Source organism: Cherax quadricarinatus, chromosome 68, assembly GCF_038502225.1.
Source record: "Cherax quadricarinatus isolate ZL_2023a chromosome 68, ASM3850222v1, whole genome shotgun sequence".
NCBI lineage: Eukaryota > Metazoa > Arthropoda > Malacostraca > Decapoda > Parastacidae > Cherax > Cherax quadricarinatus.
In genome coordinates, this window is record NC_091359.1 from 18,349,476 (window position 1) to 18,421,564 (window position 72,089).

The following is a 72,089-nucleotide window of genomic DNA, read 5'->3' on the forward strand; positions in this document are numbered from 1 at the left end:
AGTTTGCTTCTACCACTTCATCATGTAGGTCATACCAAATTTACTTACAACATTCAGACTGAATAAGTATTTCCTCTTGTAGATGAATGGTTCACAGAACCGACACGTTGATAAATTAGACACATGTGCATCTCTAGGGTATCTGTATTAAGGAAACGTTTTGCCACACAATGGCTTCATCAGTCCATACACAGGAGAAACTTGAAGAACAGGAGGAGAATGAGGTAATCAGTCCCTCAACCTTGAGTCGATGTGGTCAGTCCATCAATCTTGAATAGAATACGGCATATGAGCGGAGAAGCAGCTTATAAACCGTAGGCAGGAGAGGTGCAGCAGTCATAGGTGGTGTCACATTTGTTCAATGTGGAAGTAGGTCGTGCCCAAGGGTTAGGCAAGCGAAGAATTCCCAAGTATTAAGATCCCAAGAAGTTGCAGTGTCTGACAGGATTGTAGATGTCTAATTTATCAACGTGTCGGTTCTGTGAACTATTCATCTACAATCCTGTCAGACACTGCAACTTCTTGGGATCTTAATACTTGGGAATTCTTCGCTTGCCTAATTCTTGGGCACGACCTACTTCCACATTGAACAAATGTGACACCACCTACGACTGCTGCACCTCTCCTGCCTACGGTTTATAAGCTACTCCGCTCATATGCCGTATTCTATTCAAGATTGATGGACTGACCACATCGACTCAAGGTTGAGGGACTGATTACCTCATTCTCCTCCTGTTCTTCAAGTTTCTCCTGTGTATGGACTGATGAAGCCACTGTGTGGCGAAACGTTTCCTTAATAAAGATACCCTAGAGATGCACATGTGTCTAATTTATCAAGTATTTCCTCTCCTGTGTCTCTACTTTCATGATCCTTCGCCCATGTGTGTGTGTGTGTGTGTATGTACAAATGTATATATATATGTATATGTGTGAGTGAGTGTACTCACCTCTTCGTTGCAGGGGTCGATTCATAACCCTGTCTCTTCACTGATCGCTACTAGGTCCTCTCTCTCCCTGCTCCATGAGCTTTATCATACCTCGTCTTAAAACTATGTATGGTTCCTGCCTCCACTACATCACTTGCCAGACTATTCCATTTCCTGACAACTCTATGACTGAAGAAATACTTCCTAACATCCCTCTGATTCATCTGGGTCTTCAACTTCAAATTGTGACCCCTTGTTTCTGTGTCTCATCTCTGGAACATCCTGTCTCTGTCCACCCTGTCAATTCCTCCCAGTATTTTGTATGCCGTTATCATGTCTCCCCTAACCCTCTTGTCCCCCAGTGTCGTCAGGCCGATTTCCCTTAACCTTTCTTCACAGGACATTCCTCTTAGCTCTGGAACTAGTCTCGTTGCAAACCTTTGCACTTTCTCTAATTTCTTGACGTACTTGACCAGGTGTGTGTGTGTGTGTGTGTTTGTATGTGTATATGTGTGCGCGCGCGAATCACAACTAAGAGGAATGCAACAAAAGTAGTTGAAAGGAGTCGACAGAGATAAAAAAAACAGACTGAATTAAGAGGACCAGGATCAAGAGGACACAGGTGGAAGCTGAAGAGTCAGGTGAGCCATTGGGCAGTGCTACAGAATGCGGGACCAGGAGCCCGCACTTGATAAAGCACGTCAAGAAACTAGAGAAAGTACAAAGGTTTGCGACAAGGTTAGTTCCAGAGCTAAGGGGAATGTCCTATGAAGAAAGATTAAGGGAAATCTGCCTGACGACACTGGAGGACAGGAGGGTCAGGGGAGACATGATAACGACATATAAAATACTGCGTGGAATAGACAAGGTGGACAAAGACAGGATGTTCCAGGGAGGGGACACAGAAACAAGAGGCCACAATTGGAAGTTGAAGACACAAATGAGTCAGAGAGATAGTAGGAAGTATTTCTTCAGTCATAGAGTTGTAAGGCAGTGGAATAGCCTAGAAAATGACGTAGTGGAGGCAGGAACCATACACAGTTTTAAGACGAGGTTTGATAAAGCTCATGGAGCGGGGAGAGAGAGGGCCTAGTAGCAACCGGTGAAGAGGCGGGGCCAGGAGCTAGGACTCGACCCCTGCAACCACAAATAGGTGAGTATAAATAGGTGAGTACACACAACAGGCCTAGTGTCTAATCGACATGTGCCTAGGACAAAATGGTAACTAACACACACACGCACGCACGCACACTCACACACGCGGTGACAAAGACAGGATGTTCCAGAGATGGGACACAGCAACAAGGGGACACAGTTGGAAGTTGAAGACACAGATGAATCACAGGGATGTTAGGAAGTATTTCTTCAGCCACAGAGTAGTCAGGAAGTGGAATAGTTTGGGAAGCGATGTAGTGGAGGCAGGATCCATACATAGCTTTAAGCAGAGGTATGATAAAACTCATGATTCAGGGAGAGTGACCTAGTAGCGACCAGTGAAGAGGCGGGGACAGGAGCTTGGACTCGACCCCTAAAACCTCAACTAGGTGAGTACAACTAGGTGAGTGCAGGAGCGCGCGGAGAAAAAGAGATACATTCCGCCCTCACACAGGTGACCATGCAATCCATTTGAGCTGGCCAGGCAGGACGCAAAGGGATCACCTCCATATAATCAAATTGTTTGGGGGTTACCAGAGACACACACACACCCAAAACCTCTTTTACGAGAGGTTTTGGGAAATCGACCTGACAACGCTGGAGGACAGAGGGGACATGACAACGAAATATAAAATGCCGAGAGGAATTGACAAGGTGGATAGGGATAGGATGTTCCAGAGATGGGATATAGCAACAATTGGTCACAATTAGAAGCTGAAGACTTAGATGTGTCACAGGGATGTTAGGAAGTATTTCTTCAGCCATAGAGTTGTAAGGAAGTGGAATAGTCAGGGAAGTGATGTAGTGGAGGCAAGTTCCATACGCAGATTTAAGAAGAGGTATGATAAAGCTCATGGAGCAGGGAGAGAGTGGATCTGGTAGCGACCAGTGAAGAGGCGGGGCCAGGAGCTATGAATCGACCCTTTCAACCACAATTAGGTGAGTACAGTTAGATGAGTACACACACACACACATAGACAAGGTGGACAGAGACAAGATGTTCCAGAGATGGGACACAGAAACAAGGGGTCACAATTAGAAGCTGAAGACTCAGATGAGTCAAAGGGATGTTAGGAAGCATTTCTTTAGCTACAGAGTTGTTAGGAAGTGGAATAGTCTGGCAAGCGATGTACCGGAGGCAGGAACTATGTATAGTTTTAAGACGAGGTATGATAAAGCTCATGGAGCAAGGAGAGGGAGGACCCAATAGCGGTCAGTGAAGAGGCGGGGCCAGGAGCTGAATCTCGACCCATGCAACCACAATTAGGTGAATTAGGTGAGTACACACACATACACACAGAAAGGGATCTGGACAAGCTGCATGCCTGGTCCAACACTGCCTCCTGAATTTTAATACCCACCAACTGCAAAGTCAAGAAGCCTGGGAAAGGTCAAAGAAGACCGCAGACGGAGTACATACTAGCGAGGCCAAAGGCTGCAAACCTCACTCAAGGTAAAGGATCTTAGGGTGAGTGTCATACTGAGCATATCTCCTGAGGCGCACATCAACCAAATAACTGCTGTAGCATATGGGCGCCTGACAAACCTAAGAATAGCATTTCGACACTTGAATAAGGAGTCAGTCAAAACAATACACTGTGTATGCCAAGCCTATATATTCTAGTATGCAGCACCAGTATGGAACCAACACCTGGTCAAACACATTAAGAAATTAGACAAAGCGCAAAGGTTTGCGACAAGACTAGTCCCAAAGCTAAGGGGTATGTCCTATGAGGAGAGGTTAAGCGAATCAACCTGACGATACTGGAGGGCAGGAAGGATAGTGGGGACATGATAACGACACAAAATACTGAGAGGAATTGACAAGGTGGATAGTGACAGAATGCTTCAGAGATGGTATGTTGACAATTCAAAAGAGTCACAGGGATATAATGAAGTATTTCTTCAGTCTTAGAGTTGTCAGGAAGTGGAACAATCTGGAGGGTGATGTAGTGGAGGCAGGATCCATACATACCTTTAAGAAGAGGTACCATAAAGCTTTTGGAGCAGGAAGAAAGTGGACCTAGTAACGACTAGCGAAGAGGCTGGGCCAAAAGCTACGAATCGACCCCTGCAACCATAATTAGGCGAGTACACACACACACACACACACACACACACACACACACACACACACACACACACACACACACACACACACACACACACACACACACACACACACACATTGAAACAGGGGATAGGTTCAAACAGATTATAAACAAATTAAACAAGAATAACACAGGAGAGAGACAAAGTAATAAATTACTTAGATGAGGTAATGTCAAGAAGGTTAGATCTAAGATCCAGGGATCGCTAGGTTAGCTTTGAGGATCGGTGGCTTAGATCTAAGGGTTGCTGAGTTAGATCCAGGGGTTAAGATAGGCCCAAGAGATTGTAAGTTAATATAATAGAGTTAGCTTCAATCTAAAAGTCGCTAAGTTAGATATAAGGATCGTTAAGTTACAGTAGATATAAAGGTAGATAACCTAGAATTAAGGGTCGTTAACTTAGATCAAAGGGATATTATATTAGAATTTAAAGGCAGTGATCAGCTCTAAGACACTAAGTCAGCTGTAACTTTTACACCAGATGGAGAAATGTGTTCTGAATGAGGCAACATTCCTGGGAGACTGCTGATAATTCATAGAAAAATACTAAGGAAGCTGTATAAACATACTTTACATGTATTCTCCAGGTATACTCCAGGTATAGGTATTCTCCAGGTATACTCCAGGTATAGGTATTCTCCAGGTATACTCCAGGTATAGGTATTCTCCAGGTATACTCCAGGTATAGGTATTCTCCAGGTATACTCCAGGTATAGGTATTCTCCAGGTATACATAAAATAATAAATATCCATTGTTAATAAAAGATTTTGCACCACAAACATGAAAATAAAACAGGAAAAAATCTAAATACTTCCTACATAATATATATATGCAGAACAAGCCACGAGGAAATGGAAATTTTTAGCACAAGATCTTTCACATTCTCATGCGTCGTCAGGAGCTATGCAATGTTGCAAGACTAACAACAGTTAGCGGGAGGAATATTTTGAGGGAAGGCAGAAGCGTAAAGCACCGGACCGTGTGACAGTAACGACACACCAGAGTATGACATATCTTGTGCAATAGATTTCTATCCCCTCGTGGCTTGTTAAGCATTGTTAAGCTCTCCTGTTTGCTAATATATATATATATATATATATATATATATATTCTTTTCCCTGAGGATGAGGGTCCCTATAACAGTTTTAGAGGTGGTACCTCCCTATATATTTTATATATATATATATATATATATATATATATATATATATATATATATATATATATATATATATATATATATATATATATAATTAAGAGGCGCGTCAGCTCCCCTGTCTTCTAATATCATGTTTATTTTTCCCCTGTAATTTACATTGTACATAATTACTATCACATTTGGTTTGTCTGTTTCGTAAGGTGAAGTCCAGGATCTTTACTTAATTCATGATATAACTTAACAAATATTTGAGGACAATTGTGTTGCAGAGGTCTGAGTTGCAACACAATTGTCTTCGTCGGCTGATAGGGAAGAAAAAGGAGGCGTGATGGTCAATGATTTTAGGTGAAGAAAATGCTGAAAAAAATAGGCAGATTTTTTATCACTATTAACAGGAAGACGAAATCACTGACAAATATGTTATTAATAGGAAGGAAGAAAGGAAGGAAGGAAGTTATGTGATTTCAAGAGTGAATGCTGGATATATCGCAGCAATCGGAGGGAAAATAACAGCAAACCAGGAAAAAATCCATCTCGGCTGACAAACAAAACTAAAAGTGCGAGATTCAACTCTCTATCAGCTAAATCTCTGATTTTACCAAGAAAATGCTCTGTAAAAAGCCCATCTAAACTCGAATCAGCGAAATTAATGAAACGTAAGGTCTGGCAGCCTTCCAGACCCCCAACAATAGAGGGAATTACATCAGCACTGTGTAAACTTATCAAGTGTTAAGAGGAACCACTGAGAATGATGTACGTGGTTGAGCGAAGCATTTAACTTTATGTTCTATGTAATATTACTGTAGAAATATGTGAATGAGAACACGAGGGTTATTAGCTGGTTTATAAATCGAGGGGACATTAAGCTGAACCCTCAGTGAGGTGGGATTTAAGAACAAGGTTCTGAACGCTGATCCTATTCACCTAACAGTAAACAGGTACCAAATGGTTCACTATGCTAGTGCGCATCGTATCTTAGTGGTGGAACTAACGAAAGCAGTGGAAATGAGCCATACTGCTTGTCTTTCAAGAGTTATCCTGGGTTAACCCTCTTGGGTTATTGTCAGTTAAGTATTCTTTGTTTATAGGACTTGCACTCGAGGACAGCTTTATCAAGTTATAATAACTCGATAAAATTATCCTGAGAGACATTATAAGAAAAAAATCTTATGCAGTTGTATGTGCCTCTCATCCTGGGCTCGCTGCCTCTGTCACCTGCTGAGGCTTGTACACAATCACAATCCTACTCTAACTGGCAGTAATATGACGTGGATGTGACGGATGTTACTGTATCTACCTGACTGACGACATGATGTATTTAACTAAGTTTACTTACCAAGAAATATAGAAAGGTAATGCATATCTTTCAGCTGGAACACGAATCCTACAACTGAGCTGGATTTATACTAGACGTTGACACCTGTCTCTCCTGCTGCCTCTACCAACACATCTTGGAGTCTGGGACTGGTGGCGTGGTCTGGCCTGGGTGGGCCTCTGAGGTCTGCGTCTTGACAAGAAGGACTGGGACCTATTTTGAGCGCAACTCTCTTTTAAGGCCTGATCCGCGCACCTCCCGCCCGCTGATTGGCTGATGACTCCATCCCGAGGGTCATGGCGACTTTGCATATTTTTCCCTGACATTTTTAGGAAAATATTGGCATATTGTGATCTTAAATGAAATATATTTAGGCTCGATTATTTGTTTAATTCCTGCATAACCAAAATAAATAATGTATTTAAAAATATAACTAATTTTGGTATTTTTATTTTTTTTTTCCTGTCAACTTTTCAGCCAATCATAGTCGAATGTTCTGATGACGTCATTGAGGCAAGAGCCAATCAGAGCCAGGAGGTACAATGGTCTCTGTTTACCTGGTGCAGAAGAACTCAGTCGTTCAGCAAGACTCAAAAAACAACCTTCAGTGCCGTCCTCTGGGTTATTCAGTCCACATGAAGACTATCTGCGGCTTCCCCAAGGACGTGGAGAGGTGCCTCCTGCACAAATATGCTAATTGTTTGTCACAGCAGATATTGATAACCTTTTACAAAGCTGTGGGTGGTACAGCCGAATAAGGCAAGCGAAAATTTGTGTTTGCAATAATTTCGCAAAAATTATTATGAACTTAACCAAAAAAATATATTTCATTGTGTTTGTTTATTATTAAATAATTGTAAACTTATCTAAAATATGTATAGTTGGATTAGGCTAAATAAAATTACGCTTGTTATAATAAGGTTAATTAAGTAAGCTTTTTGAGGTTCTTTTGGTACAGAATATATACCAATATATATATCTTAATATATATATATATATATATATATATATATATATATATATATATATATATATATATATATATATATATATATATATATTATATATATATATATATATATATATATATATATATATATATATATATATATATATATATATATATATATATATATATATATATACCTAATGGTGAATGGGTTGTAAAAAGTTTTTCAATGAATGATTGGCAATTATCAAAATCTGTTTGGTGGTATGAGTGGTACACCTGACTAGACATCTGTTCTAACATCCCTCATGTTTATAAACCCGTTTATTCAAACATCTGACTCCACATGGCCCTTCCAGGTTTATCACTACTATAATACTACTATAAATAATACTGAAACATCTACCTGTTTCTCCTATATATGTTTTTTTCCAGGAATTACCAAGAGAGGATAAAAAATAAAGATCTATATGTCAGCTCTTGACCACTAATCTCTTATTAAGTTAATTTTTGATTTAGGTTTGTGTACATAACGTATTTTTATTTTATTTTTTTGCACTGAGTTCACAGATGTGATGAACACATTAACCAGATATTGTTTATATAACAAACAAATGTTCAATGTTTGAGGAAAACTTTCTTCGACCCTTTATTGTGCATTATAGTTGAACATTGTGCATTATAGTTGAACATTGTGCATTATAGTTGAACATTGTGTATTATAGTTGAACAATGTGCATTATAGTTGAACATTGTGTATTATAGTTGAACATTGTGCATTATAGTTGAACATTGTGCATTATAGTTGAACATTGTGCAGTATAGTTGAACATTGTGCATTATAGTTGAACATTGTGCAGTATAGTTGAACATTGTGCAGTATAGTTGAACATTGTGCATTATAGTTGAACATTGTGCATTATAGTTGAACATTGTGCAGTATAGTTGAACATTGTGCATTATAGTTGAACATTGTGCATTATAGTTGAACATTGTGCATTATAGTTGAACATTGTGCATTATAGTTGAACATTATGCAGTATAGTTGAACATTATGCAGTATAGTTGAACATTGTGCATTATAGTTGAACATTGTGCATTATAGTTGAACATTGTGCATTATAGTTGAACATTGTGCATTATAGTTGAACATTGTGCATTATAGTTGAACATTGTGCATTATAGTTGAACATTGTGCATTATAGTTGAACATTGTGCATTATAGTTGAACATTGTGCATTATAGTTGAACATTGTGCATTATAGTTGAACATTGTGCAGTATAGTTGAACATTGTGCATTATAGTTGAACATTGTGCAGTATAGTTGAACATTGTGCAGTATAGTTGAACATTGTGCATTATAGTTGAACATTGTGCATTATAGTTGAACATTGTGCAGTATAGTTGAACATTGTGCATTATAGTTGAACACTGTGCATTATAGTTGAACATTGTGCATCATAGTTGAACATTGTGCATTATAGTTGAACATTGTGCAGTATAGTTGAACATTGTGCAGTATAGTTGAACATTGTGCATTATAGTTGAACATTGTGCATTATAGTTGAACATTGTGCATTATAGTTGAACATTGTGTATTATAGTTGAACATTGTGCAGTATAGTTGAACATTGTGTATTATAGTTGAACATTGTGTATTATAGTTGAACATTGTGTATTATAGTTGAACATTGTGTATTATAGTTGAACATTGTGTATTATAGTTGAACATTGTGCATTATAGTTGAACATTGTGTATTATAGTTGAACATTGTGCATTATAGTTGAACATTGTGCATTATAGTTGAACATTGTGTATTATAGTTGAACATTGTGTATTATAGTTGAACATTGTGTATTATAGTTGAACATTGTGTATTATAGTTGAACATTGTGCATTATAGTTGAACATTGTGCATTATAGTTGAACATTGTGTATTATAGTTGAACATTGTGCAGTATAGTTGAACATTGTGCATTATAGTTGAACATTGTGCATTATAGTTGAACATTGTGCATTATAGTTGAACATTGTGTATTATAGTTGAACATTGTTTATTATAGTTGAACATTGTGCATTATAGTTGAACATTGTGCATTATAGTTGAACATTGTGCATTATAGTTGAACATTGTGCATTATAGTTGAACATTGTGCACTATAGTTGAACAATGTGCATTATAGTTGAACAATGTGCATTATAGTTGAACAATGTGCATTATAGTTGAACAATGTGCATTATAGTTGAACAATGTGCATTATAGTTGAACAATGTGCATTATAGTTGAACAATGTGCATTATAGTTGAACAATGTGCATTATAGTTGAACATTGTGTGTGGAGAAATTTTCTCCAGGAGGGGGGTATCAGCCCCCTTCAGCCCTTTCAGCCCCTTCAGCCCTTTCAGCCCCTTCAGCCCTTTTCAGCCCTGAGGGGCCAAGCCCTCTCAGAAGGGGCGAGCGTCTTGTTTACTGCTAGAGTGAATAATTGATCACAGATGCTATGCCACGTAGTCAAGTGACCTCTGCTCCTTGCAGCGGTGTTGCAAATTGTATTTTTATAAGAGACAGTACATTCTTACTTTAGCAGGACAATTAAGGAAAATCCTGCTCCCACTTTATTACCATAGTAAAGATAGTGTACATTGTTGTCTATGCTTAAGACAGCAAGAAACAAACATTCTGCTTTGCTTCATCGAGGAGGTGACAAGGATGCAAGGTACTAGGTCAGCGTTTTTTTGTGTATTAGGACAGTGACGGCTTGGGGCGGTGTGGCATCGCCAGATTAACTTTGACTCTAGAGAGAGTGACACTGACGCCAGGATAACCAGCAAAGAACACTGATCTGTGCGTTAGTGTGAACAAAGTGTCTCAAACACAATAAACATAAGAGAAGTGTGATCAGCTTCTCTTGTGATACATTGTGAACAATAAAGACAAATCTTGTGGAACATAGTGTACCAGTGTGCGTTTCCTAGACAATGGAAGACGTGGACATCCAAGGACACTTCAGCTTCTATCAAGTCACCGATACCTGTCGAAGGTGTTGAGAACACCATAGCTCACGTTACAAAGAGCAAGCTATGTTACGAATTTCTTGTAGATCGGGGGATTGCGCAATTCTTGAGTCACAAGGAGTTTGTAATCAACCTATAATCGGCAGTAAGGTGTGGACTTTTGAGTCCAAAGAAGTAGGTATTTCGTCAGCCATCATCGAATGAAATATGCTGACATAACACCCCCTAGGGGTAATTTATACTTACAAATTGTATCTCTTGACAGCCCAATGTTGTGATGGTTTCGACAGCTTCTAGACCTCGTCTGCAGGGGCGGCTGTGTAGACGATTTGCTGTCATTTATCAGCTAAGTGTTCATTATATATAGTTATAATTTAAACACAGCAGGTAAGACCAATAACTTCAACATTGTGCATTATAGTTGAACATTGTGCATTATAGTTGAACACTGTGCATTATAGTTGAACATTGTGCATTATAGTTGAACATTGTGCATTATAGTTGAACATTGTGCATTATAGTTGAACATTGTGTATTATAGTTGAACATTGTGCATTATAGTTGAACATTGTGCATTATAGTTGAACATTGTGCAGTATAGTTCAACATTGTGTATTATAGTTGAACATTGTGCATTATAGTTGAACATTGTGCAGTATAGTTGAACATTGTGTATTATAGTTGAACATTGTGCATTATAGTTGAACATTGTGCAGTATAGTTGAACATTGTGTATTATAGTTGAACATTGTGCATTATAGTTGAACATTATGCATTATAGTTGAACACTGTGCATTAAGTTGAACATTGTGCAGTATAGTTGAACATTGTGCATTATAGTTGAACATTGTGCATTATAGTTGAACATTATGCATTATAGTTGAACATTGTGCATTATAGTTGAACATTATGCATTATAGTTGAACATTGTGCATTATAGTTGAACATTGTGCATTATAGTTGAACATTGTGCATTATAGTTGAACATTGTGCAGTATAGTTGAACATTGTGCATTATAGTTGAACAACAGCACCTTTCAAGGCAGGTGAAATTGCCGACCTAGAAAATGTACAGAGAACTTTCACGGCGCGCATAACGGAGATAAAACACCTCAATTATTGGGAGCGCTTGAGGTTCCTAAACCTGTATTCCCTGGAACGCAGGAGGGAGAGATACATGATTATATACACCTGGAAAATCCTAGAGGGACTAGTACCGAACTTACACACGAAAATCACCCACTACGAAAGCAAAAGACTTGGCAGACGATGCACCATCCCCCCAATGAAAAGCAGGGGTGTCACTAGCACGTTAAGAGACCATACAATAAGTGTCAGGGGCCCGAGACTGTTCAACTGCCTCCCAGCACACATAAGGGGGATTACCAACAGACCCCTGGCAGTCTTCAAGCTGGCACTGGACAAGCACCTAAAGTCAGTTCCGGATCAGCCGGGCTGTGGCTCGTATGTTGGTTTGCGTGCAGCCAGCAGCAACAGCCTGGTTGATCAGGCTCTGATCCACCAGGAGGCCTGGTCTCAGACCGGGCCGCGGGGGCGTTGACCCCCGGAACTCTCTCCAGGTAAACTCCAGGTAATTGTGCATTATAGTTGAACATTGTGCATTATAGCTGAACATTGTGCAGTATAGTTGAACATTGTGCATTATAGTTGAACATTGTGCATTATATTTGAACATTGTGCATTATAGTTGAACATTGTACAGTATAGTTGAACATTGTGCAGTATAGTTGAACATTGTGCAGTATAGTTGAACATTGTGCATTATAGTTGAACATTGTGCATTATATTTGAACATTGTGCATTATAGTTGAACATTGTGCATTATAGTTGAACATTGTGCAGTATAGTTGAACATTGTGCATTATAGTTGAACATTGTGCAGTATAGTTGAACATTGTGCAGTATAGTTGAACATTGTGCAGTATAGTTGAACATTTTCTAATGTGTTGACACCCAGGAGCTTCAACTGCAGCACAAATTCTTTACAAAAAAAAATAAATCGATTGTAAAGTAAGTGAGTATGAAGGATGGAGGAGCCGGGGAATATTTCCAGCCCTAAAATAGGAATTAAATAGGGATTAAAGTAAATTCACTGTGTATATATATACACAATGAGAGATATTTTTATTAGCACATGGGCCGTCTTCCACCTAGGCAGGATGACCCGAATAAAGAAGAAGCACTTCCATCATCATTCACTCCATCACTGTCTTGCCAGAGACGTGCACACACTGCATATATCTTTCATGCTCAAACAACGTTGAGGAAACTGAAATTTGACCAGAAGTAAGTTTTCAGTTCTTAGTTCCATATTGAAGATATAGTTTAACTGGACAATTGTCTTCGGGGAGTAAGATTTAGTTTTCCCACTAATAAATTAATTTTTTCCTTCATGCAGTGTTTGAGGATAATTAAGAATGTTAGTCATGCTTCAACGCCGCCAGTTTGACAACGATTAAACAAGGGAAAACTATAAACTATAAATATATATATATATATATATATATATATATATATATATATATATATATATATATATATATATATATATATATATATATATATATATATATATATATATATATATATATATATATATATATATATATATATATATTAACACACTGGCCGATTCCCACCAAGGCAGGGTGGCCCGAAAAAGAAAAACTTTCACCATCATTCACTCCATCACTGTCTTGCCAGAAGGGTGCTTTACACTACAGTTTTTAAACTGCAACATTAACACCCCTCCTTCAGAGTGCAGACACTGTACTTCCCATCTCCAGGACTCAAGTCCAGCCTGCCAGTTTCCCTGAACCCCTTCATAAATGTTACTTTGCTCACACTCCAACAGCACGTCAAGTATTAAAAACCATTTGTCTCCATTCACTCCTATCAAACACGCTCACGCATGCCTGCTGGAAGTCCAAGCCCCTCGCACACAAAACCTCCTTTACCCCCTCCCTCCAACCTTTCCTAGGCCGACCCCTACCCCGCCTTCCTTCCACTACAGACTGATACACTCTTGAAGTTACTCTGTTTCGCTCCATTCTCTCTACATGTCCGAACCACCTCAACAACCCTTCCTCAGCCCTCTGGACAACAGTTTTGATAATCCTGCACCTCCTCCTAACTTCCAAACTACGAATTCTCTGCATTATATTCACACCACACATTGCCCTCAGACATGACATCTCCACTGCCTCCAGCCTTCTCCTCGCTGCAACATTCATCACCCATGCTTCACACCCATATAAGAGCGTTGGTAAAACTATACTCTCATACATTCCCCTTTTTGCCTCCAAGGACAAAGTTCTTTGTCTCCACAGACTCCTAAGTACACCACTCACCCTTTTCCCCTCATCAATTCTATGATTCACCTCATCTTTCATAGACCCATCCGCTGACACGTCCACTCCCAAATATCTGAATACATTCACCTCCTCCATACTCTCTCCCTCCAATCTGATATCCAATCTTTCATCACCTAATCTTTTTGTTATCCTCATAACCTTATTCTTTCCTGTATTCACTTTTAATTTTCTTCTTTTGCACACCCTACCAAATTCATCCACCAATCTCTGCAACTTCTCTTCAGAATCTCCCAAGAGCACAGTGTCATCAGCAAAGAGCAACTGTGACAACTCCCACTTTATGTGTGATTCTTTATCCTTTAACTCCACGCCTCTTGCCAAGACCCTCGCATTTACTTCTCTTACAACACCATCTATAAATATATTAAACAACCACGGTGACATCACACATCCTTGTCTAAGGCCTACTTTTACTGGGAAATGATTTCCCCTCTTTCCTACATACTCTAACTTGAGCCTCACTATCCTCGTAAAAACTCTTCACTGCTTTTAGTAACCTACCTCCTACACCATACACCTGCAACATCTATCACATTGCCCCCCTATCCACCCTGTCATACGCCTTTTCCAAATCCATAAATGCCACAAAGACCTCTTTAGCCTTATCTAAATACTGTTCACTTATATGTTTCACGGTAAACACCTGGTCCACACACCCCCTACCTTTCCTAAAGCCTCCTTGTTCATCTGCTGTCCTATTCTCCGTCTTACTCTTAATTCTTTCAATAATAACTCTACCATACACTTTACCAGGTATACTCAACAGACTTATCCCCTTATAATTTTTGCACTCTCTTTTGTCCCCTTTGCCTTTATACAAAGGAACTATGCACGCTCTCTGCCAATCCCTAGGTACCTTACCCTCTTCCATACATTTATTAAATAATTGCACCAACCACTCCAAAACTATATCCTCACCTGCTTTTAACATTTCTATCTTTATCCCATCAATCTCAGCTGCTTTACCCCCTTTCATTTTACCTACTGTCTCACGAACTTCCCCCACACTCACAACTGACTCTTCCTCACTCCTACAAGATGTTATTCCTCCTTGCCCTATACACGAAACCACAGCTTCCCTATCTTCATCAACATTTAACAATTCCTCAAAATATTCCCTCCATCTTCCCAATACCTCTAACTCTCCATTTAATAACTCTCCTCTTCTATTTTTAACTGACAAATCCATTTGTTCTCTAGGCTTCCTTAACTTGTTAATCTCACTTCAAAACTTTTTCTTATTTTCAACAAAATTTGTTGATAACATCTCACCCACTCTCTCATTTGCTCTCTTTTTACATTGTTTCACCACTCTCTTAACCTCTCTCTTTTTCTCCATATACTCTTCCCTCTTTGCATCACTTCTACTTTGTAAAAACTTCTCATATGCTAACTTTTTCTCCCTTACTACTCTCTTCACATCATCATTCCACCAATCGCTCCTCTTCCCTCCCGCACCCACTTTCCTGTAACCACAAACTTCTGCTTAACACTCTAACACTACATTTTTAAACCTACCCCATACCTCTTCGACCCCATTGTCTATGCTCTCATTAGCCCATCTATCCTCCAATAGCTGTTTATATCTTACCCTAACTGCCTCCTCTTTTAGTTTATAAACCTTCACCTCTCTCTTCCCTGATGCTTCTATTCTCCTTGTATCCCATCTACCTTTTACTCTCACTGTAGCTACAACTAGAAAGTGATCTGATATATCTGTGGCCCCTCTATAAACATGTACATCCTGAAGTCTACTCAACAGTCTTTTATCTACCAATACATAATACAACAAACTACTGTCATTTCGCCCTACATCATATCTTGTATACTTATTTATCCTCTTTTTCTTAAGATATGTATTACCTATAACTAAACCCCTTTCTATACAAAGTTCAATCAAAGGGCTCCCATTATCATTTACACCTGGCACCCCAAATTTACCTACCACAGCCTCTCTAAAAGTTTCTCCTACTTTAGCATTCAGGTCCCCTACCACAATTACTCTCTCACTTGGTTCAAAGGCTCCTATACATTCACTTAACATCTCCCAAAATCTCTCTCTCTCCTCTGCATTCCTCTCTTCTCCAGGTGCATACACGCTTATTATATATATATATATATATATATATATATATATATATATATATATATATATATATATATATATATATATATATATATATATATATATATATATATATATATGTCGTGCCGAATATGTAAAACTGGTCAATTAGCAAGAACTCATTTAAAATTCATTCCATTATGAAATTTTCTCTTATACGTTTAAAGATATATTTTTTTCATTAATGTTAATGTAAAAATTTTTAATTTTGCATCAAAAGAATCTTAGAAAACTTACGTAACCTTATTTTAAGAAGAGCAATTTATTTTAGCCTAACCCAACTAAATATATTTTAAATACGTTTACAATAATTTAATACTAAACAAACACAATGAAATATATTTTTTTCGTTAGGTTTAGAATGATTTTGGTGAAATTATTGCATACACAAATTTTCACTTATGTGTGTGTGTATGAGTGTGTGTGTGTGTGTGTGTGTGTGTGTGTGTGTGTGTGTGTGTGTGTGTGTGTGTGTGTGTGTGTGTGTGTGTGTGTGTGTATGAGTGTGTGTGCGTGTGTGTGTATGAGTTTGTGTATGTGTGTGTATGAGTGTGTGTGTGTGTGTGTACTCACCTATTTGTACTCACCTATTTGTGGTTGCAGGGGTCGAGTCCTAGCTCCTGGCCCCGCCTCCTCACCGGTTGCTACTAGGCCCTCTCTCTCCCCGCTCCATGAGCTTTATCAAACCTCGTCTTAAAACTGTGTATGGTTCCTGCCTCCACTACGTCATTTTCTAGGCTATTCCACTGCCTTACAACTCTATGACTGAAGAAATACTTCCTACTATCTCTCTGACTCATTTGTGTCTTCAACTTCCAATTGTGGCCTCTTGTTTCTGTGTCCCCTCCCTTGAACATCCTGTCTTTGTCCACCTTGTCTATTCCACGCAGTATTTTATATGTCGATATCATGTCTCCCCTGACCCTCCTGTCCTCCAGTGTGGTCAGGCCGATTTCCCTTAATCTTTCCTCATAGGACATTCCCCTTAGCTCTGGAACTAACCTTGTCGCAAACCTTTGTACTTTCTCTAGTTTCTTGACGTGCTTTATCAAGTGCGGGTTCCAAACAGGTGCTGCATACTCCAGTATGGGCCTGACATACACGGTGTACAGTGTCTTGAATGATTCCTTACTAAGGTATCGGAATGCTGTTCTCAGGTTTGCCAGGCGCCCATATGCTGCAGCAGTTATCTGATTGATGTGTTGCTTCCGGAGACATGCTCGGTGTTATACTCACGGTGTTATACTGTGTGTGTGTGTGTGTGTGTGTGTGTGTGTGTGTGTGTGTGTGTGTGTGTGTGTGTGTGTGTGTGTGTGTGTGTGTGACTCAACAATCAATATTTGCACCAATAACTCATTACAGTTGTGACCGGGTGTGGAAGTGTGAATTGCTCATTATTCTATAATTTTTTCATGATTGTAGCCATGTATAAACGTAAGTAACCATTCTTACAGTATTCATTACCTTTGTAACTTGTGAGTTCATTACCTTTATAACTTGTGAGTTCATTACCTTTGTACCTAGTTCAGCTATCCAAACTTTGGAGCCCGGTCCCTGGACCCATTGTGTACCTCTGTAATCTGTAAATACCTTTGTAACTTGTCATGATTGTGACTAGACCTACCTGGAGTTCATTACCTTTGTAATTTGTGAGTTCATTACCTTTGTAAATTGTGAATTCATTACCTCTGTAACTTGCTCAGCTATCAAAACTTTGAGTCCAGTCCCTGGACCCATTATGTACCTCTGTAATCTTTTGACTACCGCCCACAGGATGGGTATGGGGTGACTACCGCCCACAGGATGGGTATAGGGTGCATAATAAACATAATAATCTAACTAACCTATATGGCAAGATGAGCGTTGCTATTTAAGCCAAGATCGCAAGTTCTGCCTATTCGGCACGACATATATATATATATATATATATATATATATATATATATATATATATATATATGTATATATATATATATGTATGTATATATATATATTTATATATATATAAATATAATGTATATATATATATATATATATATATATATATATATATATATGTATATATATATATATGTATATATATATGTATATATATACGTATATATATTCTTTCTTTCAACACACCGGCCGTATCCCACCGAGGCGGGGTGGCCCAAAAGGAAAAACGAAAGTTTCTCCTTTTACATTTAGTAATATATACAGGAGAAGAGGTTACTAGCCCCTTGCTCCCGGCATTTTAGTTGCCTCTTACAACACGCATGGCTTACGGAGGAAGAATTCTGTTCCACTTCCCCATGGAGATAAGAGGAAATAAACAAGAATAAGAACTAGAAAGAAAATAGAAGAAAACCCAGAGGGGTGTGTATATATGTGCTTGTACATGTATGTGTAGTGTGACCTAAGTGTAAGTAGAAGTAGCAAGACGTACCTGAAATCTTGCATGTTCATGAGACAGAAAAAAGGACACCAGCAATCCTACCATCATGTAAAACAATTACAGGCTTTCGTTTTACACTCACTTGGCAGGACGGTAGTACCTCCCTGGGCGGTTGCTGTCTACCAACCTACTATATATATATATATATATATATATATAACACGTCGGCCATTTCCCACCGAAGCAGGGTAACACAAAAAGAAACAAAAAACCTTCATTATCATTGAACACTTTCACTATCAATCATACATAATCACTGTTTTTTCAGAGGCGCTCGCATACGGCAGTTCATTAGTTCCTCCAAACTGTCAATATCCCAAACCCCTCCTCTGAAGTGCAGGCATTGTACTTCCCATTTCCAGGACTCAAGTCCGGCTAACCGGTTTCCCTGAATCCCTTCACTAAATATTACCCTGCTCACACTCCAACAGCTCGTCAGGTCCCAAAAACCATTCATCTCCATTCACTTCTATCCAACACGCTCACTCACGCTAGCTGGAAGTCCAAGCCCCCCACCCACACAACCTCTTTTACCCCCCTCCCTCCAACCTTTTCGAGGACGACCCCTACCCTGCCTTCCTTCTCCTACAGATTTATACGCTCTCCAAGTCATTCTACTTTGATCCATTCTCTCTAAATGACCAAACCACCTCAACAACCCCTCTTCAGCCCTCTGACTAATACTTTTAGTAACTCCACGCCTAATTTCCACACTCCGAATTCTCTGCATAATATTTACACCACACATTGCCCTTAGACAGGACATGTCCACTGCCTCCAGCTGCCTCCTCGCTGCAGCATTTACAACCCAAGCTTCACACCCATATAAGAGTGTTGGTACCACTATACTTTCATACATTCCCTTCTTTGCCTCCATGGATAATGTTTTTTTGTCTCCACAGATACCTCAATGAACCACTCACCTTTTCCCCTTCATCAGTTCTATGGTTAACCTCATCCTTCATAAACCCATCCGCTGACACGTCAACTCCCAAATATCTGAAAACATTCACTTCTCCCATACTCCCTCTCTCCTATGTGATATTTAATTTTTCTTTATCTAAATCATTTGATACCCTCATCACCTTACTCTTATCTATGTTCACTTTCAACTTTCTACCTTTACACACTCTCCCAAACTCGCCCACTAACCTTTGCAGCTTCTCTTTAGAATCTCCCAAAAGCACAGTATCGTCAACAAAAAGTAACTGTGTCAACTCCCAATATATAAAATTTGCTACTACTGTCAGCCTCATCGTTTTCCCTGAGTTACCAGACCCTGCCACGTGGAGGCCAGTGGTTCGTCTCTAGGGTCCAAGAAAAAACGAGACACCATGAATATAAACACACACACATACACACACACACACACACACACACACACACACACACACACACACACACACACACACACACACAGACACACACAGACACACACACACACACACACACACACACACACACACACACACACACACACACACACACACACACACACACACACACACACACACACACACACACACACACACACACACACACACTGGTACTGGAAAACCTCATGCACCAACATGTTAAGGACACTACCAGAGTGAGAGGGGAGATTGAACCAGCAAGATTGGACCTTGGGTTCACCCTGGACAGTTCAGACATTGAGGACATCACATATGAGAGTCCCCTAGGAGTTAGTGACCACGTGGTTCTGTGCTTTGAATACATAGTAGAGCTGCAAGTGGAGAGAGCAACAGGAGTTGAATGGGAAAATCCAGACTATTAAAGAGGGGACTACATAGGTTTGAGGAACTTCCTGCAGGAGGTTCAGTGGGACAGAGAACTGGTAGGAAAGTCAGTAAATGAAATGATGGAATACGTAACAACAAAATGCAAGGAGGCACAGGAAAGGTTTATTCCCAAGGGAAACAGAAATAATGGGAAGACCAGAACGAGCCCCTGGTTTATCCGACGGTGTAAGGAGGCAAAAACTAAGTGCAATAGAGAATGGAAAAAGTACAGAAAGGCGAAGAACAAATGAAAATAGGGAGATTAGTCTCAGAGCCAGGAACGAGTATGCACAGGTAAGGAGGGAGGCCCAGCGACAATGTGAAAATAACAGAGCACTGAAAGTCAAGACTGACCCGAAACTGTTGTATAGCCACATCAGGAGGAGGACAACAGTCAAAGACCAGGTGATCAGACTGAGGACAGAAGGTGGAGAACTCACAAGAAACGATCAGGAGGTATGTGAAGAGCTAAAGAGGAGATTTAAGTAAGTTTTTACAGTAGAGACATAAGGATTCTGGGAAGACAGGGCAGAGAGGAACACCATCAGGTAATATACCAACAAGTGTTTGATGACATATAAACAACTGAGGAGGAGGTGCAGAAGCTGCTAAGTGACCTTGATACCTCAAAGGCGATGGGACCGGACAACATCTCCCCATGGGTCCTTAGAGAAGGAGCAGAGATGCTGTGCGTGTCCCTAACCACAATCTTCAATACATCCCTTGAAACTGGGCAGCTACCTAAGATATGGAAGACGGCAAATGTAGTCCCCATTTTTAAGAAAGGAGACAGAAACGAGGCACTAAACTACAGACCTGTGTCTCTGACGTGTATAGTATGCAAAGTCATGGAGAAGATTAACAGGAGGAGAATGGTAGAGCACCTGGAATGGAACAAGATTATTAATGACAACCAGCATGGATTCAAGGAAGGCAAATCCTGTGTCACAAACCTTCTGGAGTTTTATCATAAGGTAACAGAAGTAAGACACGAGAGAGAGGGGAATGGGTGGATTGCATTTTCCTGGGCTGCATGAAGGCCTTCGACACTGTTCCTCACAAGAGATTAGTGCAGGAGCTGGAGGATCAGGCACAAATAACAGGGAGGGCACTGCAAAGGATGAGGGAATACCTGACAGGGAGGCAACAACGAGTCATGGTACGTGAAGAGGTATCACAGTGGGCGCCTGTGACGAGCGGGGTCCCACAGGGGTCAGTCCTAGGACCAGTGCTATTTTTGATATATGTGAATGACATGATGGAAGGGATGGACTCTAAAGTGTCCCAGTTGGCAGATGATGTGAAGTTGATGAGAAGAATTAAATCGGATGAGGATCAGGCAGGACTACAGAGAGACTTGGACAGACTGGGCACGTGGTCCAGAAACTGGCTTCTCGAATTCAACCCCGCCAAATGCAAAGTCATGAAGGTTGGGTAAGGGCCAAGAAGACCGCAGACAGAGTATAGGCTAGGTGGACAAAGACTACAAACCTCACTCAAGGAGAAAGAGCTTGGGGTGACCATAACACCGAGCACGTCTCTGGAGGCACACATTAACCAGTTAACTGCTGCAGCATATGGGTGCCTGACAAACCTGAGAATAGCGTTCCGATACCTTAATAAGGAATCGTTCAAGACACTGTACACTGTGTACGTTAGGCCCATACTGGAGTATGCAGCACTAGTCTGGAACCCACACCTGGTCAAGCACGTCAAGAAGTTAGAGAAAGTATAAAGGTTTGCAACAAAGTTGGTTCCAGAGCTCAGGGGAGTGTCCTACGATGAAAGGTTGAGGGAAATCGGACTGACGACACTGGAGGACAGAAGGGTCAGGGGAGACATGATGACGACATACGAGATACTGTGGGGAATAGATAAGGTGGACAGAGACAGGATGTTCCAGAGAGGGGACACAGGAACAAGGGGTCACAATTGGAAGCTGAAGACCCAGACGAGTCACAGGGATGTTAGGAAGTATTTCTTCAGTCATAGAGTCGAGTGGAATAGCCTAGCAAGTGACGTAGTGGAGGCAGGAACCATACATAGCTTTAAGACGAGGTATGACAAAGCTCTGGAAGCAGAGAGAGAGAACCTAGTAGCGATTATTGAAGAGGCGGGGCCAAGAGCTGAGTCTCGACCCCTGCAACCACAATTAGGTGAGTACAATTAGGTGAGTACACCCCCACACACACATAACGTTCTTCTTGCCGAATAAAGTAAACGAAAATTTGTATATGCAATAATTTCGCAAAAATCATTCTGAACCTAAGCAAAAAAAGTGTATTTCATTTTGTTTGTTTAAGATTAAATTATTGTATACTTATCTAAAATATATTTAGCTAGATTAGGCTAAATTAAATTGCGCTTGTTATAATAAGGTTAGGTAAGTTTTCTAAGGTTCTTTTGATACAAAATTATTAATTTTTACACTATCATAAATGAAAAAATATATCTATAAACGTATAAGAGAAATTTTTTAGAAAGAACTTAATTTTAAATGAGTTCTTGCTAATTAACCAGTTTTACTTATTCGGCACGACATATATATATATATATATATATATATATATATATATATATATATATATATATATATATATATATATATATATATATATATATATATATATATATATATATATATCCACTGTTGAAGGTGTTTAGTTTAATTCGTGTATCGTATATTTATTTAGAGAAAATTTTGAACTCTAGTGCGGGCTGGAATATTCTGAGTTCTGGTTAGGACTTAAACGCCAGAACAAAGGCGCACTTCAATATAGGCCTAGAGGCCTGAGCTTGCTACCACCTGCAGCACACAAGACTGCCATCCCCACGAGTCCCTTTGGGGCGGGGCAGATGGCAGACCAGAGGCCTAGCTTCTCCCTATGAGCCCCGTGAGGGCGGGGACTGTGGCTAGGCCTGGGGACACTTGGTCCCAAAGATGAGGAGTACTTGTACCTCCTACCATGGGAGACTTAGGTCTCGAGACACTCCCTAGATAGGGAGCTAAGGCCGGGTCACCACTCTTGGAAAAGACCCGTGTCGGGAGAATACCGGCGAATAAAAAAAGAAAAAAGTATAGGCCTACTGCCAAGTGATAAATGAAAGATAGGCTGTAGAACAAGACTGTAATAGGATGGTCCATTGCTTAACAATAATAAGAGTAGTAGTAACAATAGTAGTAGTAGAAATAATAATAATAATAATAATAATAATAATAATAATAATAATAATAATAATAATAATAATAATAATAATAATAATAATAATAATAATCAATTCGTTTTATAACAAATGTCAAAAAAGCGAAGACTCGTAGAATGCGCAGCACTAAGGGGCAAAAAGTTGTACCAATAAATTCATTCTTTCATTCAATTATTTTCAACGACGTATCCACATTTACGTCTTACTTCTGCACACTTGTATTTTCCGACATAAATCTAAACTGTCTGTTAGACTTACCACGGACACTTAAGTATTACTCCCCTCAAGGGAGGTTCTGACGCTGGTCAGGGGCTCTAGATCTAGGGAAGTGGATCTCTGTTTCAATCGCCTAAATTAAGCCTGAATTCCTTCCCTTCCCCCCCGTCCCCATAGGTGTTGTATAATTCCTACGGGTTTAGTGCTCCCCATGATAATAGAGTACTGTTCTCCTGGCTTGAGATTCCTGTTGACCAGGATTCCTAAGTTCTTGAATCAACTTCTACATTGTTTAATAACTACACATAAGCAGTTGGGACATGTATTAAATTCTTTGTCCAATAAACTGTCTGTATTTTATACCTCTTATGTCCAAACTCTGTATTATTTGGTTATAAATCAATAGGGTTCCTTCTTTACAAAATTAACACGTTACATTTGTTCTGACAGAACTGCATCTGTCAGTAATGTTAATAATTTTAAGTGATTTTTCTATCGGATGTCGATATAAATCTGTTTGGAATTCTGCATTATTATTATAAGTAAAAAGAGGCGATAAACCCATTAGGGTCATACAGCGCTACACTGAAATTCTGCAGGTTTTTGAAATTTCACGTCTTCGTTTTCAGAGTAAACAAGTGTACCTGGGAGCTACAGATTTATTTAATACGAGTTCTATTTAAAGGGGAGAATTCCATCTACCGCCAGGACAGAGTTACAATCTCAATTTAGCGACCAAAACAAAAAGATTATTTCTTAAACGTGACCTGTGAGAAGACACGTTCCTGAAGGAGCCCAAGAACCATCCGAAGGTTCTTGTAACTCTCTTGACCACTACTTTCCTTCTGTCCATTCCTTCACACACTCCTGCCATCCCTCAACTCCATTTATCCCACATCACACCCCCGTCTCTATTCCCTTTTCACAATACACTATTTTTTTCTTGTGACATCTGGCGAGTTTTAACCATCAGCAGATATAAGTCTGACCTTCCACCAGTCCTCGTGTTGAATATACCATCAGGTTACAACGTCAAGAATTAGACACATGTCTAACATCTGGGTATCTTATTTTTGGTAGATGTTTCGCCATCCAGTGACTTTATCAATACAATACAATGACATAATAGGAAGACTGTAGAACTATATAGAAAAGACGAGGTAATCAGTCCCCATCAAGGCTGAGGGACTAAGTACTTAGTCATTTGTATATAGTTCTACAATCTTTCCATTGTGTCCTTGAGTTTGCAATGATAAAGCCACTGGATGGGGATACGTCTATAATAAAGATACCCAGATGTTGTACATGTGTCTAATTCTTCATCTTGACGGTATTATGTATCATTCACGTACAATACAGCAACACAATGTATATACCGAGAGGTCTGTCCATCACGTCTATATACGGTGAGTTTACTTTGATTCCTATTTTAGACCTTAAAGTAACCTTGATTGGTGGGAAACAAGTCACATGTAACCTTAATCACCCTCGTGTACTCGCTAAATGATAAATAAAACCAAGCCGGTATTCTCGTAGTTTTAAAAAGGCAACTGTGAGAGGTGGAGCGCAATATGTCACAGGTCACAGAAGACTAAGATTTATGCGATATTATGAAGGATTTAATGGGAGTATTGGACGTGGAATTTTCTCAAAATTATGATAAGTAGGAATGGTCCAGTGAGACATAAATTGGAACGTCTTAGAAAAGCTATATTATTATTATTATTATTATTATTATTATTATTATTATTATTATTATTATTATTATTACTGTGATTTGCTATTATTATTCTTGTTATTGCTATTATCATTATTATTATAATATTTATCATTTCTATTACTGTTATTGGTATTATTATTATTATTATTATTATTATTATTATTATTATTATTATTATTATTATTATTGTTATTGAGCAGTCAGTTATGCGGATTCAGTGCACGAGTGATATTGTTGCTCATGATTGTGATACACAATGTAGACCATGTGTGGTACACAATGTAGACCATGTGTGATACACAATGTAGACCATGTGTGGTACACAATGTAGACCATGTGTGGTACACAATGTAGACCATGTGTGATACACAATGTAGACCATGTGTGGTACACAATGTAGACCATGTGTGGTACACAATGTAGACCATGTGTGGTACACAATGTAGACCATGTGTGATACACAATGTAGACCATGTGTGGTACACAATGTAGACCATGTGTGGTACACAATGTAGACCATGTGTGGTACACAATGTAGACCATGTGTGATACACAATGTAGACCATGTGTGGTACACAATGTAGACCATGTGTGGTACACAATGTAGACCATGTGTGGTACACAATGTAGACCATGTGTGATACACAATGTAGACCATGTGTGGTACACAATGTAGACCATGTGTGGTACACAATGTAGATCATGTGTGATACACAATGTAGACCATGTGTGGTACACAATGTAGACCATGTGTGGTACACAATGTAGACCATGTGTGGTACACAATGTAGACCATGTGTGATACACAATGTAGACCATGTGTGGTACACAATGTAGACCATGTGTGGTACACAATGTAGACCATGTGTGGTACACAATGTAGACCATGTGTGATACACAATGTAGACCATGTGTGGTACACAATGTAGACCATGTGTGGTACACAATGTAGACCATGTGTGGTACACAATGTAGACCATGTGTGGTACACAATGTAGACCATGTGTGGTACACAATGTAGACCATGTGTGGTACACAATGTAGACCATGTGTGATACACAATGTAGACCATGTGTGGTACACAATGTAGACCATGTGTGGTACACAATGTAGACCATGTGTGGTACACAATGTAGACCATGTGTGGTACACAATGTAGACCATGTGTGGTACACAATGTAGACCATGTGTGATACACAATGTAGACCATGTGTGGTACACAATGTAGACCATGTGTGGTACACAATGTAGACCATGTGTGGTACACAATGTAGACCATGTGTGGTACACAATGTAGACCATGTGTGGTACACAATGTAGACCATGTGTGATACACAATGTAGACCATGTGTGGTACACAATGTAGACCATGTGTGATACACAATGTAGACCATGTGTGGTACACAATGTAGACCATGTGTAGTACAAAATGTAGACCATGTGTAGTACACAATGTAGACAATGTGTAGTACACAATGTAGACCATGTGTAGTACACAATGTAGACCATGTGTAGTACACAATGTAGACCATGTGTAGTACACAATGTAGACCATGTGTGATACACAATGTAGACCATGTGTGGTACACAATGTAGACCATGTGTAGTACACAATGTAGACCATGTGTAGTACACAATGTAGACCATGTGTAGTACACAATGTAGACCATGTGTGATACACAATGTAGACCATGTGTAGTACACAATGTAGACCATGTGTGATACACAATGTAGACCATGTGTGGTACACAATGTAGACCATGTGTAGTACACAATGTAGACCATGTGTAGTACACAATGTAGACCATGTGTGATACACAATGTAGACCATGTGTAGTACACAATGTAGACCATGTGTGATACACAATGTAGACCATGTGTAGTACACAATGTAGACCATGTGTGATACACAATGTAGACCATGTGTAGTACACAATGTAGACCATGTGTGATACACAATGTAGACCATGTGTAGTACACAATGTAGACCATGTGTTGTACACAATGTAGACCATGTGTGATACACAATGTAGACCATGTGTTGTACACAATGTAGACCATGTGTTGTACACAATGTAGACCATGTGTTGTACACAATGTAGACCATGTGTTGTACACAATGTAGACCATGTGTGATACACAATGTAGACCATGTGTTGTACACAATGTAGACCATGTGTTGTACACAATGTAGACCATGTGTGATACACAATGTAGACCATGTGTTGTACACAATGTAGACCATGTGTGATACACAATGTAGACCATGTGTTGTACACAATGTAGACCATGTGTGATACACAATGTAGACCATGTGTTGTACACAATGTAGACCATGTGTGATACACAATGTAGACCATGTGTGATACACAATGTAGACCATGTGTGATACACAATGTAGACCATGTGTTGTACACAATGTAGACCATGTGTTGTACACAATGTAGACCATGTGTGATACACAATGTAGACCATGTGTTGTACACAATGTAGACCATGTGTTGTACACAATGTAGACCATGTGTGATACACAATGTAGACCATGTGTTGTACACAATGTAGACCATGTGTGATACACAATGTAGACCATGTGTTGTACACAATGTAGACCATGTGTTGTACACAATGTAGACCATGTGTTGTACACAATGTAGACCATGTGTGATACACAATGTAGACCATGTGTTGTACACAATGTAGACCATGTGTTGTACACAATGTAGACCATGTGTTGTACACAATGTAGACCATGTGTGATACACAATGTAGACCATGTGTTGTACACAATGTAGACCATGTGTTGTACACAATGTAGACCATGTGTTGTACACAATGTAGACCATGTGTTGTACACAATGTAGACCATGTGTGATACACAATGTAGACCATGTGTTGTACACAATGTAGACCATGTGTAGTACACAATGTAGACCATGTGTAGTACACAATGTAGACCATGTGTTGTACACAATGTAGACCATGTGTGATACACAATGTAGACCATGTGTTGTACACAATGTAGACCATGTGTGGTACACAATGTAGACCATGTGTAGTACACAATGTAGACCATGTGTTGTACACAATGTAGACCATGTGTGATACACAATGTAGACCATGTGTTGTACACAATGTAGACCATGTGTTGTACACAATGTAGACCATGTGTAGTACACAATGTAGACCATGTGTAGTACACAATGTAGACCATGTGTGATACACAATGTAGACCATGTGTAGTACACAATGTAGACCATGTGTGATACACAATGTAGACCATGTGTAGTACACAATGTAGACCATGTGTGATACACAATGTAGACCATGTGTGATACACAATGTAGACCATGTGTTGTACACAATGTAGACCATGTGTGATACACAATGTAGACCATGTGTGATACACAATGTAGACCATGTGTAGTACACAATGTAGACCATGTGTGATACACAATGTAGACCATGTGTAGTACACAATGTAGACCATGTGTGATACACAATGTAGACCATGTGTGATACACAATGTAGACCATGTGTGATACACAATGTAGACCATGTGTAGTACACAATGTAGACCATGTGTGATACACAATGTAGACCATGTGTGATACACAATGTAGACCATGTGTAGTACACAATGTAGACCATGTGTGATACACAATGTAGACCATGTGTTGTACACAATGTAGACCATGTGTTGTACACAATGTAGACCATGTGTGATACACAATGTAGACCATGTGTTGTACACAATGTAGACCATGTGTGATACACAATGTAGACCATGTGTGATACACAATGTAGACCATGTGTGATACACAATGTAGACCATGTGTGATACACCATGTAGACCATGTGTAGTACACAATGTAGACCATGTGTGATACACAATGTAGACCATGTGTGATACACAATGTAGACCATGTGTAGTACACAATGTAGACCATGTGTGATACACAATGTAGACCATGTGTTGTACACAATGTAGACCATGTGTTGTACACAATGTAGACCATGTGTGATACACAATGTAGACCATGTGTTGTACACAATGTAGACCATGTGTTGTACACAATGTAGACCATGTGTGATACACAATGTAGACCATGTGTTGTACACAATGTAGACCATGTGTTGTACACAATGTAGACCATGTGTTGTACACAATGTAGACCATGTGTGATACACAATGTAGACCATGTGTTGTACACAATGTAGACCATGTGTTGTACACAATGTAGACCATGTGTTGTACACAATGTAGACCATGTGTTGTACACAATGTAGACCATGTGTGATACACAATGTAGACCATATGTGATACACAATGTAGACCATGTGTTGTACACAATGTAGACCATGTGTTGTACACAATGTAGACCATGTGTGATACACAATGTAGACCATGTGTTGTACACAATGTAGACCATGTGTTGTACACAATGTAGACCATGTGTTGTACACAATGTAGACCATGTGTGATACACAATGTAGACCATGTGTTGTACACAATGTAGACCATGTGTGATACACAATGTAGACCATGTGTGATACACAATGTAGACCATGTGTTGTACACAATGTAGACCATGTGTTGTACACAATGTAGACCACGTGTAGTACACAATGTAGACCATGCGTGGTACACAATGTAGACAATGTGTGATACACAATGTAGACCATGTGTTGTACACAATGTAGACCATGTGTGATACACAATGTAGACCATGTGTTGTACACAATGTAGACCATGTGTGATACACAATGTAGACCATGTGTTGTACACAATGTAGACCATGTGTTGTACACAATGTAGACCATGTGTTGTACACAATGTAGACCATGTGTGATACACAATGTAGACCATGTGTTGTACACAATGTAGACCATGTGTGATACACAATGTAGACCATGTGTGATACACAATGTAGACCATGTGTTGTACACAATGTAGACCATGTGTGATACACAATGTAGACCATGTGTTGTACACAATGTAGACCATGTGTTGTACACAATGTAGACCATGTGTAGTACACAATGTAGACCATGTGTAGTACACAATGTAGACCATGTGTTGTACACAATGTAGACCATGTGTAGTACACAATGTAGACCATGTGTTGTACACAATGTAGACCATGTGTGATACACAATGTAGACCATGTGTTGTACACAATGTAGACCATGTGTGATACACAATGTAGACCATGTGTTGTACACAATGTAGACCATGTGTTGTACACAATGTAGACCATGTGTGATACACAATGTAGACCATGTGTTGTACACAATGTAGACCATGTGTTGTACACAATGTAGACCATGTGTAGTACACAATGTAGACCATGTGTAGTACACAATGTAGACCATGTGTTGTACACAATGTAGACCATGTGTAGTACACAATGTAGACCATGTGTAGTACACAATGTAGACCATGTGTTGTACACAATGTAGACCATGTGTGATACACAATGTAGACCATGTGTTGTACACAATGTAGACCATGTGTTGTACACAATGTAGACCATGTGTGATACACAATGTAGACCATGTGTTGTACACAATGTAGACCATGTGTTGTACACAATGTAGACCATGTGTGATACACAATGTAGACCATGTGTTGTACACAATGTAGACCATGTGTTGTACACAATGTAGACCATGTGTGATACACAATGTAGACCATGTGTTGTACACAATGTAGACCATGTGTGATACACAATGTAGACCATGTGTGATACACAATGTAGACCATGTGTTGTACACAATGTAGACCATGTGTTGTACACAATGTAGACCATGTGTTGTACACAATGTAGACCATGTGTTGTACACAATGTAGACCATGTGTTGTACACAATGTAGACCATGTGTGATACACAATGTAGACCATGTGTTGTACACAATGTAGACCATGTGTGATACACAATGTAGACCATGTGTTGTACACAATGTAGACCATGTGTTGTACACAATGTAGACCATGTGTGATACACAATGTAGACCATGTGTGATACACAATGTAGACCATGTGTTGTACACAATGTAGACCATGTGTTGTACACAATGTAGACCATGTGTTGTACACAATGTAGACCATGTGTTGTACACAATGTAGACCATGTGTGATACACAATGTAGACCATGTGTGATACACAATGTAGACCATGTGTGATACACAATGTAGACCATGTGTTGTACACAATGTAGACCATGTGTAGTACACAATGTAGACCATGTGTAGTACACAATGTAGACCATGTGTAGTACACAATGTAGACCATGTGTAGTACACAATGTAGACCATGTGTGATACACAATGTAGACCATGTGTAGTACACAATGTAGACCATGTGTGATACACAATGTAGACCATGTGTTGTACACAATGTAGACCATGTGTAGTACACAATGTAGACCATGTGTAGTACACAATGTAGACCATGTGTAGTACACAATGTAGACCATGTGTGATACACAATGTAGACCATGTGTGATACACAATGTAGACCATGTGTAGTACACAATGTAGACCATGTGTAGTACACAATGTAGACCATGTGTAGTACACAATGTAGACCATGTGTAGTACACAATGTAGACCATGTGTAGTACACAATGTAGACCATGTGTAGTACACAATGTAGACCATGTGTGATACACAATGTAGACCATGTGTGATACACAATGTAGACCATGTGTAGTACACAATGTAGACCATGTGTAGTACACAATGTAGACCATGTGTAGTACACAATGTAGACCATGTGTGATACACAATGTAGACCATGTGTGATACACAATGTAGACCATGTGTAGTACACAATGTAGACCATGTGTAGTACACAATGTAGACCATGTGTAGTACACAATGTAGACCATGTGTAGTACACAATGTAGATCATGTGTAGTACACAATGTAGACCATGTGTAGTACACAATGTAGACCATGTGTGATACACAATGTAGACCATGTGTTGTACACAATGTAGACCATGTGTTGTACACAATGTAGACCATGTGTTGTACACAATGTAGACCATGTGTAGTACACAATGTAGACCATGTGTAGTACACAATGTAGACCATGTGTAGTACACAATGTAGACCATGTGTAGTACACAATGTAGACCATGTGTAGTACACAATGTAGACCATGTGTGATACACAATGTAGACCATGTGTGATACACAATGTAGACCATGTGTAGTACACAATGTAGACCATGTGTGATACACAATGTAGACCATGTGTGATACACAATGTAGACCATGTGTGATACACAATGTAGACCATGTGTAGTACACAATGTAGACCATGTGTAGTACACAATGTAGACCATGTGTGATACACAATGTAGACCATGTGTAGTACACAATGTAGACCATGTGTGATACACAATGTAGACCATGTGTGATACACAATGTAGACCATGTGTAGTACACAATGTAGACCATGTGTAGTACACAATGTAGACCATGTGTGATACACAATGTAGACCATGTGTAGTACACAATGTAGACCATGTGTAGTACACAATGTAGACCATGTGTGATACACAATGTAGACCATGTGTAGTACACAATGTAGACCATGTGTGATACACAATGTAGACCATGTGTAGTACACAATGTAGACCATGTGTGATACACAATGTAGACCATGTGTGATACACAATGTAGACCATGTGTGATACACAATGTAGACCATGTGTAGTACACAATGTAGACCATGTGTGATACACAATGTAGACCATGTGTAGTACACAATGTAGACCATGTGTGATACACAATGTAGACCATGTGTGATACACAATGTAGACCATGTGTAGTACACAATGTAGACCATGTGTAGTACACAATGTAGACCATGTGTGATACACAATGTAGACCATGTGTAGTACACAATGTAGACCATGTGTAGTACACAATGTAGACCATGTGTAGTACACAATGTAGACCATGTGTGATACACAATGTAGACCATGTGTGATACACAATGTAGACCATGTGTATTACACAATGTAGACCATGTGTGATACACAATGTAGACCATGTGTAGTACACAATGTAGACCATGTGTAGTACACAATGTAGACCATGTGTGATACACAATGTAGACCATGTGTAGTACACAATGTAGACCATGTGTGATACACAATGTAGACCATGTGTAGTACACAATGTAGACCATGTGTGATACACAATGTAGACCATGTGTGATACACAATGTAGACCATGTGTGATACACAATGTAGACCATGTGTAGTACACAATGTAGACCATGTGTAGTACACAATGTAGACCATGTGTGATACACAATGTAGACCATGTGTAGTACACAATGTAGACCATGTGTGATACACAATGTAGACCATGTGTGATACACAATGTAGACCATGTGTAGTACACAATGTAGACCATGTGTAGTACACAATGTAGACCATGTGTGATACACAATGTAGACCATGTGTAGTACACAATGTAGACCATGTGTAGTACACAATGTAGACCATGTGTAGTACACAATGTAGACCATGTGTGATACACAATGTAGACCATGTGTGATACACAATGTAGACCATGTGTATTACACAATGTAGACCATGTGTGATACACAATGTAGACCATGTGTAGTACACAATGTAGACCATGTGTAGTACACAATGTAGACCATGTGTGATACACAATGTAGACCATGTGTAGTACACAATGTAGACCATGTGTGATACACAATGTAGACCATGTGTAGTACACAATGTAGACCATGTGTGATACACAATGTAGACCATGTGTGATACACAATGTAGACCATGTGTGATACACAATGTAGACCATGTGTAGTACACAATGTAGACCATGTGTAGTACACAATGTAGACCATGTGTGATACACAATGTAGACCATGTGTAGTACACAATGTAGACCATGTGTGATACACAATGTAGACCATGTGTAGTACACAATGTAGACCATGTGTGATACACAATGTAGACCATGTGTGATACACAATGTAGACCATGTGTAGTACACAATGTAGACCATGTGTGATACACAATGTAGACCATGTGTGATACACAATGTAGACCATGTGTGATACACAATGTAGACCATGTGTGATACACAATGTAGACCATGTGTGATACACAATGTAGACCATGTGTAGTACACAATGTAGACCATGTGTGATACACAATGTAGACCATGTGTGATACACAATGTAGACCATGTGTGATACACAATGTAGACCATGTGTAGTACACAATGTAGACCATGTGTGATACACAATGTAGACCATGTGTGATACACAATGTAGACCATGTGTGATACACAATGTAGACCATGTGTGATACACAATGTAGACCATGTGTGATACACAATGTAGACCATGTGTAGTACACAATGTAGACCATGTGTGATACACAATGTAGACCATGTGTGATACACAATGTAGACCATGTGTGATACACAATGTAGACCATGTGTAGTACACAATGTAGACCATGTGTAGTACACAATGTAGACCATGTGTGATACACAATGTAGACCATGTGTAGTACACAATGTAGACCATGTGTAGTACACAATGTAGACCATGTGTGATACACAATGTAGACCATGTGTAGTACACAATGTAGACCATGTGTGGTACACAATGTAGACCATGTGTAGTACACAATGTAGACCATGTGTGGTACACAATGTAGACCATGTGTAGTACACAATGTAGACCATGTGTGGTACACAATGTAGACCATGTGTAGTACACAATGTAGACCATGTGTAGTACACAATGTAGACCATGTGTGGTACACAATGTAGACCATGTGTGATACACAATGTAGACCATGTGTGGTACACAATGTAGACCATGTGTAGTACACAATGTAGACCATGTGTGATACACAATGTAGACCATGTGTGATACACAATGTAGACCATGTGTGATACACAATGTAGACCACGTGTAGTACACAATGTAGTCTATGTAGTACACAATGTAGACCATGTAGACCACGTGTAGTACACACTGTAGACCACGTGGAGTAACAACATTAAACTTGTGTTAGTTGATACACATCCTTCTCTCTCAGCAGTGGTTTCCATTTTTAGTGTTGAAATACGATAACGCTCGTACTTTTAATAATAATAATAATAATAATAATAATAATTTTACAAGTACATGTACAAGGTATACAGGCCTAGTTGACATTAATGATTATATAGAAAGCCCCTTGCTATGCAGAACATTTCGGGCACATTAGGTCAATTTTGTTCCAGGATGCGACCCACACCAGTCCACTAACACCCAGGTACCTATTTTACTGATGGGTGAACATGGGACAGCAGGTGTCTTATTAAGGAAACACGTCCTAATGTTTCTACCCGTACCGGGGCTCAATCCCCGGGCCAATGTGTGGGAGGTGAGTGCGCTAGCGATCGAGCTACGGGACATCAGTAACTGGCTTTCCCTATCTTAATCAGTAACTGGCTTTCCCTATCTTAATCAGTAACTGGCTTTCCCTATCTTAATCAGTTGTCTGGCTCCCCCTTCCCCTTACTCTCATACTTGATTAGTTTTCCTCTAACTTCCTTCACTGTCGTGGAAATCCGCAGTGTGGTGGCGACAAAAGGAACTGAGAGAGCGAAATGTCTACACACCACCTAGGCCAAGGCAGAAGTCCCAGATTCACTGCATTATTGTTGACGTTCTTGAGAGCCGAGTTAGATATCCGGATTCAGTATGTTTACGTTCTTGAGAGCTTAGTCAGGTATCCGGATTTAATTGTTTTCGTTCTTGAGCCGATTCAGATATCCGGATTCAGCATGTTTAAGTTCTTGAGAGCCGAGTCAGGTATTCGGATTCGGTATATTTCCGATTTTGAGAGCCGAGTCTTGAGTTCCAAGTCCAGTATGTTATTGTTGTTTATGATACTCAGTAAAGACGAGGTCTAGTACACATTACTGGTAATATATAACGCAAATTAATGCATAAATATCCTCAATTTTGGTGTATACACATCTAAGAGGTATTTGTCTTTGATATACATAAAGTTTTTCAATGTACACATCGAGAGGTGTGTATCGCTATACACCGAAAGGTTTGTGTGTATGTATATATATATATATATATATATATATATATATATATATATATATATATATATATATATATATATATATATATATATATATATATATAAGGAGGGGTGTTAATGCTGCAGTTTAAAAACTGTAGTGTAAAGCACCCTTCTGGCAAGACAGTGATGGAGTGAATGATGGTGAAAGTTTTTCTTTTTCGGGCCACCCTGCCTTGGTGGGAATCGGCCAGTGTGATAATAAAATAATATATATATATATATATATATATATATATATATATATATATATATATATATATATATATATATAAATTATATATATATATATATATATATATATATATATATATATATATATATATATATATATATATATATATACTATGTATATATATATATATATATATATATATATATATATATATATATATATATATATATATATATATATATATATATATATATATATATATATATATATATATATATATATATATATATATATATATAAAGGGAATGCTTAATTTAATTAGCGACAATTTTTTAATCCTTTGGAAGCGCTAAAACCGTAGGGTTCACGTAGCCCCTGGGGAAATGGAGACATTCAGGTTCGATTCAAGGAAGTGGAGCATAAGTCCAGTTCCTTGGATCAAGAGCATCCCCCCTCACCGGCATTGAGGCACCTCCCTTGTGGGAACGGGGTTTAGATTATGGGGGGGCGCTAAACCCATAGGGGTCACAGCAGCGCCTGGGGGGAAGGGGGGGAAATGTAAGGCATTCACACTTGATTCAAATTAGATCTGTGCTCCAGTTCCCTGAATTAATCATGAATACTTTCCATCCCCCCCATAGGCGCTGTATAATCCCTACGGGTTTAGGGCTCCCCATGATAATAATAAGAGACTTGATTCAAGGAACTGGATCACAGGTCCATATCCTAGGACCAAAAGCCTTTCACCAGTATCAAGGTACCCACCATGATGGTACGTGGGCCAGTGTGATTTGCCAAAAAAAAAAAAATGTGCAATTCGTATGTAATTTTATTTATATGATACAATACACTGTATACGTCCAGTTCATAAAATAATTTTCAGAATTATTCATCAACATATCCTGCATTGAACCAAGCAGGGAAAAATCAATTATTATTTTGACCTACAGTACTACGCACTGTAGGATTTATATTCAAACACTGTTAAAAGCTGTATATGATATTCAAGGTTCTTGATATATATATTTTCTTCAGCACATGGGACTATAAAATTAAGTATATATGTATTTGCAATATATGCATGTGCACACACCTATGCGTACACATTATTATAATAAAAACCAAGCACTAAGTCCACTAAGTTCATAGAGCGCTGATGTGGTGCACACAAATAACCCGCACACAGGAGAGAGAAGCTTTTGACGATGTTTCGGTCCGACTTGGATCATTGACAAGTCACACTAACACACGAAGATGAGGGAGACAGTGCCTCTGTATTCTCTATAGGCGGTGTGTGTGTATGTGTGTGTTTTAAGGACCCATAGTCTCGGAGAAGGAAATAAATGGACTTCTGGGAGAAATTTTGTGTATTCTCCTTGCATTCATGGCTTTAAATTAAGCTTCAGATTGTGGTTTCCACTTCTGAGATAAAAAGTGGGTTTAAAACTGGAAATGGTTATAATGGTGAGCAGCATGTCCATTACGTGAACTGTGTATCTTCAAGAGAAAAGAATATGGGTCTCCTAGTCTTCGATGTCAGCGAAGGAGGTGTGGTGTTTGAGGAGCACTTGGTCTCTGAGGAACTTTTCTCTGTGTGGTTCCAGATAAAGCTCCTTCAGCATGACAAAGAGGAATGCGTCGTGACACTCAGTAGGAAAGATTATTAATGTCTTCCTCCTCTTCGATGTCAGCGAATGATGTAGGATATTTGAGGAGCACCTGGTCTCTGAGGGACTGTTCCTTGTTTTCCGTGTGGAGTTTTTTCTTCAGGATGTCGAGTGACATCTCCGTGTACTGCAGCTCCCTGTTGACGTCCGGTGGTTTGTTTACTCCTTCCTTGAACTTGTGGCCATCAGGAAGCATCTTGAAGAGCAGTTCTCTAACGTGATGGTCGTTAGAAGGGTAGGTGACCTCGTTGTCAGTGGGAGGCTGTTGGCTGCGGGATGGGTTACAGGGAGAACACGAGCAGTTGGCGATCATCTGTAGTTTCTTCGTCACTTGATAAGCGTTGCCGTACTCCTCACAGTCCAGCTGAATCTTGGGAGAGAAACAAATTCACAGATAAAGTAAAAATTCTGTGATTACTGGGTCCTGAACCGGCGCACTTGCCATTGCATGTCAGCAATTGTACAGACTCAGCTACCCAGTCCGTACAGCAGTGGATTTAGTGACAAGGACACCGGTTAGGTCTCCAATATATCTTAAACAATGAGAAAGGGTATGGTGATACCGACAAGATGTGGAAAAAGACACTTATGTACAGTTCAGGACGTTTATTAGAGGAAACGTTTCACCACGAGTGACTTCTTCAGTCATTAGGACTGAAGAAGCCACATGTGGCGAAACGTTTTCTCTAATAAATGTCTAGAACTGTTAAATAAGTGTCTTATTTCCACATTTCTTAACACAGTCTGTTACTTTTACGACATAGTGAGCTTTTCATTCCACCGTTCAATTTTGGAGTTGGACACTCGTGTAGTTTTATTCGACAAGGATCATTAATATCTTCTAGGCCAGCTTCTCAACTATTACCAACCATCTCTACTAATATCTGGTAAGACTTTTGATAATTTTTATCAAAATAAGAGACTAATTAGGAAATCAGAGGCACAAAAATGAAATATGCATAAAAGAACACCTGAGAGAGGAAGCAGCCGGAGTTTCCCAGGGCTCTGATTTGGGACCGTTATTATTTGCTTAATGTGTAAATAATGTTGAATTACGAGTATACCTGGAGGGGGTTTCGGGGTCAACGCCCCCGTGACCTGGTCCGTGACCTGGCCTCGTGGTGGATAAGGGCCTGATCAACGAGGCTGTTACTGCTGGCCACACGTAAACCGACGTATGAGCCACGGCCCCGCTGGTCAGGTACTGACTTTAGGTGCCTGTCCAGCGCCTTCCTGAAGACAACCAGGAGTCTGTTGTTAATTCCCATTATATATGCTGGGAAACAGTTAAACAGTCTTGGACCCCTGACACTTATTGTGTTATCTCTTAGCATACTTATGGCACCCGTGCTTTTCATTGGAGGGATATTGCATCTCCTGACGAGTCTTTTGCTTTCGTAGGGAGTGATTTTTGTGTGCAGATTTGGGACTAGTCCCTCTAGGAATTTCCAAATGCATATTATCATGTATTTTTTCTTGCCTGCGTTCCAGGGAGTACAAATCAAGGGACTTCCAACGTTCCCAGTAATTTAGGTGCTTTATCATACTTATACGTGCTGTGAAAGTTTTCTGTATTTTCTCAAGGTCTGAAATTTCAGGGGCCGTTAGTGTACAGCAATATTCCAACCTAAAGAGAACAAGAGATTTGAAGAGAATCATCATAGGTTTGGCATCTTTAGTTTTGAAGGTTCTCATTATCCATCCTATCATTTTCCTAGCAGATGTGAGATCCTTTGACATTATCACTCCCAAGTCCTTCATATTAGTTTTTCGCTCTATTGTGTGGTTGGAATTTGTTTTATACTCGGACATAGTTTTAATTTCATGGAGTTTTCCATAGCGGAGTAATTGAAATTTGTCATCATTGAACTTCTTATTGTTTCTGTGGTTCATTTAAAGATTTGGTTGACGTCCGCTTGGAGATTTGCAGTGTCTTTGACAGGTGACACTGTCATGCAAATTCGGGTGTCATATGCAAAGAAGGACACGGTGCTGTTGCTTACATCTCTGTCTATGTCAGATATGAGGATGAGGAACAGGATGGGAGCGAGTACTGTGCCTTGTGGAACAGAACTTTTCACTGTAACCGCCTCTGACTTTACGCTGTTTACCATTACTCTTTGTGTTCAATTTGTTAGGAAGTTATAGATCCATCTACCAACTTTTCCTCTTATTCCTTTGTCACGCATTCTGTGTGCAATTACACCATGATCACACTTGTCGATGGCTTTCGCATACTACAAATGGTAACATAATTATAACTTATTGCTGTCCAGTGGTATTCTCTTCCACTTTTGTACCATGGTCCCATAGTGCTTACTCTCTTTAACTTGCCGTGGTACAGTAGTACTCACTCCAACTCAACATGGTCCAGTAGTACTCCCTCCAACTCAACATGGTCCGGTAGTACTCCCTCCAACTCATCATGGTCCAGTAGTACTCCCCTCTCTCGTACTTTTCGTGGTCCCTCCCTCCTCGCTGCTACTTCCTGTGGCCAAGTAGTACTTTCTCGCTCCTTGCTACTTACCCTGGGCCTTTAGTACTACCACCTTCCCTCCTCCTAGCTACTTACTATGGTCTACTGGTGCTCCCTCCCGCTGCTATTTACTGAGTTCCAGTAGAACTTCCTACCTTCCCCTGCTACTTACTGTGCTCCAGTGGAAATTTGAAGCCTGGCAGGAATCACAATAGTCTAGGAGCTCATCACCAGGTGTCTCAGGCTCAGTCTGTGGCACGGTGTAGCTGAAGCAGGTGCCCACACACACGTGGTTCTCCATCTCCTGTCAACACCAACAATTTTTTATGTGAAATGTGAAAGCCGTGTGTGTGAAATAGTCATTCATAGCCAGTGAAGTTGGGAATAACAAGAGACGTAGAGAACTGAAGTTCATCTACTGACCCACACTCACTGAGGCAAAAAATAATCCGCTGATGACTAAGACACGTGTGCAGCTGCTGGGTACCTCCATTGTTGAAACTTTTCGCCTAAACAGTAGTCTTCTTCAGTAAAGTACAGAGGCAGCAGGTGTAGTAGTGGAATGAAGATGATGTAATCAGTCCATCAACCTTGGAGAAATAGTATTTGAGGTGGTCAGTCCCTCAGGCTGAGGGATTGACCACCTCAAATCTCTAAGGTTGATAGACTGATTACATCTTCATTCCACTACTACACCTGCTGCCTCTGTATCTGACTGAAGAAGACTACTGTATAGGAGAAACATTTCATCAAAAAATATACCCAAATGTTACACATGTGTCTTAATCATCAACTTCTCGGTATTTTATACAATTTTTAATAAATAATCCGCTGACTGGACATATAAGGTGACATCTCTACTGTACAAGACTTCTCTTGTTTTATTACTTGTATTGTTCCTTGATAATGTGACATCATTGAAGAACTTTAAATAATAAAACTTTTCAGTGGTTATATTAAGATATCATCTCTTACCTATGATCTTATTTCTTATACATATATTTATTGTAAGAAGGAAGCTGGGATACCCACCTTGAAGGTGCACTGGGCATGAGTGGGACATATTGATGGCTGGGATACCCACCTTGAAGGTGCACTGGGCATGAGTGGGACATATTGATGGCTGGGATACCCACCTTGAAGGTGCACTGGGCATGAGTGGGACATATTGATGGCTGGGATACCCACCTTGAAGGTGCACTGGGCATGAGTGGGACATATTGATGGCTGGGATACCCACCTTGAAGGTGCACTGGGCATGAGTGGGACATATTGTTGGCTGGACTACCCACCTTGGAGGTGCACTGGGCATGAGTGGGACATATTGATGGCTGGGATACCCACCTTGAAGGTGCACTGGGCATGAGTGGGACATATTGATGGCTGGGATACCCACCTTGAAGGTGCACTGGGCATGAGTGGGACATATTGATGGCTGGGATACCCACCTTGAAGGTGCACTGGGCATGAGTGGGACATATTGATGGCTGGGATACCCACCTTGAAGGTGCACTGGGCATGAGTGGGACATATTGATGGCTGGGATACCCACCTTGAAGGTGCACTGGGCATGAGTGGGACATATTGTTGGCTGGACTACCCACCTTGGAGGTGCACTGGGCATGAGTGGGACATATTGTTGGCTGGACTACCCACCTTGGAGGTGCACTGGGCATGAGTGGGACATATTGTTGGCTGGACTACCCACCTTGGAGGTGCACTGGGCATGAGTGACGATCTGGCGAATTGGTTTAAGCTCGCAGAGAGAGTGTTGTTGAGGGTTGAGCATCAGATTGTGAACCTGTGGGTGAGAGCAGAGTTAAACAGTTGCAGGAGAACAGTTCAACCTACCTAAGTTCTCCCCGAAATGCCTAGGCATGCTTGTGGCCGTCTTTGTAATGAATATTTTATATGCAAACCACACATTGTGATTAATATTTTAAAATATGGAAATCCCACATTGTAATCTTTACAGAGAAATAGACATTTCAATTTCAATACAGCACTTTGGTGGTGGTGGAGAGTGAGGGTAGAATCATTCACTCGACTACACATATTCCAAGTGCGCTCTAATAGCGTTTAAACCGGTTTCACCTCAAGAGAAGGTTTTAAGTATTCTATGATCCCGTAGATGTTTTCTCCTCGTTTTGCTAGGATTATTAAAGTAGACTAAAGGACCCCAATGGAAATAGGTCAATTTGTCTGACTTTTTTGGGTTATCCCAGGTTGTGTATACATATGCTGGTATGTACGATAACTTATGTAACTTTATTTGTGTATACCTGAATAAAGTTACTAGGGTTAGCTACCCTAGAAAGAAGCGACTGACTGGTCGAAACGTCGTGAACAAAGGATCGGATTATTATGCATTTGTGTGTGTTTCCAACATGTCAGTATTTCATACTATTTCTCTGCACAATTCAGCAAATCCATGTCTTATTTCCTCTATGGTCCTTTTAATCCTCTCCTCCGGGATGCGACCCACACCAGTCGCCTAACACCCAGGTACCTACTAACTGCTTGCTGAACAATAACAGCAGCAAGTATAAGGACACATGCTTAATGTTTTCGCTCATCCGAAGATCGAAATCCGGTGCGTCACAGTGTGAGCTGAAGCCGCTGCCAAGCGAGACACGAGCCCCCCTGAAAATAAGTCAAGGACCCTAATGGAAATAAGTCACCTTTGACTTTTTGGGTTATTATAGGTAACGTACATATATGTTGCTATGTATGGTGGCTAAAGTGAGTGTCTGGGTTCGATTCCCAGAGAGGGTAGAACATTGGGCGTGTTTCTTTACACCGGTTGTCTATGTTCACCCATCAGTAAAATGGGTACCTGGGTGTTAGTGGACTGGTGTGGGTCGCATCCTTGACAAAACTGACCTAATTTGCAGGAAATGCTCAGCATAACAAGCGGCTTTCTATATAGTAGTATGTCATTGATGTCAGCTAGACCTGTATACATGTACTTGTAGTAAATAAAGATATTATTATTATTATTATTATTATTATTATTATTATTACTGTGCAGGTTATTTATGTATTACTTACAGGCACGTGTGTGTATAATAACATTCTGTAGTTACACCTTGAATCTATTTTAACGTTTTCTTCACTGCCGGATTTTATTGATCTAAAAGTCGCTCACGTTTTCTTTCTTTCTTTACTTAAAGAAAAACGGCGCGAAAACGCCCATTTTGCAGAATTAAGAAATAAATGTGTAAATGTTAACAAAAAAAAAAAAAAAAAGTTGTGGTATACTGAAAAAATGACTTTTTTTTTTAGGAAATATATTAGAAAAACATTTATCTGTGGAGATTCATGAAGATTTACATAGGAGAAAGAAGCTTATGACATTTCGGTCCCACTTCGACCATTAACAAGTCACAAGTGGGACGGAAACGTCGTCAGAAGTTCCTCCTATGTGCGGGTTATTTGTGTGTTGTTCCAGTCACGGTATTGTGACTGGGTTCTTTTATGAGCATACAGAATTTATATACAGGAAACACGATAATTTACTAGAAATCCAGGATAAACTTTGACGAAAAGTGACAAACCTGTCACACACGATATATACACTGTGAGGAGCATGTCTCTCAGTGTATATATGTTAAGAACGTACCTTAATCATTCTTTAAGAATTATAGGTTTTCTTTGATTGGTGATGCACATGTGACATAAAGCCTTAAATAAGTAAGTTTATTTAGGCAGAGGTAAACATAATTACAATTATCATACATAGTGTAAATTACCTAGGATAACCCAAAAAAAGTAAAATTGGCCTTTTTTTTCCACTGGGGCCTTAATAACCTCGTGTAGTCGATAGGGTTTAAACCAACCATCACTTAAAAGCATACTGTGACGATACTACCCTGTGGTCTTCAGAGGGTCGGCGATGGTGGAGCCTGATAACGGCGGGGTCGGAGTCGGAATGATCCGAGCGGTGGTGGTGAATCCGGGTGACCGCGGCGTCGGGGTCGATAAGATCCGGCGGTGGGAAAACATCATTAATTCCCGACACCACCGCCGCTACCATCACCACCATAACCGGCAGCAGCGACCACATCTGCGGAGGGGAGGAGGATGAGAAGACCCTGTCAGTGAGGGTGATGCAAGAAGCATCGTGATAAAACCAACGTTTTCTCACACTGGTGAATTTACAGGCTGTTATCCTACCCCAGGTTATTTACAGGCTAAGAAGAGTTACCTCAGCTTATTTATAGGCTAAGGACTGTTCCTTACATCAGCTTATTAAAAAATCCAGCACTACCTAAGTGATACCATCCACCCCGTTTTCCAGGATGCGACCACAAGTCTGCTAACAGACAGGTACCTATTTACTGCTAGGTAAACAGGGGCAACATGTGTAGGGATATATGCCTAACAATCGAACCATGTTCCCTCGATTGTGAGATGTAGGCACTATCACTTTAATAAGACTAATAGTGATATTAATGACAATGCACAAGCTGGAAATGAAATCATGACGCCTCTGTCAGTCAAATGTTATTATCAAGTCACGGTCTTGGTAATGGTCCACGACGAAATGAAATGACCCGACTGGGTAATTTCCGCCTGTTTATTGCTGCAGGTGCGCAATAAACAAATAAATCTTGCGCTAATTTTCTTTTTTTTTTCAACAAGTCGGCCGTCTCCCACCGAGGCAGGTGGCCCAAAAAAAGAAAGAAAATCCCCCAAAAAGAAAATACTTTCATTATCATTCAGCACTTTCACCTCACTTAAATATAATCACTGTGACTCAAGAAATCGTAATGACACGATTGCAAACAAACCATACCCCCGGCCGGGATTAAACCCGCGACGGGCTGGAGTTTTGAGACTCTATGACCGCGGGTTCAATCCCGGCCGGGGGTATGGTTTGATAATCACTGTCTTCGCAGAGGCGCTCAGATGCGACAGTTTAGAAGTGTCTCCAAACTGTCAATATCCCAGACCTATCCTTTAAAGTACAGGCATTTTACTTCCCATTTCCATTTTTTCCATCTGCCTTCATTTAAATTTTCGGAGTTTCGAATTGTTCCCGTAACAAGAGTGTGACTATCTTTTTTTTTTGTGATACTAACAGCATATCATTGCTTATAAGAATAATGATTACAACTGAATTGCAAAGAATCCAACAGAACATAGCACCACCAGTGCCTAGCCTGGTAGCTCATTGGTAGCACCTAAAGCTCACAACCTATGGTCCCGGGTTTAATCTTGGGACAGGTGGGACATATATATGGGCAAGTTTCCTAATACCTGCTGCCCCTGTCAGCCTATGAATCTTATCCTCTTTAAGGATAATTCAGTCTTCTTGGGAAAATACTAAACCCGTAGGACTGGGAAGGAAGTATTTCAATTTGATGTAAGGTATTATTAAAAAAAAATATGAACGTAATTATATCAATAATAACAGTAATAATAATATTGACAATAATTTTAATTATAATAAGAATTAATAAAAAATGAGATTTACTCCAACAGGAACAAACAAATAAATTACATTCAAAGTTAAATTCCGTAAATATTTTCCAAAACAAGTCCTGAAGAATTAGTATAGAAAATGAGAATCTTTTGGTCACGTAATTTTTTACTTGTAAATAAACCATGTAAAAATGGTGACGCGATAGTGAGGGGAGGGGATGAGTTAGGGAATGACAGCTGCGGTAAGAGAAGAGATAATCTGAATAAAACACTCGTCTGTCTGTTTGTCTGCATGTTGATAACATGTGCATTAGAGAGTCACACTTCACTTCACTCTGGGATAAACACACACTGAAAATGATGAAGCAAGAACAGAACAGAAGGTGCATGCCATGAGGGGCAGGTACACCAATACTCAACGAGGGGACAAAAAGGAAAGGAGTTAAGTCCTATATTGAGCCGTGACTGGGAGGGTAGGTAGAGAAGCTGATAGAGGCACGACCAGGTCACCGGGAGATCCAGGTTATGAGAAGAGAAGCGGCAATGGCTATGTTTAAATGGGACCCAGAGATGTGGAGGGAAAAGCAATGGGAAGAGGAGAGGGAGAGGTCAGTTTTTATTCATGGGATTAAACAGGAGAAGAGGACATGACTGAGCTGATAAATTTTCAAAGAATTGGGGGATACTCGAGGGGAAGAAATCGGCCAGTCAAACTGATTTTCAAGATAGAAATGGTGTGGAACAGGATCCTGCAGCAGAAACCACGGCTAAAGGCAACTGCAAAATACCAGAGGATGTACCTAGATATTAACAGAATAAGAACAGAACGACAGAAACTGAGAGGATACAAAGACAAAAGGGGCAAGAAGGAAAGACATGGCTCGAGTCAGAAAGGGACAACCAGAATAAAGGAGGAGCAGCAAGTGGAACCACCCACAGGACCCTGCAACCAAACATTTATCCCAAAACAACCACACTCCACAATCACAGACCCCACCCTACACAGAAGATTCCCATAGCACCTTGCCAGGTCTCCCACTCCCCTAGCCCTCCAAAAACCCCAGAATACAGTGTTGGAAAAGAAGCTGAAGTTATGGTACACCAACGAAGATGAAATAACGAATAAGTGTGATGAGTGGCATGAAAGAATCACAGAGGAATGATAACAGATGCCATCTTTATAACTGGATATCAGATCAGACCCCACCTTATACAGTAGACTCCCATGGCACCTTGCCAGGTCTCCTACTCCCCGAGCCCCCACAAATCCCCCAGAATACAATGTTGGATAGGACGCTAAAGGTATGGTACACCAATGCAAATGGGATAACGAATAAGTGTGAGGAGTGGCATGAAAGAATCACAGAAGCGTCACCAGACATTATAGCACTCACGAACTCCAAGCTCACAGGAATGGTAACGGATGCCATCTTTCCAACTGGATATCAGATCCTGAAGAAGGATAGAGGGAATAGAGGGGGTGGAGGAGTTGCACTGCTCATCAAAAACCAGTAGAGTTTTCAGGTGTTGGAAGGATAGGGACAGTAGAGAAGCACAGGACTACATAGTAGGAAAACTTCAGACTGGGTGTCCTGAGGTGGTGATTGCAGTGATGTATAACCCACCACAGAATAGCAGGAGGCCAAGACAAGAATATGAGAACCACAGAGCAATAGGTGATGCAATAGCTGAGGTGGACAGAAGGGCCCATGAGGGCAGGTCAGAGTTACTAGTTGTGGGTGACTTCAATCAAAAGGAAATTGACTGGGAAAGTCTGGAGCTAAACGGGAGACCAGAAATGTGGAGGGCTAAGATGATGGAGGTGGTACTGGAAAACCTTATGCATCAACACGTTAGGGACACTACCAGAGAGAGAGAGAGAGAGAGAGAGAGAGAGAGAGAGAGAGAGAGAGAGAGAGAGAGAGAGAGAGAGAGAGAGAGAGAGAGAGAGAGAGAGAGAGAGAGAGAGAGAGAGAGAGAGAGAGGATGAACCAGCAAGACTGGACCTCATATTCTCCTTGAGTAGGTCAGACATTGAGGACATCACATATGAAAGGCCCCTTGGAGTTAGTGATCACGTGGTCCTGAGCTTCTAATACATAGTAGAGTTATAAGTGGAAAGGGAAGCAGGAAGAGTAGGGCGAGAGATGCTAAACTACAAAAGAGTGGACTACACAGACATAAGAAATTTCCTGCACAAGGTTTAGTGGGAAAGAGAACTAGTGTGAAAATCAGTAAATGAAATGATGGAATATGTGACAACAAAATGAAATGAGACAGAGGAGAGGTTCGTACTCAAGGGCAACAAAAAATAATGGGAAGACTAGAACAAGCCCTTTGTTCATCCAAAGGTGTAGAGAGGCCAAAACTAAGTGTGCTAGAGAATGGAAAAAGAAGAGAAGACAAAGGACCAAGGAAAATAAGATTAGTCAAAGAGCCAGAAACGAATATGCACAGATAAAAGCGGAGGCCCAGCGGCAATGTGTCATAGCATCGAAAGCCAAGTCTGACCTGAAGCTGTTGTACAGCCACATCAGGAGGAAAACAAGTCAAAAACCAGGTAATCAAGCTGAGGAAGGAAGGAGACGAGATCGCAAGAAACGACTGAGAAGTATGTGAAGAGCTCAACATGAAATTTAAGAAAGTATTTCCAGTGGAGACAGACAGGACTCCAGAAAGCCCTAGTGGTGGGATACAACAAGTGCTGGACACAATACACACAACCAAGGGGGCTGCTAAGTGAACTAGATACCTCAAACGCGGTGAGACCAGACATCTCTCCGTGGGCTCTGAGAGAAAGAGCAGAGGCGCTGTGTGTCACTAACAACAATCTTCAACACATCTATCGGTAAAGGATGACTGCCTGAGGTATGGAAGACAGCATATATAGTATGCAAAGTCACGGAGAAGATTACCATGAAAAGAGTGGTGGAGCACCTAGAAAGGAATGAGCTTATACACGACAACCAGCACGGTTTCAGGGAAGAGAAACCCTGTGTCACAAACCTACTGGAGTTTTACGACAAAGTGACGGAAGTAAGACAACAAAGAGGGGATGGCGGTGTAGATTGCATTTTCTTGGACTGTAAGAAGGTTTTTTTCAACACAGTTCTACATAAGAGATTAGTGCAAAAGCTAGAGGATCGGGCGGGTATAACAGGAAAGGCACTGAAATGAATCAGGAAGGCAACAAGGCGTCATGGTACGTAACGAGGTGTCAGAGTGGGCGCCTGTGACGAGCAAGGTTCCAAAGGGTCAGTCCTAGGACAGGTGCTGTTTCTGGTATATGTGAATGACATGACGAAAGGGATAGATTCAGAAGTGTCCGCGTTTTCAGAGGATGTGAAGCTACTGAGGAGATTTCAGTCAGATGAGGATCAGGCAAGACTACAAAGGTATCTTGACAGGCTGCAAGCCTGGTCCAGCAACTGGCTCCTGGAGTTGAATCAAACCAAGTGCAAAGTCATGAAGTTTGGGGAAGGTCAAAAAAGACCGCAGACAGAGTACAGGCTAAGGGGCCAAAGACTGCGAACCTCACTCAAGGAAAAGGATCTTGGGGTGAGTATAATACCGAACACATCTCCTGAGGTGCACATCAACCAAATAACTGCTGTGGCATATGAGCGCCTAGCAAACCTAAGAATAGCGTTCCGACACCTCAGTAAGGAATCGTTCAAGACTGTACACCGTGTACGTCAGGCCCATACTGGAGTATGCAGCACCAGTCTGGAGCCCACACCTAGTCAAGCACATCAAGAAATTAGGGAAAGTGCAAAGGTTTGCAATAAGATTAGTCCCGGAGCTAAAGGAGTATGTCCTACGAGAAATCGACCTGACGACACTGGAGGACAGGAGGGATAGGGAAAACATGATAACGACATATAAAATACTGAGAGGAATTAACAAGGTGGACAGGGACAGGATGTTTCAGAGATGGATCACAGCAACAAGGGGCTACAACTGGAAGCTGAACTCAGATGAGTCACAGGGATGTCATGAAGTATTTCTTCTTGACATCCCTGTCAATAAGTGGAACAGTCTGGAGAGTGATGTAGTGGAAGCAGGATCCATACATAACTTTAAGAAGAGGTATGATACAGCTCATGGAGCAGAAAGAGTGACCTAGTAGCGACCAGTGAAGGGGCGGGGCCAAGAGCTGTGAATCAACTACTGCAACCACAACTAGGTGAGTACACACGCACATGTACACACACACACGCATATGTATATGTACACACACACGCACACACACACACACGCACACACACACACACACACACACACACACACACACACACACACACACACACACACACACACACACACACACACACACAGAGGGTGAGGCAATGGGAGGAAGAAAGGGCAAAATCAGTGTTTATCCATGGGCTTCAGGAGAGAGAGGAAAGGACACACACTGAAAGGCAGCAGGAAGAAAGAAAGGAGATTGAGAAAATCATCACGGAAATAGGTGAAGAGATGGACGAGATTGTAAATTTTCAGAGAATAGGGGGGTACTCGAAGGGGAGAAACCGACCAATCAAACTGATTCTCAGGACGGAAACAGTTGCGGAACAGGATCCTCCAAGAGAAACCACGATTGAAATACTCGGAAGAGTACAAGAGGGTGTTCCTAGACAGAGACAGAACAAAATCGGAACGACAGCAGCTGAGGGAGAGGACAAAAAAGCGAAAGGAGCTAGGAAAAGAGACAAGGAGGGAACCAGCAGAGGTCAGTCAGAGCAGAACAGAACAGCAAGGGCAAGCACACACACAACTATTCTCAGAACCATACAACCTATCACACCATCCCAACACACACTACAATCCATACCCACAGCCTCCACCCAACACCGAGCTATAGAATCCCACAGTATGCCACCAGGTCTCCCACCCTCACAGGCCCCCCAAACCACAGTGTTGGAAAGGAAACTGAAGGTATGGTACACAAACGCTGATGGAATAACAAATAAGTGGGAGGAGTGGCATGAAAGAGTCAAAGAAGCATCACCGGACATCATAGCTCTCACAGAAACCAAGCTTACAGGTATGATAACAGATGCCATCTTTCCAACGGGATACCAAATCCTGAGGAAAGACAGAGGGAACAGGGGGGGGTGGAGGAGTGGCGCTGCTGATCAAAAATCGCTGGAATTTTGATGAGCTGGAGAGGAGACAGCGGAGAAGAAAGTGATTACATAGTGGGAACACTTCACTCTGGAGGTCCCAAGGTGGTAATAGCAGTGATGTATAACCCACCACAGAACAGCAGGAGGCCAAGGCAAGAGTACGACGAGAGCAATAGAGCGATGGTTGACACACTGGCTAGAGTGGCCAGAAGAGCTCATGCATGCAGGGCAAAGCTCCTGATCATGGGTGACTTTAACCACAAGGAGATCGATTGGGAGAACTTGGACCCACATGGGGGCCAAGATACATGGAGGGCTAAGATGATGGAGGTGGTACTGGAAAACTTCATGTGCCAACACGTAAGGGACACTACAAGAGAGAGAGGAGAGGATGAACAAGCAAGGCTGGACTTAGTATTTACCTTGAGTAGTGCAGATATCGAGGACATCACATATGAAAGACCCCTTGGGGCCAGTGACCATGTGGTTTTAAGCTTCGAATACACAGTAGAGCTACAAGTGGAGGAGAAGCAGGAAGGCCAGGACGAATGAAGCCAAACTACAAGAAAGGGGACTACACAGGAATGAGGAACTACCTGAACAGGGTTCAGTGGGACAGAGAACTGGCAGGGAAGCCAGTTAATGAGATGATGGAATATGTAGCAACAAAATGCAAGGAGGCTGAGGAGAGGTTTGTACCCAAGGGTAACAGGATTAATGAAAAAGCCAGGATGAGCCCATGGTCTACCCAAAGGTGCAGGGAGGCAAAAACCAAGTGTGCTAGGGAATGGAAGAAATATAGAAGGCAAAGGACCCAGGAGAATAAGGAGAACAGTCGTAGAGCCAGAAACGAATATGCACAGATAAGAAGGGAGGCCCAAAGACAATATGAAAATGACATAGCAGCGAAAGCCAAATCTGACCCGAAACTGTTGTACAGCCACATCAGGAGGAAAACAACAGTCAAGGACCAGGTAATCAGGCTAAGGAAGGAAGGAGGAGAGACAACAAGAAATGACCGTGAAGTATGTGAAGAACTCAACAAGAGATTCAAAGAAGTGTTCACAGAGGAGACAGAAGGGACTCCAGAAAGACGGAGAGGTGGGGCACACCACCAAGTGCTGGACACAGTGCACACAACCGAGGAAGAAGTGAAGAGGCTTCTGAGTGAGCTAGATACCTCAAAGGCAATGGGGCCAGATAACATCTCCCCATGGGCATTGAGAGAGGGAGCAGAGGCGCTATGTGTACCCCTAACAACAATATTCAATACATCTATCGAAACAGGGAGATTGCCTGAGGCATGGAAGACAGCAACTGTAGTCCCAATCTTTAAAAAAGGAGACAGACATGAAGCATTAAACTACAGACCAGTGTCACTGACATGTATAGTATGCAAAATCATGGAGAAGATTATCAGGAGAAGAGTGGTGGAACACCTAGAAAGGAATGATCTCATCAACAGCAGCCAACATGGTTTCAGGGACGGGAAATCCTGTGTCACAAACCTACTGGAGTTCTATGACATGGTGACAGCAGTAAGACAAGAGAGAGAGGGGTGGGTGGATTGCATTTTCTTGGACTGCAAGAAGGCGTTTGACACAGTTCCACACAAGAGATTGGTGCAAAAACTGGAGGACCAAGCAGGGATAACAGGGAAGGCACTACAATGGATCAGGGAATACTTGTAAGGAAGACAGCAGCGAGTCATGGTACGTGGCGAGATGTCAGAGTGGGCACCTGTGACCAGCGGGGTCCCGCAGGGGTCAGTCCTAGGACCAGTGCTGTTTCTGGTATTTGTGAACGACATGACGGAAGGAATAGACTCTGAGGTGTCCCTGTTTGCAGATGACGTGAAGTTGATGAGAAGAATTCACTCGATCGAAGACCAGGCAGAACTACAAAGGATCTGGACAGGCTGCAGACCTGGTCCAGCAATTGGCTCCTGGAGTTCAATCCCACCAAGTGCAAAGTCATGAAGATTGGGGAAGGGCAAAGAAGGCCGCAGACGGAGTACAGTCTAGGGGGTCAGAGACTACAAACCTCACTCAAGGAAAAAGATCTTGGGGTGAGTATAACACCAGGCACATCTCCTGAAGCGCACATAAACCAAATAACTGCTGCAGCATATGGGCGCCTAGCAAACCTCAGAACAGCATTCCGACATCTTAATAAGGAATCATTCAGGACCCTGTACACCGTGTACGTTAGGCCCATATTGGAGTATGCGGCACCAGTTTGGAACCCACACCTAGCCAAGCACGTGAAGAAACTAGAGAAAGTGCAAAGGTTTGCAACAAGACTAGTCCCAGAGCTAAGAGGTATGTCCTACGAGGAGAGGTTAAGGGAAATCAACCTGACGACACTGGAGGACAGGAGAGATAGGGGGGACATGATAACGACATACAAAATACTGAGAGGAATTGACAAGGTGGACAAAGACAGGATGTTCCAGAGATTGGACACAGTAACAAGGGGACACAGTTGGAAGCTGAAGACACAGATGAATCACAGGGATGTTAGGAAGTATTTCTTCAGCCACAGAGTAGTCAGTAAGTGGAATAGTTTGGGAAGCGATGTAGTGGAGGCAGGATCCATACATAGCTTTAAGCAGAGGTATGATAAAGCTCACGGCTCAGGGAGAGTGACCTAGTAGCGATCAGTGAAGAGGCGGGGCCAGAGCTCGGACTCGACCCCCGCAACCTCAACTAGGTGAGTACACACACACACACACACACACACACACACACACACACACACACACACACACACACACACACACACACATCCCTGGTTTAGCGTTTTCTTATGAATAATAATAATAATAATAATAATAATAATAATAATAATAATAATAATAATAATAATAATAATATACTAATAATCAATATATTATTGGGAATCTATAAACCCGCAGGGGGTTATACAGCTCCTGAGGAACAGGCGGCAATGAGTACTGATACCAGGAAAATGAGGGTAGCTCCCGTTCCCCGGATCACGAGCCCTTCAGAGTTCGGCATCAGAGGTCCAGTGGAGATAAATTACTCAGCTTCAGCGCCAGAAGGGCATCTGTGACATATCAATACAGAGCAATAATTCTGAGGTACAATAATGCTGAGAAGAAAATCTGGCCGCATATTAAAAGTAAAAGTGAAACTAAAAGAGAGAGAGAGAGAGAGAGAGAGAGAGAGAGAGAGAGAGAGAGAGAGAGAGAGAGAGAGAGAGAGAGAGAGAGAGAGAGAGAGAGAGAGAGAGAGAGAGAGAGAGAGAGAGAGAGAGAGAGAGAGAGAGATAGAGAGAGAGAGAGAGAGAGAGAGAGAGAGAGAGAGAGAGAGAGAGAGAGAGAGAGAGAGATTTTAACGCTAACGAAATAAGCATCCTGACGAGTATCCTTCCTTAGGTGTGTGTGTAGATACATACATATATATATATATATATATATATATATATATATATATATATATATATATATATATATATATATATATATATATATATATATATATATATATATATATGTATATATATATATATATATATATATATATATATATATATATATATATATATATATATATATATATATATATATATATATATATATATATATATATATATATATATATGCACTAAACACTTATGGGTTTGACAACATGGAAAAGATGGTCAACACTCACCTCAGGTCTTCCGGGTCTTCTCAACGTGACTTGGAAATTCTCACTGTAAATTATTGAAAGATTCAGTTATTCTTAAATCAAAGGGAAGGGGGAATATTATTCTTAATCTGAACTTAATAATTTGTATACACAATATTATTATTTTGAAGTTAATAGTCTGGAAATTCCAAGTAATTTATTACAAATAAATTTATTGTAAGTTTAGAATAAGTTCCTTGAAGAACAATCTCGTTATTGGAAAATTATAGACAGATGTCCTTAATAATTTGATTTTCTTAATATTAATTAGAAATTGGCTGACTGAAAAAAATATTAATTTTTATAATTTTAAATAATGCAATTATATAATTATTATATTTACATTTAAGCACTAAACTCGTGTGGGTCATACAATGTATGGAGTGGTGGAGGCTCGATACTGCGTCTGCGATAATAATATAAGCAAAATAAACCCGGTCCGGGTCTTTTCAAGATTGTGACCCGGCCAAGTTATATTCCAGATCACGAATAACAACTAATTCATAAGGGAAAATACATGCATTGAAGTTGGACCTACCTAGCTCACACTAGGTAGGTCCAACTCGCCCAGTCCTGTATTTATCCAACCCATCCTTCAAAATTCATCATATAATTATTTGATAAAGATCTATAAGAACTTACAAACACAATATTACCACCAGATAAGAAATTCAACAATTAGAAACTAAAATGATATATTGGTTAACTTCAAAATAAAATTTAGAATAGGCTATGAATATAAAAATTGTAAAATCTTTCAGAAATTAGAATATACATGTATTGTATTGGTATTTATATATAAGAGAACATATAATGGTGATGGTATTGACCTACACCATCTATAAAATAATCTATTAGATAAAATATAAAATGTTCAAAGATATGATCGACCCAAGACGACCACACAGAATATAATGAAACCAGAAATAAAATCATGACAGGACACGAGGAAATAGATAAAGATGGATTTATAGCAACTGAAGGTATTACAGTGCAAAATTAAGAAAAGTAAGGTGCTGATAAGATACAAGAAAATACGAACATCTTTTTCAGTAGTAGGTAGGCTGCTGGAATGGCATGCATTTAGAAAGTTCATTATAAGCACTAGAAATTTTAAGTTATACACGACAAACTAAACACTGAAGATGGAACACCACAACCATACTTCTAGTAACTAAATAGGTAATGTTTTGGGTTAAGTTAAGTAAGGTTTGTCAGGAAACAGGACAAGTGTTTCCTGACTAGGGTCTTAGTCATATAATGATCCACAGCTGGAGCTTTTGGTCATCTGACTTAGGCCTTCCACTGGCTTACCCCTCCACCACTTTAAAAGTTATGGTTATGACCCATTTCTTGTTAACATTTCAGTGTGGCCCCTGAGGCTAAGACTTGACCTCCCACACTCACAACAACCTAGTATCATTTAGCTTGTAAATCAGCTCAAATAGGCACGAAATGGGAATTCACTTCATTCTGCATGTATCTGTTTTTGTCGTTTCCTCGTACACTCTTTCTGATTTAGAGGACGAACATTACAAAAGTCTAAAAAAGAGAAAGAAGATAAATAATCAATCACGTATCCCACACATGCAACTTGCTGGTACATGTGCCTTCAGGCAGGTCATGTTGCACCTACATCAGCCATTACGTAGCGTAGTTTACTTTCAACCATTGTATTACCAGTATAGGATACTGCACTTCTCTGCTAATAATCACTAGCTTAAAGCTATCAATTTTATTTTCACTCTCCGTGTGCTCTTTAAGAGGCGAAATGCGTACATGGGTGACGTCTCACAAATCTTCAACACTTTGAATCTATTTTCCTGGCGTTTTAATTGATGAACAGTTTGCGTTACACTTTAATGGTGATTCATCCATCGTGGATGATGTGATAAGTGTGGAAGAGAGGGCACAAGGAGGCAGCAGGCGGTAAATAGGAAGGGAGACAGGAAATTCACTTCACCTGGGCAAGGGCTGTGGCCACACTGATGCCCCAGCCAGCCATCACCCGCACCCCCCCCCCTATCCTGCCTCTCTTCCCTGCCTCCTCCAGTCAAGGTAAAGGGGTCTTGATGTGGTGAAGGGGTCTTGATGTGGTGAAGGGGTCTTGATGCTGGTGAAGGGGTCTTGATACTGGTGAAGGGGTCTTGATGCTGGTGAAGGGGTCTTGATGCTGGTGAAGGGGTCTTGATGCTGGTGAAGGGGTCTTGATGTGGTGAAGGGGTCTTGATGCTGAAGGGGTCTTGATGCTGGTAAATAGAGTTGATGCTGGTGAAGGTGTCTTGATGCTGGTGAAGGGGTCTTGATGCTGGTGAAATGGTCTTGATGCTGGTGAAGGGGTCTTGATGCTGGTGAAGGGGTCTTGAAGCTGGTGAAGGTGCCTTGATGCTGGTGAAGGTGCCTTGATGCTGATGAAGGGATCTTGATGCTGGTGAAGGGGTCTTGATGCTGGTGAAGGGGTCTTGATGCTGGTGAAGGGGTCTTGATGCTAGTGAAGGAGCCTTGATGCTGGTGAAGGGGGTTCTTGATGCTGGTGAAGGGGTCTTGATGCTGGTGAAGGGGTTTTGATGCTGGTAAAAGGGGTCTTGATGCTGGTGAAGGGGGTCTTGATGCTGGTGAAGGGGTCTTGATGCTGGTGAAGGGGTCTTGATGCTGGTGAAGGGGTTTTGATGCTGGTAAAAGGGGTCTTGATGCTGGTGAAGGGGGTCTTGATGCTGGTGAAGGGGTCTTGATGCTGGTGAAGGGATCTTGATGCTGGTGAAGGAGTCTTGATGCTGGTAAGGGGTCTTGATGCTGGTGACGGGGTCTTGATGCTGGTGAAGGGGTCTTGATGCTGGTGAAGGGGTCTTGATGTTGGTGAAGGGCTCTTTATACAAGGAACTGGAGCTACCCTCCTGCTGTTTTCTAAACCTGATTATTTCCCTGCTCCCCCCCTCCCGGGCGTTGTCTGACCCCACGGATTTAGCCCTTCACTGCGACCATAATCCTATTCCTCCTTCACCTCCTCTCTCTTCTTTTATCACTTCTTCCTCCAGTTATCAGAGAGGCAATGGGACGCAGACTGTTAGTACTGGGATGGGAAAAGTTACATCCAGCTCCTTATCTGGAGAATGTTTCGGGGGTCAACGCCCCCCTCCCCTGCGGCCCGGTCCATGATCAGGCCTTGAATAAATGTACCCCCTCATGAAGGGCCGCCTCACTGTCAAAGGGACCTGAAATCGATTCCCAGGCCGGGCTCATAGTCGCCTAGCAGTAAATGGGTACCGATGTGTTTGTCTCCTCTTGTGGGTGGTATCCTGGGGAGGCTGCTAGCATGCCTTACATAGGCTTGGGCATGCAAATGATATGGGTAAAATAACGCCTGTTAGCCTATAAATGAACTGAACTAGGATAACAGCTCTTAGTGTCAATGATATTGTGAATTATTATTATTATTCTTAAGTCAGAAAATCACCTGCAGAAGGCTTACAAGGCCTTATCTGAATTTTTACCTGCAAGTAATTTGAGTGAGGTAAGTGGGACTTAGTCACAGTATGTCACTGAACTGCAACTCTGTCGATTGTCCACTTCTTCTCCACTCTCACAAAAAGCCAGACCTAATATTAAATTAATAATTATAATATTAAAACCAGCTACTCTGGTTATTATAGTTGTGGACTGTATATACGGATTAGGCTTGCTGGATACACAGATTATAATTATGATGCATAAGTTATTAGTGTTATTAGAAAAGAAATTCTTATTAACACTTACCATTTAATTACTGTAGATGGATCATACCACAACACCTGCCTAACACCTAGACCCTACACTGGCCAGCTAGAGGTCAAAATGCAGGGACTAATGATACACTTCCCTGTCAGTGATGTTCATATCCCTTATTTTCCGCCACTCACACGTAATTCTTGAGGTCCCGCAAATTTCCTGTCCCATTCTTCAGCAGGGGACATTAACATGGGTTATTAATTACAAATTCAGGCCGAACCCCCCCTTCCCCAGTTTGGCTCAGAAGACGCTGGATTATTAGCAGAATTTCCCTCGACAACCAGCGTTCACACACTACAAATGGCATCTCTCGCTTTCTGCGGCGTCACTACCTCACTTGAAATTTCTCGAAGGGTACAAATAGCATCACATTTTGATATGCAGTTATTATATTATTCATGTATATGTTCTACATTTAGGAAATTATGTAAAAAATTTCCAAAAATGAGCTGAGGTAAGATAACAGCTCTTAGTGTCAATGAGCTGAGGTAAGATAACAGCTCTTAGTGTCAATAAGCTGAGGTAAGATAACAGCTCTTAGTGTCAATGAGTTAAGGTAAGATAACAGCTCTTGGCCTAATAGAGAAAGTTTGTGAGAAAAAAGAAAAATGGATGCTTAGCCCTACGGCATTTAGTGCTATCCCATGAATGTAATAATTAAAACGGAAGAAACAGGAAGAACAAGGAAGAGGAGACGAGGAACAAGCAAGATGGGGGGGAGGAACAAGGAAGATTAGGGGAGGAACAAGGAAGAGGAGGAGAGGAACAAGGAAGATTAGGGGAGGAACAAGGAAGAGGAGGGAAAGAACAAGCAAGATGAGGGGGAGGAACAGGGAAGATTAGGGGAGGAACAAGAAAGAAGAGGGGAGGAATAAGGAGAAGGAGGGAAGGAACAAGGAAGAGGAGGGAATGAATAAGGAAAAGGAGAGAAAAACAAAGAAGAGGAGGGGAGGAATAAGGAAGAGGAGGGAGGAACAAGGAAGAGGAGAGAGGAACAAGGAAGAAAAGGGGAGGAACAAGGAAGAGGAGGGAAAAACAAGGAAGAGGAGCGAGAAATAAGGAAGAGGAGAGAGGAACAAGGAAGAGGAGAGAGGAACAAGGGAGATGAGCGGAGGAACAAGAAAGAGGAGGGAGAAACAAGGAAGAGGAGGGAGGAACAAGGAAGAGGAGGGAGGAACAAGGAAGAGGAGGGAGGAACAAGGAAGAGGAGGGAGGAACAAGGAAGAGGAGAGAGGAACAAGGAAGAGGAGAGAAAAACAATGAAGAGGAGCGAGAAATAAGGAAGAGGAGAGAGGAACAAGGAAGAGAAGGAAAGGAACAAAGGAGAGGAGGGGAGGAATAAAGAAGAGGAGGTATTCACCTAATTGTGATTGCAGGTGTCGTAGATGTGTTGTGTTGTAGAGGTTTGAGCGAAGCTCAGACCTCTACAACACAACTGTCATCAAATATTTGTTAAATTGAACCATGAATTAAAGAAAGATCCTGGACTTCACCTTACGAAACAGACAAAGCAAATGCCATAGTAATTATGGACAAAGTAGATTACAGTGGAAAAATGAACATGTTATTAGAAGACGGGCTAACTTTGGTGGCTCTTAACCTCACCACCGGCGGATTATTTACGGAGGACGCTCAATAATTGTCAAGAACCCCAGAAGCAATAATGGATGAAGTTTCTGGGTTCCAGGAGATGGAACTCACCTCCAGGGACGCTGACTGCCTGGGGCAATATTCGGGAAGCTGTGATTGGCTGTGAGGGGTGAAATAAAGAGACGGTATTGGTCTGCTGGGGATGACGTCATGACTGACAATGCAGTGATTGGTTAAAATGCTGATGCGAGGCGAAGCTTTTGTTTAAGCTTGATGTGACGTCACGGGGCACCTGAGATCTACCTGCTCTTTTTTCTTACCATCGCCTTATTAAAGAATAAAAAGTCACAATACCGTGGCTGGAACAATATACAAATAACCCGCACTTAGGAGGACTGAAACTTATGGCGACTTTAGTATAACAAATCCCCGAGCAGCGAGTACAACATTCATGAATTTGTAGTTGAATGCGCCCGGGGTACGCGAGCTGAGTGTAAATGTTACATTATAAGAAGGTGCTAGTCATGCCTCCTATCCAGCCACTACTATGTTCTCTCGTACCACTTCTTGCTGCTAGCAAGACAACCTGGATGCTCTCTGTGTGTACTCACACGAAAATTTTTGCTTGGTATACGACCTTTGTTTGGAATACGACTCGCTTGCTAGAACTTGTAGGGGCCAAAGCTATAAAGATGCCGCCAATGATTTTGCTACAGAGTTTGGGGAATTTGTGGAGGCTGAGGGTTTTGTTTCCGAACAAGTTTTTAATTGTGACGAAACAGCTCTGTTTTGGAAGAAAATGCCTAACAGGAACTATATTACACAAGAGAAGGCATGACCAGGACATAAGCCAATGAAGGATACCTGGAGTTTACCTAGAGAGAGTTCCGGGGGTCAACGCCCCCGCGGCCCGGTCTGTGACCAGGCCTCGTGGTGGATCAGGGCCTGATCAACCAGGCTGTTACTGCTGGCTGCACGCAATCCAATGTACGAACCATAGCCCGGCTGGTCAGGTACCGACTTTAGGTGCCTGTCCAGTGCCTGCTTGAAGACAGCCAGGGGTCTATTGGTAATCCCCCTTATGTATGCTGGGAGACAGTTGAACAGTCTTGGGCCCCTGACACTTATTATGTTGCCTCTTAACGTGCTAGTGACACCCCTGCTTTTCATTGGGGGAATGTTGCATCGTCTGCCGAGTTTTTTGCTTTCGTAGGGAGTGATTTTCGTGTGCAAGTTTGGTACTAGTCCCTCTAGGTGTATATAATCATGTATCTCTCCCACCTGCGTTCCAGGGAGTACATAGGTTAACTCTCTTGTTCTGTGCCAATGCAAGAGGGGATTACAAACCGAAGCCTCTACTGATCTACCACTCTGAAAACCTGAGGACCTTTAAAAAGCATAACGTGCAGAAAACTCAGTTACCTGTGATGTGGAGGTCAAACAGCAAGGCTTGGGCAACCAGAGAATATTTCAGCGAATGGTTTAATGTTGTGTTTGGGCCAAGTGTACACAGTTATTTAGAGGAGAAAAACCTGCCTCTGAAGGCCCTCCTCATAATGGACAATGCTCCAGCTCACCCTCCAAGCTTGCAGGACTATGTGCTGCTGGAGTTTGACTTCATCGCTGTAAAGTTTCTCCCTCCCCCCCTAACACGACCCCTCTCATTTAGCCCATGGATCAGTAGGTCACCAATAATTTCAAGAAACTACACTAAAGCAATATTCCAGAGGTGCTTTGATGTGACCTCTGACACAGAGTTAACCCTGATTGAGTTTTGGAAAGATCAATTTACAAAGCTTGGCAGAAAGCTTCATACAGAACAATGAACTCTGCTTAGAGGAATTTGTGGCCAGAAGCAGCGGCTGAAAAGGACTTTTAGGGCTTTGAGGCTGTGTCTATAGTGGAGGACATTGTCTCTGGGCAGGTCCATGGGTCTGAATGTGAGTGATGGTGATGTGGAGGAGTTAGTGGAGGGGCACAGGGAAGAGCTGACCATTGAGGAGCTGCAGGAACTTGAGAAGGATAAGCACAAGACTAAGATGGACGCAGAGATAGATGAGGAGATAGAGGAAGCCCCTTCTTCATTAACCAAGGAAATCCTTGCCGAATGGATGGACGTCAAAAACTTTGCAGAGAGGTACCACCCCAACAAAGCCCAAACAAGCTGTAATAGCATTGTCTGGAATGACCGGATAATGTCACATTTCCGAAACATCATGAGGAGAAGGCAGAAGCGAAGTTTTTTGAACAGATTTTTAGTAAAAGTCAAATCTGGTGAGCTTCAACCAGGTCCAAATAGGGAAAAGAGACAGAAAAGAGAAGGGGGACTCTCCTTCCAAACAATAACATTTCCTGCTCCTCCCTTCTCAGCACTATCCTAGTAGGTACTCGACTCTTCAGCAAAGTGAGGTTAAATTTACATACATTTCATCTAATTATTTTGTGTTTATGTATGTATTTTAGTGTTAAGCAGTGTTTGAATCACATATTTTAGTATTAAGCAGTGTTTGAATCACATATTTTAGTATTAAGCAGTGTCTGAATCACATATTTTAGTATTAAGCAGTGTTTGAATCACATATTTTAGTATTGAGCAGTGTTTGAATCACATATTTTAGTATTAAGCAGTGTTTGAATCACATATTTTAGTATTAAGCAGTTTAAATTATTTTATACAACCCCATCAATGTATAATATGCCAGTAACAATAGGATTTTTTTCAAGGGAACGGATTAATCGTTTTCCTTATATTTCTTATGGGAAAATTCGTTTGGTATACGTACTGTTTGGTATAAGTCCAAGGTCCTGGAACGGATTAAGACGTATCCTGAGATACCACTGTATGTATATATATATATATATATATATATATATATATATATATATATATATATATATATATATATATATATATATATATATATATATATATATATATATATATATATATATATATATATATATATATATATATATGCAATAAGATCACAGTAAACAGGTGATTTCAGAATATGCAAAACAACCACTCTGAAAGAATAGAAAAATTCCAAGCGCTTTCGTGACTACTCACATTATCACATTATCATAGTTCCTTGATAATGTGAGTAGTCACGAAAGCGCTTGGAATTTTTCTATTCTTTCAGAGTGGTTGTTTTGCATATATATATATATATATATATATATATATATATATATATATATATATATATATATATATATATATATATATATATATATATATATATATATATATAAATATGCAAAACAACCACTGTGAAAGAATAGAGAAATTCCAAGCACTTTCGTGACTACTCACATTATCAAGGAACAATGAAAGTAAAGCATCAAAGGAAGGTATATAAAGGGGTAGCCCACACCTCATTATCAGATCCCACAACAAAGAAACACCTGACACGCGACTCATAAGAAAGGGAACACTGAAGCAGGCCCGCCGGCCGAACTAGACAGGTCCTTCACACAACCCACCAACAAACTATTCTACCCAAGAAATAAGAATTTTAAAAATGATTATTTGTCCAATGTATTATTAAATTCTTCCCAAATTCTATTAATTATAAATGGATCTAATTTATATAAACCAAAGGAAATATTCATATTATTGTCAAAACTGCTTTTTATGAAACAAGATTCAATTATATTCCTGTCGACCATGGACTTGCTTGATACTACTTTCTCAACTTTTTGAAAATCAATTGGATGGTTAAAATCCCTTACATGAATAAATAGAGCATTGGAATCTTGTCCAGTTCTAATGCTTTATTTATGTTGTTTTAATTTTAGTTCGAGATTTTTACCAGTTTGACCGTAATAAACTTTATCGCAAATTTTACAAGGAATCTTATAGACACATCCATCAGCATTTTGGGGGGAATTCTTTATCAAAAGTTTTTTACTGTATCAAGATTTTTGAATACAACTTTAATATTAAAAGTCTTAAGAAGAGAAGGCATATCAACCAAGTTTTCATGGTAAGGGAGAACCAACATATTTTTAGTTGAATAAGGCTGGTTGTCCCTTTTTGGATTGTAAAAAGTATTTCTAGCAACTTTAAAAGATTTATCAATTACATTTCTTGGGTATTTCAAATCATTACCTATTTCATAAATTTTGGATATTTCCTCATCTATGAACTCAGGACTACAAATTCGTAAAGCTCTCAAAAACATTGATGAGAAAACAGACAGTTTAACTCTATCTTGATGCGAAGAATAATAGTGGACATAGGAACAGTTATTTGCTGCAGTGTTCCCTTTCTTATGAGTCGCGCGTCAGGTGTTTCTTTGTTGTGGGATCTGATAGTGAGGTGTGGGCTACCCCTTTATATACCTTCCTTTGATGCTTTACTTTCATTGTTCCTTGATAATGTGAGTAGTCACGAAAGCGCTTGGAATTTCTCTATTCTTTCACAGTGGTTGTTTTGCATATTCTGAAATCACCTGTTTACTGTGATCTTATTGCATACATATATATATATATATATATATATATATATATATATATATATATATATATATATATATATATATATATATATATATATATATATATATATTTATTTATTTATTTATTTAGTAATTTTAGCATACATACAGAAGTACAAAAAAATACAGGTAAGAGCAGCATGCTAAAGCCACTTATATGCATAGCATTACGGGCTGGCTTAAAATTAACTTAAGATTAACTAAGCAATGATGAAATCAGTGATAAAACATTATTGTAAACAGATAACTATAAAGCACAAATGAGTATTACAAAGACAGGTTATATGGTTGCATGCATTGCTGTACATTCAGTCGAATGGAGTATTCTGTTAGGTAGTGTATTTAAAAAAATAACAAAGTTAGATTGGGTCCTAGGTTTAACATTTGTGTGATATAATTGTGAGTAACATTTAGGATATACAATTTATAAGGTTCAGTTATTCAGTATTTATTTGGTTTTGAGTGAGTAAGTGATCTTTGAGAAGAGACTTGAATTTATAAACAGGTAGTGTTTCTTTTATATTTAAAGGTAATGAATTCCAGATTTTAGGGCCTTTTATGTGCATTGAGTTTTTGCATAGCGTGAGATGGACACGAGGAACATCAAAGAGTGATCTGTGCCTTGTGTTATGGTCATGTGTTCTGTTGAGGTTGGCAAGGAGATGTTTGAGGGGAGGGTTAATATCAGAGTTAAGTGTTCTATGTATGTAATAGGTGCAATAATAAGTATGGATGTTTTGTATGGTGAGTAGGTTGAGTGTTTTGAATATTGGTGGAGTGTGCTGCCTGTAGTGAGAATTTGTTATCATTCTAACTGCAGCCTTTTGTTGGGTAATTAGTGGTCTGAGATGGTTAATTGTTGTTGAGCCCCATGCACAAATTCCATAGGTGAGATAGGGGTAAATAAGAGTGATAAAGGGCCAGGAGGGCTGACTGTGGAACATAGTACCGTATCTTCGATAGTATGCCTACAGTCTTGGAAATTTTCTTAGAAATTTGTTGTATATGTGTGTGAAATTTGAGTCTATTATTAAGGTGGATTCCTAAGAATTTTCCCTCTGTTAGCTTTGTGATAGGTGATCCGTTTATCGTTATGTTAAGAGGTACATCTGTAGCTCTGTTACCAAACTGAATGAAGTAGGTTTTGTCAATGTTTAGTGTAAGTTTGTTAGTCCTCATCCAGGTAGATATTTTCTGTAATTCGGTGTTTACAGTATTGGCTAGCGTGACTGGGCTCGGGTGAGAGAAGACGTATGTAGTGTCATCTGCAAAAAGTGTGGGTTTGAGTAATTGCGAAGCATTTGGTAGGTCATTTATGTATAGGAGAAAGAGAAGAGGGCCAAGGACACTTCCCTGTGGGACACCAACTGTAATTGGTTGTGCGGAAGAGCTTGCCCCATTTGCGTACACATATTGGCTTCTGTTGCTGAGGTAAGACTTGAGGTAGTTGAGGGAGTGCCCTCTAATACCATAGTGTGACAATTTTACGTGGAGCAAGTCATGGTCAACTTGCCTGGAGTTTACCTGGAGAGAGTTTCGGGGGTCAACGCCCCCGCGGCCCGGTCTGTGACCAGGCCTCCTGGTGGATCAGCGCCTGATCAACCAGGCTGTTGCTGCTGGCTGCACGCAAACCAACGTACGAGCCACAGCCCGGCTGATCAGGAACTGTCTTTAGGTGCTTGTCCAGTGCCAGCTTGAAGACTGCCAGGGGTCTGTTGGTAATCCCCCTTATGTGTGCTGGGAGGCAGTTGAACAGTCTCGGGCCCCTGACACTTATTGTATGGTCTCTTAACGTGCTAGTGACACCCCTGCTTTTCATTGGGGGGATGGTGCATCGTCTGCCAAGTCTTTTGCTTTCGTAGTGAGTGATTTTCGTGTGCAAGTTTGGTACTAGTCCCTCTAGGATTTTCCAGGTGTATATAATCATGTATCTCTCCCTCCTGCGTTCCAGGGAATACAGGTTTAGAAACCTCAAGCGCTCCCAGTAATTGAGGTGTTTTATCTCCGTTATGCGCGCCGTGAAAGTTCTCTGTACATTTTCTAGGTCGGCAATTTCACCTGCCTTGAAAGGTGCTGTTAGAGTGCAGCAATATTCCAGCCTAGATAGAACAAGTGACCTGAAGAGTGTCATCATGGGCTTGGCCTCCCTAGTTTTGAAGGTTCTCATTATCCATCCTGTCATTTTTCTAGCAGATGCGATTGATACAATGTTATGGTCCTTGAAGGTGAGATCCTCCGACATAATCACTCCTAGGTCTTTGACGTTGGTGTTTCGCTCTATTTTGTGGCCAGAATTTGTTTTGTACTCTGATGAAGATTTAATTTCCTCATGTTTACCATATCTGAGTAATTGAAATTTCTCATCGTTGAACTTCATATTGTTTTCTGCAGCCCACTGAAAGATTTGGTTGATGTCCGCCTGGAGCCTTGCAGTGTCTGCAATGGAAGACACTGTCATGCAGATTCGGGTGTCATCTGCAAAGGAAGACACGGTGCTGTGGCTGACATCCTTGTCTATGTCGGATATGAGGATGAGGAACAAGATGGGAGCTAGTACTGTGCCTTGTGGGACAGAGCTTTTCACCGTAGCTGCCTCGGACTTTACTCTGTTGACGACTACTCTCTGTGTTCTGTTAGTGAGGAAATTATAGATCCATCGACCGACTTTTCCTGTTATTCCTTTAGCGCGCATTTTGTGCGCTATTACGCCATGGTCACACTTGTCGAAGGCTTTTGCAAAGTCTGTATATATTACATCTGCATTCTTTTTGTCTTCTAGTGCATTTAGGACCTTGTCGTAGTGATCCAGTAGTTGAGACAGACAGGAGCGACCTGTTCTAAACCCATGTTGCCCTGGGTTGTGTAACTGATGGGTTTCTAGATGGGTGGTGATCTTGCTTCTTAGGACCCTTTCAAAGATTTTTATGATATGGGATGTTAGTGCTATTGGTCTGTAGTTCTTTGCTGTTGCTTTACTGCCCCCTTTGTGGAGTGGGGCTATGTCTGTTGTTTTTAGTAACTGAGGGACGACCCCCGTGTCCATGCTCCCTCTCCATAGGATGGAAAAGGCTCGTGATAGGGGCTTCTTGCAGTTCTTGATGAACACAGAGTTCCATGAGTCTGGCCCTGGGGCAGAGTGCATGGGCATGTCATTTATCGCCTGTTCGAAGTCATTTGGCGTCAGGATATCAAAAGCTTTACGTAATTCAATGAAGATCCCCAGTGGGACTTCTTTTTTCTCTATTGCAGTGTATATATGTTGTAGCATGTGTATAATAGGATCATTAGTATTTTTATTAGGCCTGAATCCAAATTGGCAGGGGTTGAGAATGTTTTGGGAGATGAGGTAGGAGTAGATTCGTTTATGAATTAATTTTTCGAAGATTTTTGAGAGAGTGTAAATTGGATATTGGCCTATAGTTATTCAACTCTGCTTGGTCTCCTCCTTTATGGATCGGGGTGACCCTTGCTATTTTGAGAACTGTAGGGAAGGTGGAGGATTCAATGGATTTGTTAAAGAGTGTTGCAGTGATTGGTGATAGTACTTGTGACACTTTTTTGTATATAAAGGGTGGTAAGGTATTTAAATCTCCTGCCTTGTTTTTTAGTGCGTTGATAATAAGGGAGACTTCGTAAGGGTTAGTCGGAGCTAGGAACAGTGTGTTCGGGTAGTTGCCAGTGAGGTAGTCATTTGGTGGGGTATCTGAGCTTGGGATTTTATTGGCAAGGTTTTGTCCTATAGTGGAGAAGAAATCATTGAGTCTGCTGTTTCTGTTGGTGGGAGTTGGGGTTCATCTGATTTTGCTAATTTTATTTCGCTATTTCGTGATATCTTTTTTGTTCCCAGAATTTCTGATAGGGTCTTCCAGGTCTTTTTTATATCACCTCGTAAGTTGGATAATCTGTTCTCATAATACAATTTTTTTGCCCTTCTTATCAGGCTGGTTAGGATTGACGAGTAACGTTTTGTTTGGTCTCTGGTTATGTGACCCATTCTGTACTGTTTTTCATATCGGTGTTTTGTATTTATGGATCTGAGAATGCTGGGTGTTAGCCAGGGACTGTTCAGTCTCTTAGCTGTCATCTGTTTAGTTTTTTTAGGGCAGTGCTTGTTATAGAGGTATTGGGTCTTTTTTAGAAAATTATTAAAACATTCGTCAATATCTGTATAGATTTCTAGCTCAGTGTGCCAGTCAATGTTTGTTACTGCTGTTGTGAAGTTATTAATGGCTGCCTCATTGTGAAGTCTGAAGGTGACTTTAGTAGTGTCTTGGGGTATTTTACCAAGAGTTGTTATGAGGAAAGTAGGGTAGTGGTCTGTGGTATTATCTGTAATTATGCCTGATTTTAAAGGGGATATGGTGTTGGTCCAGATGTGGTCAAGTAGGGAAACACTAGTCTCTGTAACTCTTGTAGGTTTTGTTACTGTTGGTAGTAACATACAGATACTCATTGTGTTTGTGAATTCAGTAACGTGTGGGTCCTGGTCTTGCAGGAGATTTATATTGAAGTCACCTGAGAGTAGTAAGTGATCTTTGTTCATGCGTGCATCAGTTATCATACTTCCTAGGTTTTGACTAAATTGGCTAATGTTTGATTGTGGAACTCTGTAGATATTTATCACTGTGAGAGGTTTTTGTAGGTATTTGGATTTGAATTTAGCTATTATATATTCCCCATGTTCATCCCTTGTGCAAGTATTAGTGATACATTCTAGTTGGTCTGAGTAGTATATAGCTGTGCCACCCCCTTGTTGGTCTGGCCTACAGTTGTGTATGGCTGTGTAACCAGGAATGGCATAGACATCTGTAGTATCAGGCTTTAGCCAGGTTTCAGTTAGTGTAATGATGGACATATTGGCATGCAAGGAATTTAGTAATACTAGGAGGTCATCGTAATGCTTGCTTAAAGATCTGATATTGTAGTTAAAGATAGTTATGTTGTTGTTGGCTCTGAGAAGTGCCTTTGATTGTTCTGCTGTGTAGTAATTACAGTAACTGTTTGAATCATTTAAGTCATTAAATAAGAGGTTGGTATCAGGATCAATGCTTGTAATCATAAGATTTGTAGTGAATCTATAGTTAGAATTAAGTATAAAACAAAGTAAATATTCTAAAGCTAAAAAAATAGCACCTGAATTATTTAACAAATGTAAAAAATAATGAGCTAAGGTAGTTTTTTAAAGCTAAAATAAAGGAGACAATATAAAAGGGACTAAAATAATTTGTGGTGAACAAATAAAGTGATGATCAAATAATGGAGCTTGGGAATATGGTAGTGGGTAGTACTTTAAGGTAATTCTTTAAAGTTAGAATTATAATATAAAATTATAATATAAAAGGGACTAATATAAGTTGTGGTGAACAATAAAGTGGTAATCAAATAAATGAGCTTTGGAATATAATGGCAAAATTGTGAACTTATTAACTTTAGCACCTGAGAATAGCACCTTGATTATTTTAACAATTGTGAATATATGAACTAAGGTAGTTATATAAAGCTAAAATAAAGGAAAAAAATATATGAGACTACAATTAAGTAATGGTAAACAAAGTTAAATGGACAGATAGTCACTATGAAATAATATTGGTTTAGGAGTAAGATCTGATTTGTAATATTAAATAAGTTGAGCAGTTTATTGCACAATAAAAAGTAAAAAAAAATGAGGTAGTTGGTACTAGCTAGCAAAAGATAGTTTTGGTACTTGCAAAAAAGTAATTGGAATATACACTAATTGCACACACAATAAAGTGACTAAAAAAACAAGTAGTGGTAAACAAAATTAAATGGACAGGTAAGAACAATGAATAATATTAATTTGGAGTAAGATTTGACTTGTAACACAAAATTATGAGCAATTAATAGCAGTAAGAAAGAAGTAAAAAAGTATTGAAGGTAGTTAGCATTTAGCTAGTGATGAAAAAAATAATAATGCACAATATAATAGTAACGTACACTATATGCTCCACACGTATATATGTATTAAGGGCACTTATCTAATCCGTTACAGAAATGTCAGCTTTTCTAAGGAAGGTAGAGAAATCATGTTCGTTTGAGATGGTATATTGTTGTCCTGTTGATGTTTTCCTTACTAGTATTTTCCCATCTCGCATGAAACACTGATGTATTTTGTTTTCCTGTTTAAGTTTTCTCAGCCTGAACAGAAGGTTTTGACGTTGTCTTGTTAGACACTCATTTATGTACACTCCATTTTTCATTGTAATTGCTGATTTAATTAGGTCCTTTCTTTTATCGTATGAATGAAGTCTTATCATTATACTGTGTTTACTTCCTGGTTTTCCTAACAAACGTGTTTCTTTGATTTCATTGTTTTGCACGATGACTTGTACGTGGTCCTGTATTATCCTGACAGCAGTTTCTTTGCACTGTGCTTGTGTTATGTCACTTGGAATGTGTGGACTGGTTATTATAACTGCATCAGACAACTTATCTTGTTCAGTTTTGTCGTCTTGGAAATCAAGGTATTCATTTAGTCGAGTGTGCATGTTCTGATTCCAGTCCTTGATTGCTTCTTCAACCTTCATATTTATTGTAGTTATTTGTTCGGTGTGACTGGCTATAGCTGCTTTCAGAGTATTTTCTGTGTCAACACTTCCCGATGTAATCTTCTCTTCAAGGTTTTGGATCTTGTTCTCGAGGTTGGTTATCTTGGATTCTCGTCGCTCGAGTGTTGCTTTGATATCTTTGATTTCGTTTTCTAGAGCAACGATGTAGTCCTTGATATTGTCAGGAATAATCATACCTGAGTAATCATGGGTGAATCCTTTGAAGGGAGTGGAGTTGGAGGGGGAGTCAGCCATGTTTGTTGTTGTTGTTGTTCCCTGGGTGGCGGCGGTGAGGGGGGTTGATGATACACCGGCGTCCTGCTGGGTAGACAAGTTGAGTTCTAGGGTCATTGATGTTATTCTTTTATTACTGATGTTGTTTCTTCTGCGATATCCTTTCATAGTATCAAAATTACTGGAAAGAGTTGAAGTTTCTCAAC

General features: G+C 40.4%; 2 protein-coding genes across 3 annotated transcripts in view; both read right to left on the reverse strand.

Moving 5' to 3' along the window:
- Trissin (trissin) overlaps positions 1-6,854 on the reverse strand; it is a 9,087-nt gene extending 2,233 nt beyond the window's left edge. The window contains exon 1 of the mRNA XM_053789431.2: positions 6,689-6,854. Coding sequence (XP_053645406.1) covers positions 6,689-6,713 — 25 coding nt within the window. The 5' untranslated portion in view covers positions 6,714-6,854. The remainder of the gene's footprint in view (positions 1-6,688) is intronic.
- Positions 6,855-37,643: 30,789 nt separating this feature from the next.
- On the reverse strand, positions 37,644-57,254 carry LOC128697720 (uncharacterized). Of its 2 annotated transcripts, XM_053789579.2 has the most exons (6): positions 57,190-57,254; positions 55,209-55,251; positions 44,847-45,041; positions 42,684-42,776; positions 41,148-41,279; positions 37,644-38,869 (listed from the first exon to the last, which is right to left on the reverse strand). In XM_053789579.2, exons 3-6 carry the CDS (start codon positions 45,039-45,041, stop codon positions 38,480-38,482), a joined length of 810 nt encoding a protein of 269 aa, XP_053645554.1. In that variant the 5' UTR covers positions 55,209-55,251; positions 57,190-57,254; the 3' UTR covers positions 37,644-38,479. The 2 variants fall into 2 exon arrangements, with proteins under 2 accessions (XP_053645554.1, XP_069955840.1); XM_070099739.1 differs by lacking the exons at positions 42,684-42,776; positions 44,847-45,041; positions 55,209-55,251; positions 57,190-57,254 and adding an exon at positions 42,268-42,670.
- Between the last annotated feature and the right edge of the window lie 14,835 nt (positions 57,255-72,089).

Excerpts from the sequence above, each read along its gene's own strand:
- LOC128697720 (XM_070099739.1), bottom strand. The coding sequence starts at position 42,651 with ATGCCCAGTGCACCTCCAAGGTGGGTAGTCCAGCCAACAATATGTCCC. Across the intron at positions 41,280-42,267 it reads ATGCCCAGTGCACCTCCAAG|GAGATGGAGAACCACGTGTG; the intron begins GTGGGTAGTCCA and ends TGGTGTTGACAG. Across the intron at positions 38,870-41,147 it reads CAAATTTCCACTGGAGCACA|ATTCAGCTGGACTGTGAGGA; the intron begins GTAAGTAGCAGG and ends TTCTCTCCCAAG.